Here is a 72,089-nt window from a genome sequence, read left to right as displayed (position 1 = left end):
ATATTGTTGATTTCGTGGACGTCTATATTTTTGGGTGCGAGAATCGCTCTTTCACTTAGCCATTTATTATTTTTATAATTTTTTAGAATATTCGGAAATACTTTTTCAATCAATTCATTTTTGGACGTCACTAAATTACAGAAATCAGCATGTAGTTATATACGTCCTGAAATTGAGTCTACTGGGAGCTTTCCGTTTCCAATTGCCAGCAATTGATCTGAAAATGTTTGACCAGAGTCACCGTTTTGCAATCGGACACGCATATTTGTAGTTAATTTTAATATTTTTACGTGTGCCCATAAATTAGAATTTTTCAGGCAAGCATTCATTTCGTCTGCAGGAGTTGATCTAGGTATTATAGGTAATATTTGCCTGAAATCTCCCACAAGCAATATTAATGTGCTGCCAAAGGGTTTCGACTTCCCTTTTTTTTTGAATATTCGGAAATACTTTTTCAATCAATTAATTTTTGGACGGAAGTTTAACTTTTCCTGAGGCGCAACACATTCCCATTGTTTCACCATTGAATTTCAAGGCCTTGCAATAGGGACAAATTTTAGACATAGTCCCGATTTGAACACATCTACTCAAGCTATAATCATCGACTGGGCTGTACCTGAATGCCAGGCGATAACTTTCAGGTTGCTCTGATTCCTCGGCACGCTTTCTTTTCTTACTTTCTCTATCAGCAGCAAGCCTGATTTCATGCTGTTCTTGTGATTCCTCGGCACGCCTTCTTTTTTCACTTTCTCTTTTAGCAGCAAGTCTGGTTTCATGGTGCTCTGGTAGTTCCTCGGCACGCCTTCTTTTTTCACTTTCTCTTTTAGCAGCAAGTCTGCTTTCGCGTTGCTCTGGTAGTTCCTCGGCACGCTTTCTGTTCTTTCTTTCTCTATCAGCCTCAAGCCTGTTTCCTTGCTGTTCTTTTGATTCCTCGGCACGCTTTCTTTTCTGACTTTCTCTATCAGCAGCAAGTTTTTTGGCATAGACTCTTTGAGCATCTTCCTCGGCTGTTGCCATTGTAAGTTCATCAGTCATTTTAAAGTTAAACATTAATAGATTTCTACGTGAACGCATGTCTTAAATATCTTTAAAGACGTCACCGTCATAACAAAAATGACGACAACTAACTTCATGACGTCAGTCAACACACAAACATGACGTCACCTGACAGACACATCCACAGACAACTTTTTTTTATATATATAGATAAATAGATGAATATTTTGACAACTCAAAAAAATTAACCAAGTTTCGTATGTAAGAAAATCATGCTAGACCTAGTGTATCTGCTAAAATCGAAAAAGATATAATTACATTTTTATTTGGTGGTACTAACGCTTTCAAACATTATATTCAATTGTTTGAGACTACTCATTGACTACAAATAAACAAATCGGATTCTAGCGTGATATTAGACGCAAGCTCTTTATTTGTTTGTAATTCACCAAGTGTTCATACATTTAGTTTTTTTTTCTGTTGACTAAATTCTTAATGCTAGTTTTCTTACTAACCAAATTAAAAAAAAAAATTTCGGTAACTAAATTTCAATAAACATGTTTCTCGTTGTTTTTTCGCTAACTAAATTCTAATACAACTTGTTTTTTGTCCAACCGAGTTTTAATAACAATATTTTATCCTGTTAACTATATCATAGTAAAACTTATTTTGCTCACTTAGTTTTGGAAAAAAAGCTTCACCAAGTCTTAATGGAACAAACTTTTTGTGCTACATGAAATTTAGCAATAATTTTCCACAATATAAATTTTAAAATAAGATTATTTTCGTATCCTACTCGTTTGTTGAAGGTTTTTTCTCAAACTGATTCAACAAAACTACTGTTTTTGAGTAGGTTCTAATACAATTTATTTTATTGTTGATTAAGTTTTAATATATCTCTTTATTTGATAACTAAATTTCGATAATTCTATTTTTGTTAGTAAAATTTGTTTAAAAGTCTTTTGTTTTTACTTGCTATCTAAATGTTCATACAATTTGCTTTTTTGTCCATCAAGTTTTAATAAAAAAATTTTCTGCATTATCTAAATTTAAATACGGTTCGAATTTTTTCTCTAATTAATTTTAATTGTATTTTTTAATTTTTTCATTCGTCAACTTTTAATCCATCATTTTTGCAAACCAAAGTTAATATTGCTTTGTTTTCTTTGGTTCACTAAGTTTTATCGCAAACAATTTTTCTTAGAAAATGGAACGGGAAAAATAGTTAGATGACCATTATTGATTATTTTCAAACAACAATTTTGTCTCTGAAACTTCTCTTATTTTTAGCTCTAGGAATCTAGATTACTAATGTATTAAATGGGACAATAAGATATATTCTTTTATAATATGGAGTTCACTAAATTTATTCTAATTGAGTGTTACATTTTTTGTCTACATTTCCTTGTCAATCTATATTTTAAAGGATCAATGCTGATATAGACACTTATTGATATTTGACTTGATATAACTGTTTTTTGATATATCTATTCGACATGACTTACCCATTTTTACTGTACTGCCATGGTATTTCAGTGAATTAATCAAGGACTTCTTAGTATATTTAAAGCTTTCTGTACCATAAATTTTACCTTTTCTTGTCTTAACTCCCATCCAGCTGGGTTAACCGACTCGAAGCTTCTTCTTTAGAAGCAACAGGACAGTATATTTGGTGTTCCTCCTTGTTTTTTGTAGTTCTCAGGAAAACTGGGTCTTACTGGCGTTTATCTTCATTCCAAAGAATTTTAGTATGTCAACTGTGTGGCCGATAGTATTTGCACATGCTTGTAACTCCTTTATTTTTCCATTCAGACAATTAGTGTCATCAGCATAAGCAAGAAGGATCGTAATAACACTCTCGTGTTATTAGAGACAAGTGCCAGGATACTATTTACTAATAGGTAGAAAAGTGGGTGAAGAGAAGGCTTCCTTGGAGAGCGTCCGTCGATGAACAAAATTTTCTAGTAAGTTCTTCACTAATCTGTACTGTATCATACTTCTTGCCTTCTCATATAAACTCGTTTTAATATCGACAATATCAGAGGGAATTCCATGGTAGCCCAAGTTATTCCAGAGACCATCCAGATATAGTTTTTGCAAAATTTCTAATAACACACCATGATTTGTTTGATGACAAGGATTTCATCTATTGTCCATCTATTCTGACAGAACTGAGCTTCATACTCAGGTATCACAGATCTTTTCATGTTTATTATGCAGTCTAGGAGTATTTTCGTGAGGATTGTATTGGGTTGGCAAGTAAGCAATATGGGTCTGTAGCTGTTGTAATTACATTTTGATTCTTTTTTGTGCAAGGGGACTGTGACAGATCTCGACCAGAACTCAGGGTGGTATTTTGTTTTCTACAAAGATTTTAGTATCCACTGGTGCAGATCGATGACTCAAAGAAACTCTGTTTTGAGCAATTCTGCTTGTATACTAACTAGCCCGGGTATTTTTTTTTTGGATTTGTGGGATTTCGGAGTGGCATTTGCCTCTGGCGTTAGGGGTGGTGGTCCTTTCTTTTTGCTAGGAGCTTATGATGGACATCAAGATCTTTGCTTAGTGTGAGATTTAGCATTTCCAGAAAATATTCTTTCCAGCTATGCTGACGAATACCCTGACTAGGATAGGCTGTGTTAAAAAGGCTGGAGCTTTTTGGGTGTTGTGAGATTATTTGGGGTATCCGCTCCGTAATAAGTTTTCGTCTCCGTCCTTCCATTCAAATGGAGGTCCCAGGGACTTCTTGCTGTCCAATTTTAAGCCAGCTTAAGCGTTTCGTGTAAACTTGAGAAGTTTTAGTCCATGTCTTGTGCTAGTTCAAGGACCGTTGCCTTCCACGAGGCCATAATAATATCAGTGATTTAAAAGATATGAAAGTTGAAACTTGGAAATTGACAAGTTAAAAAACAACTATTGTATCGACATTTTGACTGATGAACTCAGACTCATGAAACTGTACTTATTTAGAGTTTCAGAAACTCAAATCCTTGGCATAGAAAACATGAAATTAGATTATATAGAAAACGAATACTCAGGCAAGGAAGATGGGTTGCATAGGCAGGGAGTAGGACTCATGATGAATTACGAGGCTACTGAGTCTTGTTTAGGTTGGGAAGGCATTATTAACAAAATCCTAGTCGCTCATTTTATGACTAAAAAGTACGGGGTATCAGTCATAGTAATATTATGCCCCTGTAAAACCGACTGATGAAAATGCACCTGAATCATTAAAATCTTCTGTCTTCAGTCTCACAGATCATGAAGAGACGTTTGATTTTGCCAATAGAACAGCTCTAGTCAAAGTTTTATTATTGTTTAATATGCCTGGTATATGCGTAGGAATCATTATTGCTATGAACGAGAACATTATTGCTGTAAGTACGGTGGGATTTTAAGTTAGGAGCTGGCATGGAATTGAATCAGGTGTTAAGCGGTTTGTGTCTATCCCCATTTGTATGGATAATTCTGGCGGACTTCGAAGCTCTGGAGCATGGGATCAAATGAAAAGGTAAAACTGTCCAAGACTTCGATTAAGCACACGATTTGGGTGCCATAGATAAACTTTTAGCAAAGTGAACGAATTTTTGGATGTTTTTGAAGGATTAGGGCGCAAGAATAAGTTCGAAAACTGATGTTAAGAAGTCTATTTCAATTATACTAAGATTAAATAAAAATGAAGAGGTGGTGTTGCCTAATGTGAAGATCAATCAAGTGGATAGCTGGACTTACCTGGCTAGTACTATTAGTAAATATAGTGGATGCAGTAAAGATCTAAAAGGTAACGAAGCCAAAACCAGGGGGGTCCGCAATCGAAAAAATTTGGACAAATAGAGAGATGAGTCTACCAACCAGGACTGTAATATTGGAAGCTAAAGTTCTAACAGTGGTCCATTGTGGCACAAAGCGTGGACGCTGTGGAAGACTGAGATCAATATGTTACATGTTTTCCACAGGGATTTTCCATGAATAATTTTAGGTGCCCAGTTCACTGACCGTATACCAAACAACACGCTTAATGAAAAATGGGGTCCTGTTACTTTCTATAAATCAGTAATCAAACAGTTTATGGTAACGGTGACCCGGCTCGATAGTAACCGAAACTCTAAAAAACAGAATTTTGATACCAATAATTCCATCAAAAGAATCACATTTTAATGCTGATTTTATATATATAAGTTTCAGCAAGTTTAGTCTTACCCATCAAAAGCTACGGGCCTGAGAAAATTTGCCTCATTTCAGAAAATAGGGGAAAAAAACCTCTAAAAGTAACACAATCTTAACAAAAACTAGACCTACGTTGCCTGAGCAACGTGAAGTGTTGCGGCAACCTTTGTCCGGCTTCGCCGAATGAAGTGTTGCGAGAGCAACACTTTGTTTTTTTTGCTATCGGTTAAACGCTGAAGTTGTCAGCGTCTCGAAGCTTTTAAAACGTTATGTTCAAAGAAGAACGCCATCAGTAATCACATGATCAAAGGCTATTCCTCAACGTTGAAAAACAGCAATAACAAAGGAATATCAAAAGAAGGGACTAAATTGACTTTGCAGCCAGTTGAACTTTATCCTTTTTAATAGTAGACATCCTGACGGATCAAGACTTGGAACAATATCTTATATAATCTAGTTGGTATTATAAAGCTATCCGTAACTTTTCAGGATCAAAATACCATAGATGACACTTTATTAATTATTACGAAACTGCCTCGTTGTTATACGTTATCGCTTGTACCCGTTGCGTAGACACTTAATTCTAGGTTACAGTGAGTATGGGTAGGCTACATCACCTAGCAAAAGTTACAAACCCCTCTTCACTAAAGACGATTGTAGCCTAACAGACGATTATTACTTACAAGTCCCCTAGATGTCTTAACACTGGAACCAACTCGGTCTTACCATCAAATACACTGGAAACAAATAATAGGTACACCAAATAGCAAAATTTGCAAACCCCTTACTACCGAAGATGATTATGAGCTAACAGCTGACCTTTCCTTACAAGTCCCCTACATGTCTCACAATTGGTATCGGCTTATTTTTGGTTTCAGTGTGTACCCTACTACTGACGTTGTCAACCCCTTGAAACCGTCAAACTAGTATATCTCATGAAGGAATTTTTGTATCAAAAAATTTTGTATGACATACACTTTGATCAGCTCATCAAGTGCTATCGATTGCCGTCGCTAAAAAAAAAAAAAAAAAAAAAAAAAAAAAAAAAAAAAAAAAAATTATATTTGTCTTACTTCAAAAGTTGATTTTTTTTGCCGTAGGCCAACTTTCTAACGTCACCACTTAGAAAAGAGCAAAGGATAAGCTCCAATTTCTTTAGCAATGACAGAAATTTTAAAGTTTAAGAGGTATATCTGATAACATTTCTCTACCTCAATCCCAAGTCCGAAAAAACAAATGATAAACCGAGCGAAAATCATGGCAGCGCTTTCGGACCCGTGGGAAAATGCCGCTTTTTTGCTTCTGTAAATTTTTCTATTTATCACTCAAAGAAGATATATTGGCTGTGGGGCTGGGTAACTGCCGCATATATTTAACACTTATAGATTTTAGTCCATCTTCAATTTGAAAGTGGTGCCTGCCTGCTTGCCTACTAGAACGGAGCTTTCCACTCGAAAGCAGAAACATGGCTGGATGAAACAAAAGCTTGGCTGCACAACTTCAGATACTCCTCTCTGACATAGGCTACATAACTCCACTTCACTTCGCACACCATAGGCTCTGGCTCGTGGACAAGCAAAAACCATTCTTTTTGGCTCCAGGCGAGAGCTCTGCGGAGCTTTCCAAAATGTAATGACATATTCATCAACCCGGCCAGAGGTCCACACTTTCCGTAAAAACCGCACAGGTTAGACCCTTACCAGTTTCCGGGAAAAAGTCGACATCGGCGGCATAGAAATAAAAACGGGACAAAATCAAAGTTTTGCTCTCGCAACACAATTACACCATCAGATTCGATGGAATTTTGCATTTTGTGATTTTTTGCCAGAAGACAGATCACGGATGCGTGTTTATTTGTTTTTTTTTTCAGGGGTAATCGTATTGACTCAGTCGTCCTAGAGTGTCGCGAGAGGGCTCATTCTAATGGAAATTAAAGTTCCAGTGCCCTTTTTAAGTGACCAAAAATTGGACGGCACCTAGGCCCCCTCCCACGCTCATTTTTTCCCAAAGTCACCAGATCAAAATTCTGATATATCCATTTTATTCACCATAGTCGAAAAACCTAATAACTATGTCTTTGGGGACGACTTACTCCCCCACAGTCCCGTGGGAGGGGTGGCACGTTACTAATTTTGACCGTTTTTTAAATATACTAATGGCTATTGGGAAGTGTACAGACGTTTTCAGGGGGATTTTTTTGTTTAGTGAGGGGGGGGGGGAGAAGTTGAGCGACGGTTACGTGGGAGGATCTTTCCATGGAGGAATGTGTCATGGGGGAAGAGAATTTCAATGAAAAGGGCGCAGGACTTTCTAGAATTATTTAAAAAAAAAATAAAAAAAATAAATATGAAAAGTTTTTTCAACTGAAAGTAAGGGGCAGCATTGAAACTTAAAACGAACAGAAGTTATTACGCATATGAGGGGTTTACCTCCTCGTAATACCTCGCTCTTTACGCTAAAGTATTTTTAGTAATTTCAACTATTTATTCTACAGCCTTTGTGATTCAGGGGTCATTCTTAAAAAATTGGGACAAAATTCAAGTCTAAGTGTAAAAAGCGAGGTATTGACGAGGGGTGAATCCCCTCATATGTAATAAAAACATGAGAATACAAAAGTTCGTTAGGTAATTCGTAAATTACGTATTTTTTAACTATTGAAAAAGTTCGTAAAAATTAAAAGTTCTAGTTACATTTTTAAGTAAACAAAATTGGTGGGCAGCTAGGCGTCCTCCCCTGCTCCTTTTTTTCTCAAAATCTTCCGGTTAAAATTATGAGAAAGCCATTTAGCCCAAAAAAAATTTAAACGACACTAAAACTTAAAACGAACAGAAATTGCTCCGTATATGAAGGGGGCTTTTCCTCCTCAACGCCCCGCTCTTTACTCTAAAGTTTTTTTACTGTTTTAAAAAGTAGAGTTAAAAGAAAGAGTCAAACTTTAGCGTAAAGAGCGGGGCGTTGAGGAGGAAAAGCCCCTTTCATATACGGAGTAATTACTGTTCGTTTTAAGTTTTAATGTCACTCCTTACTTTCAGCTAAAAAAATATGTTTTTTCTATTGAATTGCAAATAAAGGCTCACAGACTGTCAAAGACCGTTTTTTTTTTCGGTAATCCATCTAGGGGCAAGCAAAAATAATGTTGTCCCAGAATTGGGTGGAATGATGTTGTGAGGAAGGATTTAAAGAAAATTCAAACTTCTTGGGAGGAGGTAAATAGAGAAGCATTGGATAGGTTGTGGTGGAGGAGGAGCGTATGCTGTCGTATTAGGCGCATCCCGCTTGGTATTTTCTATTACCAAAATCTAATTTTTAGCTAGTTAAATTTTCTATAGAAAATAATAGATATTTTTTTGAACTTATTTGAATAGAAAATTTCTACATACAAAACAAACGCTTGTGGCAACAGTAATTTAAACGCAATATGACAGATTGTGTTTTCAAGGTATTAAATATTGGTTTACTTAAAATATGGAAATATTACACACGGCCCGGGTGAGCCACTCTGCTTCTTATGAGCACCTTTTTTAATTGCATTGTTTGAATCTATCGAGCAAGAGAGGGAAATGGGGAACAAGGAAAGTCCTAAGCTCCCAACACGTAGAAAACTCACAGTTTAAAATGACAAAGATGTCAAATAAAGTTACAGCTGAAATATAGGCCTGTTGCAGAACACTGGTAACAAGGTCAATTTTGCTAAAAGCACTTAAATCTGTATTAAATATAGGTTTTTAAACAAGAGGATATTACACTGAAACCTGGCGAGCCACTCCTCTTTGTGGGGGGTGCCCTTTTCGCTACATTTCATTGAATCTGTTGAGCAGCAGAGAGAAAGTGGGGGGAGGTATGGAAAGGTCCTAAAGGTCCTAGCAATTCAAAAAATCTACACTTAAAATGACATAAAATAACAAATGCAATTCTATTTCAAGTTTAGAGCCCAACCTCCAACCATGAATGTTTTTGAGGCAAAAAAGTATCTGTCTAACTAACTTAAAGCGCAAAGTTTTAAGTGGTTTTAATTCTGCTCCTTACAATCGGTTGAAAAAACTTATTCATTGTTTCTTTCATTTATTTTTTCATTTTTTTTTCTAAATAATGCTAGGAAATCCTGCACTCCCTTCATTAAAATTCTCTTCCTTCATGATCAATTCCTTTTAGGAAGGTTATCCCAACATATCCCCCTCTTTTCACCCCCCCCTACCGAAAAATCCCCCTGAAAACGTCTGTGCACTTCCTAATAACCATTACTATATGTAAGCATGGGTCAAAGTTTATAACTTGTAGCCCCTCCCACGGGGACTGTGGGGGTGTAAGTCATCCCCAAAGACATAGTTATAAGGTTTTTCAAGTACCCTGAATAAAATGGCTATCTCATAATTTTGATCCAGTGACTTTGGGAAAATAATTAGCGTGGGAGGGGACCTAGGTGCCCTTCAATTTTTTGGTCACTTAAAAAGGGCACTAGAACTTTCTATTTCCGTTAGAATGAGCCCTCTCGTAAGATTCTAGGACCACTGGGTCGATACGATTACCCCTGGGGAAAAAAACAAACAAACAAAAAAAATAAACACTCATCCGTGATCTGCCTTCTGGCAAAAAATACAAAATTCCACATTTTTGTAGATAGGAACTTGAAACTTCTACAATTGGGTTCTCTGATACGCTGAATCTGGTGGTGATTTTCGTTAAGATTCTATGACTTTTAAGGGTTGTTTTCTCCTATTTTCTAAAATAAGGCAAATTTTCTCAGGCTCGTAACTTTTGATGGGTAAGACTAAACTTGATTGAACTTATATATTTAAAATCAAAATTAAAATGCAATTCTTTTGATGTAGCTATTGATATCAAAATTCTATTTTTTAGAGTTTTGGTTAATATTGAGCCGGGTTGCTCCTTACTACAGTTCGTAACCACTAACTGTTTGATAATTTGAATCTAGTGTTTTATTTCATTAGCGTGTTTTCTTTAGAGTTGGTAATGTGGTTGCACTTTACCTTACTGATTCTATATAATCATCTCTGGAAAAAAACAGCAAAAAATTTAACGCGTTTCCGTTTTTTTTTTGTTTTTTTTTTTTAAATAATTCCAAGTTCCCCATTTGTGTCGATAAGGTTTTCCATTGGATTATATGATATGCGGAATTCGGTAGTACATGTTTTTTATGGTAAATTCCCTTTTGGATATAAATTACTCATTTTGATTCAATTTATTATGGTATTACAAAAAAAAACAAACATATTGTGGTAATTATAAATTATAAAATCACCTTATCAAATCATCAAGGACATAAATTAAATCCAGAGAATAGCTGTGTTAGATACAACTATGAGGATTATTTCTGAACGGAATAAATAAGTTCTTTTTCAACTGCTTTTATCATCTTACTGTTAGTTGTTTCTCTGGTGTTGAGAGGAGTAGCTCATTGACTGTATATTCTACCTCCGTGGTTTTTTTCCTGGAGTAGCCATTGTATATACTTGGCGGTTTTCTTTTTATTCTTGTTTGGTTTTCAAATTTACCTTTTTATGGCACTTGGTATTAACCAAGTGCCATATAGCGATCGCAAATTCTGTCGGTCTGTCTGTTGGTCCCAGTTTTGCTACTTTAGGCACTTCCAGGTAAGCTAGGACGATGAAATTTGGCAGGCGTTTTCCGATTTGATCATCTGGGGGGAGTGGGGGGCCCGTTAATTCGGAAAAATAGAAAAAACTAAGTATTTTTAACTTACGAACGGGTGATGGGATCTTAATGAAATTTGAAGTTTGGAAGGATATTGTGTCTCAGAGCTGTTAATTTAAATCACGATCGGATCTGGTTACACTGGGGGGGGGGGGGGGGGTGGTAGGGGGAAACCTAAAATCTTGGAAAACACTTAGAGTGGAGGGATTGAGATGAAACTAGTGGGAAAAATAAGCACAAGTCCTAGATACATGATTGACATAACCGGAACGGATCCGTTCTCTTTGGGGTAGTTGGGGGGGGGGGGGGTAATTATGAAAAATTAGAAAAAACGCGGTATTTTTAACTTACGAACGGGTGATTGGATCTCAATGAAACTTGATATTTAGAAAGATATCGTTTTTCAGAGCTCTTATTTTAAATCCCAAACAGATCTTGTGACATTAGGGGGGGGGTTGGTAGGGGAAGACCTAAAACTTATAAAACACTTAGAGTGGAGGGATCGGGATTAAACTTAGTGGGAAAAATAAACACAAGTCCTAGATACATGATTGGCATAACCGAAACGGATCCGCTCTCTTTGGGATAGTTGGGGGGGGGGGGGTAGCTCTGAAAAATTAGAAAAAAATGAGATATTTTTAACTTACGAACGGGTAATCGGATCTGAATGAAATATGATATTTAGAAAGATATCGCGTCTCAGAGCTCTCATTTTAAATCCTGACCGGATCTGGTGACACTGGGGGAAGTTGGGAGGGGGAAACCTAAAACTTGGAAAACACTTAGAGTGGAGGGATCAGGATAAAACTTGGTGGGAAAAATAAGCACAAGTGCTAGATACATAATTGATATAACCAGAACGGATCCGCTCTCTTTGTAGTAGTTGGGGGGGCTAATTCTGAAAAATTAGAAAAAGAGGTATTTTTAATTTACGAACGGGTGATAGGATCTCAAAGAAATTTGATATCTAGAAGGATATCGTGTCTCAAAGCTCTTATTTTAAATCCCGACCGGATCTGGTGACATTGGGGGGAGTTTGGGGTGGTGGAACCTAAAATCATGGAAAACGCTTAGATTGGAGGGATCGGGAAGAAACTTAGTCGGAAAAATAATCAGAAATCTTACATACGTGATTTACATAATTGGGACGGATCTGCTCTATTGGGGGGGGGAGGTTAATTCTCAAAAATTACAAAAAATGATGTATTTTTAACTTACGAAGGAGTGATTGGATCTTCATGAAACTTCATATTTAGAAGGACCTCGTGAATGAGATCTCTTATTTTAAATCTCAACCGGATCAAGCATAATTAGGGGGGGCAGTTGGGGGGACATGAAATCTTAGAAAACACTTAAAGCGGTGAGATCAGGATGAAACTGGATGGGAAGAATAAAAATCTGTCTAAGATACGTGACTGACATAACCGGACCGGATCTGCTCTCTTTTGTTTAATTTCGAGGGGGCGTAATTTTGAAAATTGAGGTATTTGTTACTTACGAAAGGGTGACCAGATCTTAACGAAATTTATATTTAGAAGGATCTTGCGCTTTAAAGCTCTAATTTTAAATTCCGACCAGATCTTGTGACATTGGGGGGAGTTGGAGGGGGAAACCGGAATTCTTGGAAAACGTGAAAATTGGGGTGTTTTTATCTTACGAATAGGTGATCGGATCTTAATTAAATTTGATATTTCGAAGGATTTCATGTCTCAGAGCCCTCATTTCAAATCCCGACCAGATCTTTTGACTTTGGGGGGAGTTGGAGGGGGAAATCTTGGAAAATAGTTGGAGTGGAGGAATCGGGATGAAGCTTGGTGGATAGAATAAGCAAATGTCCTTAATACGTTATTGACGGAACCGTACTGGATTTGCTCTCTTTGGGGGAGTTGGGGGGAGGGGTTCAGTGATTTTGCGAGTTTGGCTCTTCTGGACGTGCTAGGACTATGAAACTTGGTAGGCGTGTCAGGGAGCTGCACAATTTGACTTTATAAAGTCGTTTTCCCAGATTCTACCATCTGGGGGGCTAAAGGGAGAGGAAAAATTAGAAAAGATTAGATATTTATAACATAGGAGTGGGTGATCGGATCTTAATGAATTTTGATATTTAGAAGGACATCGTGACTCAGAGCTCTTATTTTAAAACCTGACCGGCATTAAGCCTCTTATTTTCCTTTTAAATCAATCTATTGATTCATAGAATTTTGTTAGAGCTCATACCATATGATCTCGTGGCTCTTATCCCTTCTTGCCTCGTCAAAAGTGTCATATGAGCTCTTAGCTCTTGTTTAGGCAGTTATGCTTTAAATTCTTCTTTTTTTCTCCGTGCTGAGGTTGCATTGTTGAACACAAGCAAAATACTCAGTTAATTATTCTTATTTTTCTGCGCACTGACCACAGTTCCAAGGTTCAAGGTTCAATCGGGTTTAATTAAAAAAAAAGGAAATAACTAAACTTAGAGTACACTGCTCTGTGACAAAACTCACGTTGAGAACCATGACATTCCGTTGTTGTTTCCAAGAAATCCCTCCTTGACTTCTGCTTATTGGGATATTCTACCACTGTTTCTAATAAATATTCAATGGATGACTTATTTATTTTCTATTTTATTTATTAGTACCAAATGTGGTAAGCTTTACAAAACTTGCCACAATAAATACAATAACATTTAAACAGACCGCTGAAACACAAGATGGTCAGCGTTTACTCCCTTTGAAAATACCCCTCCTCCCAGAAAACTCTCTCCCAAAAATAGCCCCCACCCTCCGTGAAAAATGCTCCAAGGAATGCCCCAGGTAAATACGCCCCCCCCCGCGAAAATACCTCTTGTAAAATACCTTCCACGGAAATACCCCTAGGAAATCCCCCCACAGAAAATACCCACCGTGGAGAGCACCCTGTGAAAAATCCTTCCTCAGAAAATTCTACATCGGAAAATATCCCCCCAAAGAAAAGTAAAGAGCTCCATCAAGCCAAAAACGAATAGAAATAAATTCAAATAATTTTCAAAACCTAAAACTACCGGAGTAATAAATTATATCAATAAATAAAATCAATAAATAAATTAAACCCAAAACGAACAGAAATTACAAAAAATAACCAAGTCAAACTCAAAACGAGCAAAAATTAATATTAGTAGGTCTGACAACCCCCACGCCTTCTGAAGACTAGAACAAAATTTGCACTTTACTGAAACCAAAATACACTTTAAATGTTCTCACTTTTTTTACTTTGATAAATAAAGAAGTATTAAGACTTCAAGGAGTAAATATCAGAAAATATATATTAAACTGATAATCTATGGGTTTTTTTTTAGTAAAGTGCAAATTTATGTTCTGGCCTTGAGAGGACTTGGGGGTTGTCAGCCCTCCTCTTTTTAATTTTTGCTCGTTTTGAGTTTGACTATGTTATTCTTGTAATTTCTTTAATTCTGTTGTCCGTTTTTGGTTTTATTTATTTATTATTTGGGATTTGTAGTAGTTTTACACATGGAAGATAAGACAAACTAACTCGTAGAATTTGACAACACTTTTATCCGTAAAAACTTATATAATAAGAATTTGTTGGTTCCCAAAGCAAACTGTACTTTCAAAAGGAAAACTAAACCTTCTCAAACTTTTTGGTGCCACATGTTTTTAGCTTAATTTTTAAAATTTTTTGCCTGCATTTTTTCTTCTTCTTTTTCTTTTTGATTTAGTGCCCGCCACTGCTAAAAATTGCAGAAGTTCATATGCAAGTCTTTTCAAGAAAAATAGATTTGCGGGTTTTTTTTCTAAGTTTATAAAATACTTATGGAGTGGAAATTCCCCTTTTCCCTTTTCTTAGCACTTCTCAACAAAACTAAAAAAAAACTCAAATAAAATTCTCAAATTTGGAAAATATTGTTTTCCTCGGGAGGAGACGGGGGGATATTTTTCGGGGGTTATTTTGCGGGGAGTTTCAAATGTAGCTATTTACTGTGGGAGATACTTTCCAGGTTAGGGGGATTATCCAAGGGGTATTTTCCAATGGTATTTTATGAGGAGTATTTCCCTAAGGAGGGGGTTGTTTTCCTCGGGGGGATTTTCCAGTTTATTTTCTGAGGGGGACGGGGTATTTTACGGGGGGGGGGCGGAGGGGGGTTGTGGTAAACAACTAGGACCAAACACATTGCATTACAACACAGACGTCACAAGAGCAATTAATATAACAAAAAGTATTCTCAGAACAGATCGGGAAAAATAAGCAAACCGACTTTTGAAAAAACTTGGCGGTGGTAGTCGCAACTATTTCCAACAAAAGTTTATTCGGTTATTTTTAGCGCGAATTATTCATTATTTACAGTTCTTTTTCCCAAAAACCGTTAAAAAGAAAAAAATATTATAGCAATTATATCCTTAGAACAAGGAATACACAGAATACAAAACTTTAAACCAGTGGTGTAGATAGAAGAGTAAGGGCTGTCCGTGGCAGAGTCTTTGATGAGGCCAAAAAACCTAGCCATACCTCTGATTTAAAGACAAAAGTCTGCAGCAATGTTTTTTTAAACAAGAGAATTTTGAAGGTAATTTCGGAAACGTTAGGCTACATACAAATCTGCCAACAATTTTCACCAAAGACATTTCGATTGGTAAGGGAATATTTTTGAAGTACCAAATACATTAGAATAAAACATTTCCTTTCCCTCCCCCTTCTCTAGACCAGTCACGCACGTAGAATTTGTTTTTTTCAGGGTGGAGAAGAGAAATCTTAATTTTTTTCACGAAGAGCCCAGTAAAAAAAACAAAAAAACTGTAGGCCTATCACATTTCATTAGTATTGCAATTTTAAACCATAAAAATAAAAATCAGAGCTACATAGCTAAACTTGACATTCGTCTGTAAAATTCCAATGAGTCAACATAGGTTTATTCTCAAACACTTGCGTTTTTTTTTTTTTTTTTTTTTTTGGCACCTGCTACTAGCAAAACCAAAATAACTCCATATGTAAAATTTATTGTTATCATCTTCCCTGTCCTTAGTAGCCTACTTCAAAGACTTTTAGAAACATTGTTCTATAAGTCCGAAAAAATCCTAGATCCGAAGGTTTTTTTTATTCAAAGAAAAATCAGCAGAACCTCTGAGTACACCGAAGAAAAGGACTTTTGTATTTACCCCAGCAACACAATTTCCCATAGTTGTCAAGCTTTTGATTGTGAAAATCAACCCATTTTCGACCCGTTGACAGAACAGTAGCCAACTATTTTAAAGGCAAAAATCGATTGAAAACAAATTGACCCATGTCGTGTTCAGCAAAAGGCAGAAGCGTTCCATACCAATGATTGCACACACCACATATAGACTCGGTCATTCAAAATCAGAAACCGCTGTAGAGTTAACTCGACACTCATTTGATACCATTAGTATATTATTAGATTTATTTACGGGTCGAATATTCTTTACTAAATATTGTTAGCACCTGGGTGTATATCAGTTTCAAGCTTTTTGATCTACTGCCTACCGTGAAGTCTTTTATAGAGACACAAAGCACAGACTATACCTAACTCCATTGGATTCCCAAAGGTTTTTCAATAAGAACCAGTGAAGAGGAAGGGAGTGTATGAAAAATCCTTAGATGAAAAATCCTAAGAGTTTTATGTTTTAAATTCAGGGTAGTTAAAGTGTCACATTATGTCGAACCATTCACACATATAACAGATTGCACAACTAGCTTCAAAATAAGAACTTCCTTCAGTGATATACTATACCCAGTGGTGTGGATTAAGGCATATTGACGGGAGGTCTAAAATACATTTGTTGAAATTCAAGTTTTTTCAGTTTGAAGAAAATACCCCCCCCCCTAGAAAAAATCATTTTTCAATCAAAATTATAATTTAGGGAAGGAGAATTTGAGAGGGGTGCACATACCCCTCCTCAATTGACGTAACTGGCTGCATTGAACATTTAAGGGTAGTTTTGACCATTCCAAGAAAATATTAAATCTCAGAAAAAATTTAGATTCTTGCTGCGTTTAAATTTTCTCGTAATATGACCATGCTTATATATCAAATCCTTAATGGTAATGCGTGTGCACGGTTCTAAATTGTTTAAAACAGAAGTTTGATTACTATCGGCCAAAACCTAGTAGTATTAGATGTTCAATATTTATTCTGTTCAAGGCTAGCCATCGAAAGTCATTAGCATAATATATCGCACCATTTTAGAAAAAGGGGAAAATAGTACTGAAATAAAAGGGAGGTCTTCAAAGAAATTGCACCTTTTAATCTAAAGTATCCGAAGAAACAGTAAAGGAATGTTCAAGCCCCAATGCTGAAAAAAAAATGCAAAATTCTACATTTTTCTGAAACGAATCTTCATAGATAGTTGTTTATGTGTTGTTATATTTTTTCCGGGGTAATCGTATTCAGCCAGTTCTAAGTGGCGTACCAAGCTTAACTCATCCCCTTGACACATTGTGTTTTCAGCCCCCCCCCCCCTCCATTCGAAGACCATGTAATATATTAAAATATACTCGTCAATTAATTTTTTTGCTGCTCAGTATTTTATTCAATCTACTTAAAACTAAAAAAAAAAAAACACATTAACCCCAAAGAAAGAGCAAAGCTTGTAAAGTTAGGTAAATAACAAATTTGTATAGTAGGACACAAAAATATAGTAGGACTTTTTTTTAATTCGGTGGAGATTTTCGGGATGAATCGTTCAGAGTAGGAAATATAAAAAAAAAATACATTTCTTCATAATAACAATTATAATAATAATATTGAAAATTAGCTTGGTTAACCATAAAAACAGCAACAAAAAACATGAAAAACTAGAAAAAAAGAAATTTTGGCTAAGAGAGAGGGGTGACGGAGGCTATCCCAATATGGGGGCACAAAACTAAACAAACAAACACAGAGAAATTTAATACATTTTATATTTCATTTTAATATTCAGCCATTAATGGTCAATAAAGTCTTGTGTATTTTTTTTTCTTTAAATTCAGCTGAGATTTTCGGGATGAATCAATCAGAGTTTCATTTTTCAGCTTATATTTATTGAAAATCCATGCTTAAAGAGGAGAAAAATCAATATATAAGTTTCACGAAGGGGAAAATCAACATGCAAAAAGTTCAAAGAACAAAAATCAGGACCCAACAAGTTCCACGAACGAAAAATCAGCATGCAACAAGTTCCATGAACAAAATAAGTTTCACGAGGAGAAGCATCAATGTACAAGTTTCACAAAGAGAAAAAATTAACATTCAACAAGTTTTTTGAACAAAAATAAGCATGCAACAAGTTCCAAGAACAAAGTCAGCACTTTGTTCTTGCAACTTGTTGCTTTTTTTAAAGAAACAATTAGGAAAAATCCAACTAAATCTTGATTTAGTGTGCCCCTCAAGATTTTTTTAGCCCTTTTAGGTCATAACGATTAAAGAAAACATGATTTGGTGGGGCTCTGAAGGTTTTTTATAGAACAATCTTAGAAATCCTGATTTGGTGAGGCCCCTCGTAGGTTTTATTTAATGAACAACCACGGTAATCCTGATTTGGCATAGGTTTGCTTGAAGAAACTATTAGGTCTACCCAGGGAAATCCTGATTTAGCGGGCCCCCTGGAGGCTCTTTAAGGACTCTCTATTCTGCAACATGCAAAAGTAAACATTCCCTATGACGTAAAACACACCAGCATCTCTTAGAAAACATTTGCTATTACCTGCATCTGAGTCTACAAAAAGCTTAACAAAAGTGTCGGGATCGGTACCCGAAAGGTGTACTGGGTCACGGCGATATTACTATTGCTTTCTGAAAGTTCTACCACAATAATATAAGCTAATCCTGAGATACACCCTTTTGACAACCTGCATACACATAGTGTGCTTTAATTTGGTTCAGCTTTCCTCTCAATATTCTTTAAAAATTTTCACCTTCATAGTCTTAGGCTTAGTAATATTAGTCTCAAAACAGTATTTGTTGTAGGAGCAGTAGTAGTAGTTTTACTAGTTGTAGTGGGATAAATTAGTAGCAGTAGTAGCACTAGCAGCAGTAGCAGTATGCACATATTGCCTTTCCGTCATTTGCCCCCCTCCCCTTATCTTGCTCTGGGAGTTTCAGCCTGATACTCTAGCCTGTTCCTTAGATATTACTGATATCATTTTTGACAATCTCTACGCACAAAGTGGGTTTGGTTTAGTTCTACTTTCTCTTGAATATTTCCTGAAATTATCACCTTAGTATCCTCCAACTTAGCAGCAATCGCAATATAAGCAGTAGCTATTGTAGCAGTGGTAATAGGAGGAGTAGTAGTAGTAATATCGTGCAAATATTCCCATTTGGTCGATTGACCAAGTCAACCCCTCATCATATCCTAAAAGTTTCAGCTTAATACTCTAAGCCGTTCCTGAGATATGCCTTTTTGATAACCTGCATACACATAGTTGGTTTTGATTTAGATCGACACTCCCCTTAACATTCTCTAAAAGCTTCACCATAATGTCCTTGGCCCTCTTGGACTCCAAAGGCCAACAATGCTCCCTTTTCTGATAACAAATACTATGCGTAAATAATTGGGGAATTGCATATCTCTTTACTCTTGCTCTGGGGGCTGTATGGGTGGGGAAGTGTTGGTTGACATCCCCAGAAACACACTTGTTGGACCTTTCAATTAGGCTGAGCAAAATGGCTATCTCAAAATTTTTATTGGATGTTTCAGCGAAAATAGTTGCGTGAGAAGGGGGTTTGCTGCCCACCAATCATTTTTGACTCTTAAAAAGAGCACTAGTACTTTCAATTCTCAATAAAATGAGCTACAGTCCAAGATTTTGTGACAAATCCTTCCAAACTGAATGATTGGGGATAAAATAAAATAAAAATAATGAATAAAACTTAGGCCACTTCTCGCTTTACTTAGGCAGTGCTATTTTGCTGTCAATGATCTTTTATGAGACTCAGCTTGTGCATGTTTGACACGATTCAGCTCCTATTTGTTTTGGTAATGTTTTTATAACCGCAACACAGTCTCATTGTTACAGTATTAGGGAGAAGAGTTATTCAGGAGAGCAGGAATGATAACCACGCGTCCTGGTTTCTAGAATCGTAATGATCGGTTCACTGTGTGAAGAACGATTCCTCAAAGTAAATGCAATGTGATTTGAGGTAATATTTCCTGGGAAAAAACCACTGCCTAGGATACTACGATTTTCTAGTACACAGCCGTTACGGGAGAGCGAGTATAAACCCAGAGACATGAGTCTTAAAGGGGTACAATGTGAAATTTTCGTTCATTTCCCTGATTTTTTATGGCACTCGGTGTCAATCAAGTGACATAGCAATCGCAAGTTCTGTCGGTCTGTCTGTCTGTCGGTCGGTCCCGGTTTTAATGCTTTAGGCACTTCCAGGTAAGCTAGGACGTTGAAATTTGGCAGGCGTATCAGGGACCGGCCCAGATTAAATTAGAAATAGTCGTTTTCCCGATTTGACCATCTGGGAGGGAGTGGGGGCCGGTTATTTTGGAAAAAATCGAAAAAATAAGTATTTTTAACTTACGAACGGTTGATCAAATCTTAACGAAATTTAGCGTTTGGAAGGATATCGTGTCTCAGAGCTCTTTTTTAAATCCCACCCGGATCTGATGACATTGAGGGGGGTGGGGGTGGGAGGGGGGAACCTAAAATCTTGGAAAACACTTAGAGTGGAGGGATCGGGATGAAACTTGGTGGGAAAAATAAGCGTAAGTCCTAGATACATGATCGACATAACCAAAACGGATCCGCTCTCTTTGGGGTAGTTGGGGGGGAGGGTTAATTCTGAAAAATTAGAAAATATGAGGTATTTTTAACTTACGAACGGGTGATCAGATCTCAATGAAATTTGATATTTAGAAGGGTATCGTGTCTCAAAGCTCTTTTTTTTAATCCCAACCGGATCTGGTGACATTGGGGGGACCTAAAATCATGGAAAACGCTTAGAGTGGAGGGATCGGGATGAAACTTGGTGGTTAGAATAAGCAAATGTCTTAGATACGTGATCGACATAATTGGAACCGATCCGCTATATTTCGGGGAATTGGGAGGGGGGGGTATTTAATTCTGAAAAATTGTAAAAAATGACGTATTTTTAACTTACGAATGAGTGATCAGATCTTCATGAGACTTCATATTTAGAAGGAGCTCGTAAATCGAATCTCTTATTTTAAATCTCAACCGGATACAGCGTCATTGGGCGGGGGGCGGAAATCTTAGAAGGTACTTAAAGCGGAGAGATCAGGATGAAACTGGATGGGAAGAATAAAAACAAGTCTAAGATACGTGACTGACATAACCGGACCGGATCCGCTCTCTTTGGTGGAGTTGGGGAGGGGTGGCGGAATTCGGAAAAGTGAGGTAGTTGTAACTTACGAACGGGTGATCAGATCTTAATTCAATTTGATATTTAGAAGGATCTTGTGCTTTAAAGCTTTATTTTAAATTCCAGCCAGATCATGTGACATTGGGGGAGTTGAAGGGGGAAACCGGAATTCTTGGAAAACGTGAAAATTGGGGTATTTTTATCTTACGAATAGGTGATCGGATCTCAATGAAACTTGATATATAGAAGGATCTTATGTCTCAGATGCTCAATTTTAGACTCGAATTGGATCTGGGGACGTAGGGGGTTAGAAGAGGGAGACAGGAATCTTGTAAAACGCTTAGAGTGGAGAGATTGGGATGAAACTTGATGGGAAGAATAAGCACAAGTTCTAGATACGAGATTGACATAATTGGTACGGATCTGTCATCTTTGGGGGAGCTGAGGGGTTGTTAATTTGGAAAAGTTAGAAAAATCGAGGTATTTTTAACTTAAGAACGGGTGACCGGATCTTTATGAAATTTGCTATTTAGAAGGAATTCATGTCTCAGAGCTCTTATTTCAAATCCGGACCAAATCTGTTGACATTGGGGGGAGTTGGAGGGGGAAGTCGGAAATCTTAGAAAACGCTTAGACTGGAGGAAGTACGATAAAGCTTGCTGGATAGAATAAGCAAACGTCGTTGATACGTGATTTACGTAGCCGTACTAGATTGGCTCTTTTTTTGGGGAGTAGGGGTTAGGTGCTTTGGCGAGTTTGGTGCTTCTGGAGATGCTAGGACGATGAAAATTGGCAGGCGTGTCAGGGAGCTGCACATATTGACTTGATAAAGTCGTTTTCTCCCAGATTCGACCATCTGGGGGGCTAAAGGGAGAGGGAGAATTAGAAAAATTGAAGTAATTATAACTTACGAGTGGGTGATCGGATCTTAATGAATTTTGATTTTTAGGAGGACATCGTGACTCAGAGCTCTTATTTTAAATCCCGACCGGCGATTTTCCTTTTAAATCAATCTATTGAATCTGAGAATTTTGTTCAAGCTCATACCTTATGAGCTCTTGGCTCCTAGCTCTTCTGGCCTTATCACAAGTGCCATATGAGCTCTTAGCTCTTGTTTTTTTTTTAATCAACAAATTTGTGTTGGAAGTTAATTTTTTTTTTTTTTTTACTGATGTTTCAAAACGTTTTATTTCGAATCTTATATTTCTTCCTCAGAAAAGAACATCAAAATCAAAACAAATCTGCTATCAAAAGCTTGGAAAAAATTTACACTCCGGTATACAATCCAATGTACAATTGCAGGAGAGTTTTTGAGTTTTTCGTTTTATATTTCCCTTTCAAGATCTAGAGTCACTACTATGATCTCTTACGTTTATTTGCGTTGGTGTCACATTGTAACAAAACGAGAAATTTGCCCCGTGCTAAGTCTTGGTTTTTTATTGGCACCAGGTTACGAATTCAAGGAGTGGGAGCAGACTATATCTGGGCTATTTTTTTTTATTTATTTTTTTTTACAGATCTTAAGCGTGTTAATCACATTGGTAAATGTCCATATAAGAATATTATTTTAGCCCATGAAGTTGGAAAAAGCCAATAACGGATGTGAAAGAAAAAAAAACTAAACCTACGTTCCGATGGTCAGTAAGTTCCGATGATTAATGAAGCTAATGTGTGCTTGTATGTTTTCTAAGAGCTTATCAGAGATTCTACATAATGATAGTGCTTTAAGCGCAATAACACAATAGCCCCAAACGTTGGTCCGGTGTACACTACACCTTAATTCCACTCTTACTCTTTTTTAGTAGAGCTTATTTACTGATACTCGATCATTGATATTAGTCCCTGAAACGATAATTAGAAAATACCTCTGAAAATCATCTATTATCTATTAATCAACCTTACAAAGCTCTCACGTTTTAAATCCATAATTTACCACAGTAATCACTTTGGCTCGTAGTATTGTAATCTTAGTTCGAAGACTTATTTCTCTACTTCTTCAAACTTTATTCAACCCCAATAAAATGTCTTTTACTTCGGCTATTGTACTTTTAACATCTTCACTGAATCCACTATCCTTGCTAATAGTTCAACCTTTATAAGTGAATATACATAAACGGTCAGTCGTCTTGTGACCTATCATTATCTTTTCATCCTCATTCACTCCTAACTTTAGCAAATTAGTCTTCTTAATAGAAATTTCCAAACACAAAACTTGTTTTGCTCCTAACAGGAATTTGTTAAAGAGTCCATTTTTTTAATTTTTTTACTTACTTTCTTCTTTAAAACAAAAACAAAAATTCGTGCAAATATTTTCGCATAAACCTTTTTTAATTGAAATATTCGGTCCTTAGTTTCTTTTGAGTTCTACTCTTTCAACGACCTTTGTTCAAAGCAAAAAAACCAGCCATCCCTGATTCCCTGAGATATATAACGTTTCTTTTTTGCCGTACTTGCTTGCTACACTAGTCAGGAGTGGATCCAGCGAGGCCGGGAGCCCCCCCCCCCCCCCCCCAAGATTTTTCTGGCGCCCTTATTCGCATTCCGCTCATTTTTCTTTTTTTACTTTTTTTTAAGGATACTTGTCAATTTGATCAATTATTTCCAGGTGATTTACACAATTAACAACAAAAAGCAAAGCTTTCCTATGAATGTAAAGAGCAAAGTTGAAACTAAAGACGAACAAAAATTATTTATCTTCAGCTGGTTCAGAATGAAAAATGAGTAAGTTTGTCTGAATGTAAACAGTGAGAAAATTGTTCAATTTGGATTACAATGATTCTCTTGGATTGACTGATACAGTGTATCTGTGGATGCTTAAATGGGCTAGGTTAAACCTACCTTACTAAGATCTGCCCATAAAGTTGGCATTTGCTTGAAGCTATCTATTGAAATAATTAGCTCATTTTTTTTTGGCTTTGACATTATTAGATTCTAACTAATTTCAGCTATTATAGATGGCGTCCATTTAGACGTTGAACCGTGAACGTCGTTAGACGTTGAATGTTGAACCAAGTGACAGTGGCAATGGCTTCGGGCATTGATGCGGCTAATCAAAATGATGACGAAATTCTTTGTCCCGTTGAAAAACAAAAAAGTTTCTCTATGTTATTAGGTCTGCTGAGAGAAGTTTTCGGAAATGTAAAAAAAGTCCCTGGCGGGAAGTACAATGTTGAAGATATATGCGACCGGATCCTCGTTCTACATCAGAATGTTATAGAAGAGAACTCAGAACTCCTTCGTAAGGAGAATCGCCACCTGCAAACAATTGTGAAACTGCTAGAACGTATTGGAGACCTAAATAAAACACCCATTTCTATGCTTGGGGCTGCACAGCCGACTGTGACCTCATCCCGTTCGTTGGCATATGCCGTACGTGGCCAAAACGTTTATTCGGTCATTCTTGAACCCGTAGAATATGACAAAAATAGTGAAAAACGTCTGGGCCGAAATGATTTACAAAAGCTGACCAAAAGTTTTTACCAGGCTATCGACAAAGACAGTAAAAATTATATTTGAACTGGGATCCGAGTCCGATGCAAAAGAGGCAATTTCTGCATTTAAAAAGAAAGTAGAGGTTACAAAATATAAAGCTGTGCAAGTAAAGAAAAAGATGCCGAGAATAATCGTATACGACGTCACGGAGTGTGAAGACGCCGATTCGTTCCGCACAGAGTTCTTGCGAAGCAAAGATAATGTAAAAGACATGGTTGATCATGGTGAGCTACTGAAAGTTGTCACAATGTTGTGGAAAGATAGAAGCCGTGCTAATGTCGTACTTGAAGTTAGCCCAAAACTCCGCAAGTCCATCCTGTTAAATGGTCACGTGAAGCTTGGCTTCTTGTTGAAGCGCTGTGAAGACTATGTGTTCCTAATAATGTGTTCAAATTGCTGTCTTTATGGCCACCGAGCAACTGAGTGCAGAGGCACGCAGTGCTGCTCTTTTTGCATGGGTAACCATTCATTTGATGATTGCCCAAAAACATTTTCTGATCGCCCATCGTGCCGTGCTTGTCACCATAGCAAGACCATTGGAAGCCCGCATGCGTCGTATGAAATTAAAGTGCCCAACTGCACAAAAGATTAAAGCAAAACTGAAAGACAGTATTCTGTATCACGAGGGTCAATAATGTTGCAATCAGGCAGTGTAAATGATGTGAATAAATCATTGTCTTTTATCCAGATTAACTTGCAGCATTCTTTCTATGCAATGGTGCAGTTACAACAAACCCTTGCAGAAAGAAAGCCAGATGTTGTTCTGCTGCAGGAACCCTATGTTAATAAGTTCGGAAAGCTTTCGTGTATTCCAAGAGAATGCGGTTGTTTCTCAAAAATTGATTACGATAGGAGGTTTTTTAGTGCAGCTGTTTTAATTAAAAATGTTATCGTGCAGATATTAACTATGATGATTCGTCTAATAAATGTGTAACTGTGTCTATTTATTTGCCAAGTCATAAAGTTGTTGTTTCGTCAATATATTGTCCCCCATCAATTCAGTCAGTATCTGATGTATTAGCTGTGACTGATGGGTTAAGCAATCATAGTAATCATGTTGTTGGTGGTGACTTTAATGCTAAAAGCCCGATTTGGATGACAAGTTGCAATAGTTATCGAAAAGGAAAAGAATTAGAAGATTATTTTGCTAATAAGAATTTAGTTGTTGTGAGAATATTTATGACCCAGATGTGCCGACGCATTACTTCGGCTCTTCTAGCCCTGATGTCAGCGCTGTAGGTTCTAATCTAGTCCAGTTTGCTAAAGAATGGACGGTTCTTTCGGATTCCCCGTCATTGTCTGATCATTTTTATATTTCTTTTGTAATAGTGTTAGATGCTGTGCAAGGTGTAGAAACTTTCCCTCAAAAGTATGATTATAGTGAAACAGATTGGGGAATATTTAGTTCAGTTTTACTTAGTAGAATAGATGATGTGTATTCGCTTCCTGTGTCGTCTGTACAAGAGATAGATGTGGCAGTTGAAAGTTTTAGAAAGCTGATTTCTGATGCCACTGCTGATTCGACCCCAGTTTTTGGCAGTAAAAGATAAAAAAGTATGCTAGGTGGTGGAATCCGGAATTGACAAGATTAAGGCACATTTATAGAAAAAATTTGAGAATTTATAAAATTTTAGATGATTTAGAAAGTGAAGTGAATATGAAAAATTCCCTTAAAGATTATAAATATGAAATTGTAAGAGCTAAAAGAGAAGATTGGAAAAAGTTTTGTGAGGAAAGAGCTAGCTTTGATCCATGGCAAACTATTCACAAGATATGTCGGTCAGATGGCGGATGTATTCAGCCTGTGCATGTGTTAAAAGATGATGGTAGCAGAACTTCATCACTGAATGAAGCAGGTGATGAACTTTTGGTTAAGTGGTTCCAAAAAGATGATAGTGTTAATGATAATATGTTCCATTCTGATGTGAGACAACAAGTTCAAAATTTTGTTCAAAATGTTATTTCTGGAGTAGATGAAATTAATGCTGATGTTTTAAAAGATGCTATTGATTCTTTGAAGCCAATGAAAGCTCCAGGTCCAGATGGAATCTTAAATCTTGTTTTGAAAAAAATTATTAATGTGATAACACCGTCTTTTCTAAAAATCATAAATGCATATTTAAATTTGTGTTATTTTCCTAAGGAGTGGAAAAAAGCTAATGTGATAATTATTTTGAAAAAAGGAAAGAAAAATGATGGGAGTCCCCGTTCTTATCGCCCTATTAGTTTACTTTTGAATTTAGGTGAAGTATTTGAAAAAGTAAAAATGCATAAACTGTATAATTTAAGTTCTGAAAAGAATTGGATTTCTACTTTGCAGTTTGGATTTAGTAAGGGGAAAAGTACAGTTGATGCAGTAGATAATGCTGTCACTGTTGTTGAAAATAATAATTTAAAAAAGAAATTTACTTTATGTATTTTTTTCGACACAAAAGGGGCTTTTGATAACGCTTGGCATCCAGGAATAATTAAAAAATTGATAGAAAAAGAATGTCCGGGAAGTTTGATAAAATTAGTTCATAGTTATTTTAATGACCGTGTAGTTACATACCAAAATGAAGTTTCAAGGGCTCTGGAAAAATCATGTCCTCAGGGTGGAATTGTATCTCCATTTTTATGGTTAGTTAATATAAATGATCTTTTGAATGAGAAAATTGACAAAAATTGTATTATACAAGCTTACGCAGATGATATTTGTATGATAATAAGTTCAGAAAGTATTGGTCAACTGGAAGAAATAGCTCAGAAAGTGTTTACAAAGTTTGAGGAGTGGTCTGCTAAAAATAAACTTGAATTTGATAAAAACAAAACTGAAGCTGTTTTGTTTCCAAATAAGCATAAAGTTCCAAAAATTACTCTGAAATTTGGTGGTGATATTAATGAAGTGAAACAAAAAGTTAAATATTTGGGCGTTATTTTGGATAGAAAATTATTGTGGACAGACCATGTTGTTAGTAGAATTAATTCAGCTAAACAATATTCAACTCGCCTTTTATTGGCGGTAAAAACAACATGGGGCCTAAAACCTTTTGCATTAAGGAAACTGTATAAGTCGGTTGTAGAAAGTACAATTTTATATGCTGTTCCAGTTTGGATCGCTGCTCTTAAGAAAAAACATATTCTGAGAAAAATAAAATCAGCTCAAAGAATTTCGATGTTGACAATCTCCAAATCGTTTCGAAGAGCACAGTCAGAAGCAATAACAGTCATTTCTGGTGTGTTACCTATTCATATTAGAGCTTATGAACTGACTGCATTAAGGTATTCTCGCAAAGGCCGCCCTCAAAATTGGCCAATGTTTACTCCACCTTCTTTCCCTTTAGCTCAAAGATCATCTCTTCATAGTATCTTATACAGATGAAATTCTTTCAGAATTGTTTGGACCAAGTATTTTTGATAATAACTTTATTTTAAACCGTCAGTTACTCAAATCTAAGTTATATGAAATGTGGTATAGGGATTTTAAAAACTCAATTAGCTATTGGCCAAGCTGTTTCTTTTCAAGTCCAAATGATTTAATTGCTGCTTCTTCTTTTCAGCCAAGATACCAGTTGACACAATTTATTACCGGCCATTGTCGTCTTAATGGCTTCCTCCATAGAATTGGTAAAGTTCCTTCTAGCTTGTGCCATTGCTGCAAAATTCTTGAAACTTGCAGCCATCTTTTATTTGAATGTCCTTTATATTATACCCAGAGAATGTTTTTGTCTTTGTCCCTATCTGAACTAGGTCTTAGCTTTCCTTTTATTTTGAATTTGGTAGTGAGTAATAAGGATGTTAGAAACCTTGTTATTGTTTTTTTTTTAAAAAGAACTGGGAGATTAGAAATTTCGTAGTTGGTGTTCATTGGTTGTGTAATCATTTTTCTTCATTTATGACATTAAGATTAGATTAGATTAGTGCTTTTTTTTGTGCTTTCTTTTTTGCGTCATGTAGTTTTAGTTTAGCATATAGTGTGAAATACCTTGTTTGGTTTACTCACGAATAAATACTTACTTACTGGTTCAGAATATATCTGCCAAATTTGCATAAAAATCTTTGATTGCTGCAAAGATTTTTCTACGAACATGGAACTTTCCCCTATTTCATGAAAACTCTTTTGAAAATAAAAGTGGTATCTTTTAAGACGTTTCATAAGCGTAGTAGCACAGTTATATAACAATTTGTTAGTTCACGTCTTCACGATGACATATTGAACAGTACTCTTGTAGCTAAAAGTTCAAAATGGATAAAAATAAAAAAATCTACACACAAGCATAGAATGGATAAGAGACGAAGACTGATGGCTGAATGTGCAAGGGGATCGAAGAATATTTCCAGATATTTTGGTAAAATATCCGAAAATACCCGGAAATCGAATGGTAAGTTTTGACTAATAATAAATTCCCTCAAATAATCCTTAATTTTAGTTTTGCGACAAATTAACAGCAAATGGCCCAATAGGGCTTTTGTGTGAATAAATTAATCTATCTATTTATTTTAACTATATAGCTAATTTGGTTGAACTTAGATGAATGAAAGAATTAAAAACAAACAGACCAGGAACAGATACATGAGGTCGGAGGGGATAACCCTCCTCCTAAAACACTTCTGGCACACTTATTCCGTTCTTTTTTCTTTTTTTAAGCTGTTTTAAAATAAAGTTTTTAATTTGGTGCCCACCTCAAGTCACATTGGCGCCCTTGGTTCAGCAGCCCCCTTGCCCAAGATTTTGCTCATGATCTGTTAGAGATTCACACATGAAACTGCTCGCACGATCAGTTTACGAATCATTTCGTCATAAAAAAGCATTCTACAGGCGTATGATTGTAAGAGAAAAGTATATCTAGTAGAAAATGGAACTATTTTAAATTACAATATTAATATCTTGTGATAAAGTACATGACATTATTTCAATATGAAATATCTATTCACACTAATATATTATACTAGCTGTTGGGGTGGCGCTTCGCGCCACCCCAACACCTAGTTCGTGGGGGCGCTTCGCGCCCCCCCTCAAGCCCCTCCGTGCGCGTAAGTCGTTACGCACCATATTAGTTACGCGCCATTGTAGTTGTGTCCCTATGTCCCACCTGTGAATATAGATATATATATATATATATATATATATATATATATATATATATATATATATATATATATATATATATATATATATATATATATATATATATATATTTAACTACGTAAAACTTGCGAATATACAACATTCTTGGCTGTCCCATTGTCTGTGCATATAAATAGATTGTCAGGTTTACCGACTCTTGAACATGCAACATATAATTGTGCATGGGAAAAATAATCTGTATTCAGATCTATACCTCATTATTCTAATGATTGCCCTTGAGCTTTGTTGATGGTGATTGCTAATCGAACATTCCCTATGTCCCCGTCGTCATTTATATATCCCCCTGTGCCCCCCGGCGTCCCCGTTGTTGTTGTTTCCCTGTGTCCCGGTCGTCATTTGTGTCCCGGTGTCCCAGTCTGTAATTTCTCTTTGAGTGTCGCGGTCGTCATTTATATTCCCTGTGTCCCGGTCGTCATTTTTGTCCCGGTCGTCATTTTTGTCCCGGTCGTCATTTTTGTTCCGGTGTCCCGGTCTGTAATTTCTCTTTGAGTGTCCTGGTCGCCATTTATATTCCCTGTTTCCCGGTCGTCATTTGTGTCCCGGTGATTTGTTGATGGTGATTGCTAATCGAACATTCCTTGTGGTAATCGAACATTCCTTGTGTCCCGGTCGCTTTCTCTTTGAGTGTCCCGGTCGTCATTTATATTCCCTATGTCCCGGTCGTCATTTGTGTCCCGATCTGTAATTTCGTCAGTCGACAAACATGACGTCAGCCGACACACAAACATGACGTCACTCGACACACACACACCCACACACAGACAACTTATCTTTATATATATAGATTTTTCTCATTCATTATTAGACTTGTGTGGTTTTCGAAGAAATTAGGAACTTTAAATATATTTGGGCATTAAACCCTGCCACTGTATGGGCGGGGTTTGTAAGAAAAATGTAATATAAATACTTTCCTTTTTGAAATAAAATCAGCTTTGACAGTGGGGGACACGACCCATTCCATGTTTTGGTTTTGGTTCCAATTAAAGAACCTTCAAAAAAGGAGCCCTTGACACAAGTAAAAACCAAATATTCCTTTGTTTGTCGTGGAACGTCTTCAAAACATTTTCTAGCTGCCAAAACAACAAGGCAGGACCCCCACATTTCAAGTGCTGCTCAGATATCTCGCAGCAACCAGGCGTGTGGTTGGTTTTCAGTCTCTTTATAGAAAATGTTGGAATCTTGTAGCGGATCAAGGGCCTGCTTTACAATTCTCTACCTTTTGTAAAAATAGTTGTATTGCCACTCTTAGAAATTATAGATTTCCCCATTAATCATGTTTTTTTTTATCCAACCCTAAAGAAAAAAAAATAGTGATCCACTCATTCAGAGAGTCTCAAAGAAGCCCTAGTAATTTATTCATCAAAGAACCTGCTCGCGTCTGTTGTTAATATGCAAAAGTGTTTAGTATTCCATGTTCTGTTGACTTTCTAATATCGAATTTTTGAAAGTCCAACCAATTAGTTTTGAACTTCCAGTGAAAGTACTTTATATTTTACACTTTGCTGACTTTCCGAAAAAAAATGTTGAAAATCCAACGAAAAAGCTTAATATTCTACTTTTTCCTGTTTATTCTAGCAAATAATGTTGAAAATGATACAAAGTTATTTTTTAATAGGAATTTTTCAATCTGCACCTCAAGGTACGAATAGGAATTGAATAAGAAACCATCGGTTTCTTTAAAAAAGAAAAACAAATGTCGGAATTCTTCAGATTCTGTGATATTCATATAAAAATGAGCTCCTTCAGTGGAGCCAAAGATTGGAATCTTCGGGTTGGAGCCTGATTGGTAAAAGAAATCAATTGATAAGCTGCATCTAAAAACCAAAATGCTGCATTACAAAATAATCTGCTTTTAATATGCATATTTTTCCTGAGATAGTGACGCTGAATTTCTAGCGTGCTGTTAGTTTTTTCAAATCAAAAGTTCTTCGTGTTCGTTCAATAAATTGGTATTTCAGTTGTTGTAGCACTTTTTTTTGTCAAAAGCTGTACATTATATCTCATTTCTCAGAAATTATTTTTAATTTTTCTTGCTTGAGGTATTAAGAAAATGTACCAAAAGTATTGAGAGCTTTTCAATCATTTCGTTGATTCTCATGCAGTTTTTTTCCCTTTGTGTTACAGAATTTCAAGCTTCAATTGTTTTCTTTTTTGCATTTTACCACTCTATCCAAGGAACTAATTAAGCCTGTGTATTTCTAGTTGTGATATTTTGGTCATAATTCTATTTTGCTCACTAAAATTATTTTGCTTGTTGAAGAGATCTCATTGCGTTTTCTGTTACACGTGAAATTTTGTTGTTGTTGTATTACAATGTCAATGCACTAAGAATTAGCTGAGAACCGTGTCCATTAAACTAGGTGACAAGAAAAAAAGAAGGTTTTCAGTGAAAAGTTTTAACGTCTGAAATAACCATAAAAGTTCAAAATACTTAGCTGCTACCTAGCTTTAGGTAATTTTTAGATTATAATCTTGCTTTAGAATAAGTTTCTAAGGAGATAAACATAAAGAAAATATAATATTTAGTGACAAATTAAAAAAAATTATCACTTATTAGGGCAGTAGGGCATGGGAAAGTGACTTTATTTGTATAGGGCTATAGCTTTCGGAAGGGTATGGAGAGGCGGCTACTCTGTTGAACGGTGCGAATTCGGAGAGAAAACTAAAACTGTAAGGAATAATAACATTAGGATCTGCCTCGACGGCTTGGCTTGGAAATGGCCCCTTTGTCTTTTTTATTTAGCTTTCATCTAAAATAGCAGCAGTCACAATTAAATCGTCCAAATTTGACCCTAAGTCTGAACGCATGTTCTTTGATTTCAAAAGTCTCAAGTTTGAGAATTCCATGGACGAATTCGTTTCCAAGTAATCAGTTTTACTTTCGCACTATAAGTTTTTCAATGCAAACGCTTAGCGTCAGAAAAAAACCATGTGTTCAAAATATTAAGCTGCCATACTGCTTAAGGTAATTCTTTTATATTTCAAACTTAAAAGCAGCAAATGTCAAGTATTCCCGTCTGTCGGGTAGTTTTATCCTTCTTCATTACGACTCTTCCTGAATTTTAAAGAAAAAACGATGAGAATAGCTTTCGAACTGACAATTAACCATTAATGTTTCATCCAGATGTAGCATTCTCCGTGAAACAAGCTTTCGGACAAACTCACAATAAAGTGAAATCTCAAAAGTGGATTATTTCGGTAAAATCTTTTAGGGGCTTGTTCGGGCTTGTTTTAAAAACCCCCAGGGCGTTTTTCTGCGTTGACAATTTGGCAACAGTGCATTGACCTTAACCCCGTGTTCTTTTCCTTGTCGGATTACTTTTCCGCTTATCTGGGTCTAACTCCTAAAAGATAACAACAAGTACTTATCTGACCTCGTGTCCCTTGAAACGCGGAAGGATAACTTTAGCCTGTATCCAGTTCCTGATTGCCATTTAGCCTAAATTTCATTTTTTCTGTTACTCATTTCTTGTCAATATTACTAAGGGGTCATATTTAAGCACTAGAAAAGTCATTGTTAAATAACATGTGCTTATGTATATATAGTTTGTTGCTACTTATTCTTCTCTGGGCATACAATACTTGATGTGGTATAAGCCAAGAGAAGGACCTGTAGGCCTATAGAAGAAAACCTGTTAAAAAAAGGTGATTCTTTACAATTTACATAATAATTATAGCTAACACATTCTACGTGTACCCTTGCTCTACTTTAGCCCCAACCCTCCTAATATATAGCTGATAATAGCTGAAATTGCATATTTCCTATTCAATTCAATTTATTCAAAAAGAAAAGAAAACACATAACAACAATAATAATAAAGATCCTAGAAGCGAACTTGTTAAGGACCAAAACAACAAAAAATTGAAAATGAAGAAGAAAAAAAAAGAACAGAGAAAACAAGGGTAATTAAAGCTAATTGAATAAACATTTAGAGAAATATAATATCAAGATTTTAGAGATTTTAGTAGAGCAAGATTACCCTTGCTCTACTTTAGCCCCAACCCTCCTAATATATAGCTGATAATAGCTGAAATTGCATATTTCCTATTCAATTCAATTCAATTTATTCAAAAAGAAAAGAAAACACATAACAACAATAATAATAAAGATCCTAGAAGCGAACTTGTGAAGGACCAAAACAACAAAAAATTGAAAATGAAGAAGAAAAAAAAAGAACAGAGAAAACAAGGGCAATTAAAGCTAATTGAATAAACATTTAGAGAAATATAATATCAAGATTTCAGTACATTGTTATATAGTGTCTGAAAACTTGTGGATAGCTCGACACTGGAGGGTATTAAATTCCTTTGAAATATAGATTTATAAATTTGGGGTCGCTGGGCGGAACTAGAGATACACCTGGGGACAATGAAGGAACGGTTTGATGAACGGAGACAGTGGCCTTCAGAATTATTACTATTAAAATAAGATAATAAGTGGGGAGGAATATTTTTATGGTAAGCGGAGTATGCAAGGGATAGATTTAATTTTTTGATGATTTGTTCAAAAGGGATAATACCAAAATCTGAGTCCAAGCCCTTGGTGGGATATAGTCGTGGCAACCGAAAAACTGCTTTGACGGCAAGGTTCTGAGCAGATTTTTATTGGTAACTGAAGGATAAGTATTGCCCCATACAGATCCGCAGTATGAGGTATATGGGTAAATAAAAGAATAATAAAGGGTGACAAGGATATCGGGAGGAAGAAAATATTTCACACGATTAATCATACTTACCTGTCGCAAAATTATGGCACTGATATAGGACACATGTGTTGCAAATGATAGGCAGGAGTCTATGTGGACACCAAGAAACTTGGCAACTTCGACCTGCGGGAGAAGATTGGTAGAATATTTTAGGCTAAGTGCTGGCTGAGCTTCATTTTTTTTGTAAGGGGTTCGAAATAATACCACCTGACTTTTCTTGCTGTTAATGGTCATGCAGTTAACGAGACACCACTCCTGTACTCTATTCAGAAGGGTTTGAGTAGAGGTGACGACGGATGGTAAATTAGGACCGGTGATGAAAAAGTTGCTATCGTCAACAAAAAGTACTGGGTGCACTGATGGACCCAGGTCCGTAATCAAATCATTAATATAAAGGAGAAAAAGTATTGGACCAAGAACAGAGCCCTGTGGGACGCCCCTCCAGACAGGTAGGGGATGTGAAGTCACCCTGCCCAGTCTCACACTCTGTACTCTACCAGAGAGATAAGAGCCGAACCATGAGAAAGGAACTCCGCGAATCCCTTGGTTATTGAGTTTACTTAATAAAACACTGTGATCAACTATGTCAAAGGCCTTTGAAAAATCCAGAAATAAGCCCAATACAGTATTTTTAAGGTCAAGTTGGGAACGTATAAACTGTGTGGCGTCTATTAGTGCATGAGCAGTTGAAAATGTCCCTAAGGTTATTAGGAACAGATCTTGAATTCCTTTTTTTTGAAAGAATTTCATTTATTGTAGACCAAATTTTTTGCAAGTTCCCTTTGCAGTGAGAGATTTTTGAATAATAATATATTTTTCTTTGCTTCCCGGATGAGTTTGGTATTTATGTTTTTGTATTTTTTACAATTAGTCAGGTCAATAACGCTACTGGTTTCGCAAGCTAATTTATATAGGTCATTTATTCGGTATGAAGAGATTATCAGGCTATTTGACATCCAGGGGCGTATATGGGTGGTTTTTCGGTTTGATTTACGAACTGGAAAGGTTAAACTGATAAGATCACTCAATCCCTGTGTAAAACTACTTGTGGCTGAATTAACATCCTGACAATCCAAAGTCTTGGACCAGTCAAAGGATTTCAAACAATCCGTGAACCGGTTCATATTCACGGTATTATATATTCTATTAGACGTAGGGGTATTAGTTCTACGGGGTTGAGTAGCTGATAGGGAGGGTAAGGAAAGATAGATTGGAAAGTAATCTGACAGGTCAGAAAATATTATTTTGGAGGACAGGTGGTTTCCCAGGGAAGTGGATACAAAAATGTTATCAATTAAAGTAGCGGTAGACCTCATGGGATTAACTCTAGTAGGAAAAAGGATTGTGGGAAGAAGACCACTTGAGGTAAATGTTTCAAAAAAGGTATCACAATCGTTGTTATTGCTAACATTTAATAAATTACAATTGAAGTCCCCAAAAACTATGGCCTTCTTTTGCGGTAAATTAATAAAACTAGAAAAGTCATCAAACAGATTACAAAAGAAAGGTGTCGGAAATGAGGGTGGATTATAAAATAACGAAAAAATAAAAGAATTCTCGTCTACACTTACGTCGACGATTATTGAATAAATGCATCTATTATTTATAGGTTGCGAGAACAAGAATTCACAGTCTAATAGTCTGGTGAATTTTAAGACTTGATCGGATGTAAAGAGAAATGCCACCAGAGGACTTGGTTAATTTCCTTTCAATATGAATAGCTTGAAAGCCAGTGAGGGAAAATTCATTAGTATCATCAATTTCTGAAAGCCACGTCTCCGTTATTCCAATTACGTCAAAAGGGCAGTAACCATTTGTTAAAATTAAATCTTTAAAATTAGCCCACTTATCCCGTATGCTTCTGATATTAAAGCAAATTACATTAAGTTTGGTCTCTTCCATTAGCTTAGGTTTCACATTTTTCACAAAATCAAAAGTGTCGAGATATTTACAGTTAATTTGGTTTAAAGGGCTAGCTAAGGTGTTGGTGGACAGATTATTTTGGTCATCGTACTAATTAAAAACAACATTATTGCACAGTGATAAATTAGTAAGAAACGTAAAATCTTGTACAGTACTTGTGTTTGTTTGACTGTTCATTTCTTAAGCAGTAGTTTCTGTGCTTCTGGACATTTATACGAATAACAGGGGTGGTCAGAGGAGCCACAGAGAGCACATTTCATGACAAGTTGACACGGGTTTTCTTTGGAGTTCTGGTGGTCACCAGCGCATTTAGAGCATCTCGGGGAAGCTTTACAGTTATTTGCAGTATGGCCGTAGCACTGGGTAGGCAAAAACTTGTACTCAGTTATGGGTAGACGCTCGTAACCAATAACAAGGGGATTCTCAGTGGCATACTTTAGGTGGTCACGTGACTCAAACTTTAATTGAAAAGACCTCGTACTTCCTAACTGAACAACTTCTGTACAGTATTAGTGAGATCGTATAAGTCACTTTTAGATGTTCCGTCAGGCACTCAGCATACTATACCGAAAAAGGCAGGACTCTTCACTTTAGCATTAATGGATTGGTCTGCTTTGCTTAATGCATCTGCCAAAGTATTGGCGGCACCCTTGTCCGACAGAACTACTTGCCATGCATCCCTCCTAGGCCTCAAAACAACTATGCTTGAACTGACACCCCCACAAGCTTTATCCAGGAAATCTTTCCGAGCGTGAGGATTATTCAAGTTTTTTGGTGGATTTTTCACATTAACTGAATAGGACGGTTTTGCGGGTGGGGGAGGTTTCATTTCAGGAATAGTTTGCACGACTGACCTTGCTTTATGGTGCTCAGCGAAGCTTTTAAATTCCATGTAGAGTTCATTAACCTTTCGAGTTAACGTAGCTGTTGTCTCCCCTGGCACACATGGGACCTGATCTGGCTCGAAAATCAGATACTGAGGTAGGCTGATCTTTTTCTCGTCACAAAGATCAAAGGCTCGAACCATATCACTTACATTATCAGTCACTTTGGGGCGCTCAGTTACCCTAGTAATAGAGGCGTCAGCCCACAAAATCTTCTTTGCTTCAATTAACATCTCTCCTTTGTAAAAATCGCAAGCAATTTCTACGATATTATCAGCTGAACAACCTACAGTTCTAGCCCGTGAAATGAAATTCAACACAGGATTCAAGACAAGTCTTTCACCTGGCATCATCCAGTGAAATGATCAAATTTCATCAAAATTCATGGGCAGGGCCACAATAGTTGTCAGTAAGGGTAATAGCAAATCAGGTAGCAATATTCACAAGATGTATATTCACAAGTTGCGTACACAATTTTTGATTCTGCCAATCTATCCCTCAACCCTAGTACCTGCTAATTGAAGCAAATGTGGCAAAACATGAACTGGAAAAATAAGTATAAGGTGACAAAATATATTGGAAATATATAATTTGGGCTATATATTTGCAAATTAGGCAGGTTAGGGTTGAATTTTTGTTGTTCAAGTTTTGACTTATATATAAATTGAATATACTACTTGATGCCTTTTTGTATGTTCTTTACAAATATAATAATTGCTTATATTACTGATTCAAATTTAAGCACTTTTTGACCTAACAAACTTTGGCAGTGAAAAACATACATTATTTTGTCAAAAATGACCAAAAACACATACTTTATTTGAAAATTTGGCATCAAAGAAGAAGAAAACAGCATAATATTGTAAAAATTATTAACCCAACTTAATTGTGAAAAATAAGTGCTTGTGGATTATGAAACATTTAAAAAATGGATTAATAATGAAACCGTAAGTTTGAGACCAATGTTTTAAGCTTTTTTATACCCAAAAACTAGAGATATTTTGGTCATTTTCAAGAGCTCAAAAAGTGCTTGAATTTGAACTTGCAATTGAAGCACTTATTATGTTTATAAAGAACATACAAAATGGCATCAAGGGGTATGTCAACTTTACTTGTAAGTCAAAAATATGAACAACAAAATATTTACCAATTAAAAGTATAGAGCTGCATGATATTCCCCTGGGTATGTAGGCTAAATGGAAGGTCACTTATACCTGATCCTGTCCCTACTGTTTTTACTTGGTTGAAAAAAAAAATCCAAAGGAAGTTTCCATTGAAAAGGAAAGAGCTCAAAAGTGAGATTGAATTTGTCATAGCTTGGAGGTTTGCCCCTTCTGTCTGTTTAAAGAAGACATAATTAGTCATATCACAGTTCGACCTACTTTGTAACCCCTGGTCTCAAAATTGCATATAAATTTATTGAAGCTAGGAAACATAGAACTCCTACCTGTTTAAAAGAAAATAGATAGACATAAATAGATTTTGATACACTAAAGTCCTAGAGCCATGGCAATTAAAATAAAACAATGAAGATTAACGTTAAAATACTTGACATTACATAAATATAACAGTCACAAAGAAAAACCATTCACAAAATTTTACTTTTGTGCTCAGTTGCAAGCCTGAGCAATTGCCCTAAATTTTTAAATCTTGCAAAACATTGACCAGCCATCTCTTATGACCTACACTCTTGTATATACATCAACAATTCATTGAAAAGGAAGCACCACCTTACTGGCATTTCTTCCTTTGTACTTATATTTAATGGGTTTAAAAGAAAGCTTCTATTGCTAAGTCAGAATCCCAGTAAAGGCGGTCTTTTAGCCAGGAAGTGCAATAGGAAGCTAGGGGCCAGTCATCCTATGCTTTTGCATGCCCTTCCTGCTTAGTGACCCTAGATTTCTCTAGGCAACCTTTTAAGCTTAGGCCAGTTCTGGCTGAACTTACAGAGTCACATCACTGACCTTTGTCCCAAACCAAATAAACTGGTTATGCCAGGAATTAAACCTCTGCCCTTTTGACAAAGGATTTTCAACCTAGAGTGCTAGCCACTTAGGAAGGAACACAAATGTGACCAGAGAACAAAAATTGTTTGAAAAAAGAAAATATTGAAAAAAAACTCAAGTCATAGTTCGTACAATTTTTCACTAGTGTCCCATAAACAATATGTATTTTATTTAAACAAATTAATTTAAGACAGGTATCAACAAAACTCCATCAGGGATTGTATTTACTTAAGATACAATCAGCACTATGAATGCTTAGTTTTGTGATAATCTAGCCTTGAAATAATAAAAAAAAGAAAAATTATACATTCTTTTCCACCAGTTCATTTGAGCAAAATCATTTGTGAAAGCAATGATTAGTATACCCATGGTTGGCTTAGAATCTCTATAAAATGCTTTAAACAGAAGGAATCTTAAAAAAAAAATTATTCTGATCAGCAAGAAGAATATTAAAAAAAAAACTCTAAACTTGGTACTTTTTAAGACAATTTTTTAGCAAAGCAAATGTAAAACTTTAATGGTGTCCTATGTCATCTAAAAAAAAAAATATTAAAATGTGTCAGATGTATTTTGATATAAGATGCCTCAAAGACTTTTAGTTAAATCTATGAAATGAAGGGCAAGGCATTCCTTTACATTTTATACAATATGTAAAAAGAAAAACAATCCAAATTTTTTTCACAAAAGAAGAAGCTTGATTTAAAAAAATAAATGTATTTTTAACAGAAAGCAACTTACATCAATGAAATCAAATAAAACAAAAATTCTTGGAAAATACATAATATCAGCCATATAGTTAAACTACAATGAGGTGGCATAAAAGATTATTTCTAAATTTAGAAAAACCCAGTGTTATGGCTTAAAGTTCTGCTCAATCAACATGAATTGTCTTTTCAGAACTAAGGTCAGAGAAAAAGAAACTGATAACCAAAGATTAAGGTAAAAAAATTTCAAGACCCTCTAGAGGGAAAAGAAGTGGAGGTAGGTACATCAAAATACCTTCCTGGGACATACTTTAGCCTGTAGACATCCCTGAAAGTTTCCTTTTCCTAACCTAACCTTTTTCAAAAGTAGCTAAAACGAAATTTCACCCCTACTTTACCTTAAAAATCCAGTTTAAGCAGCAATCTCAACAAATATAGACTATATAATATAGGCATTGGCCTAATCATTCTAAATTTTTTCAACTAAAAATTATAGGGTGGTTTAGAAGCTAGGCCTGTTTGATATGATAATATTTGACTATTTCACCAATGTTATAGCTGCCTTCCTAAGAACCAACCTTTTTAACAACCAAAAAACTTTTCTCCTGATTCCTTATTATGCTTAGCCTATGCAAGATGGACCTAAAACACCAAAAACTCTTTAAATCCTAAGAAATATGCATAATATTACTTAAAGGTCACTGAAAAGCTGAGATTATTTCCACTATTTACAGTTTCCTTGTCTTTTCTTTGAACTAAACGATTTCACATGTTTATCCATTTTAAGAAATATAAAATATTGACGTCACTTATCCTCAGTAATCATTTTTATTGAGGGTATAGCAAGTGTAAGCCCACGGACAAGTAGTCCTGAGCGTTCGAGGGGGTAGTCCGACTAACCTCTGACGTCATGTGCATCTCATAAAAGGCTTGAATTAGTCGGATAAGTAACCGGACAAGTAAAAGAACACGGGGTAATCCTTACGAAAAAATCTCTTTACGAGAGAATAACACTTTTGGGGCGTGATCTTCACTCAGTCGAAACGATCGTACTTGGCAACCTTGAAATAAGTACTCTCCTGGAAGAAATTGATGCTAAAATTGTAGAATAATTGGATATGGATGATAATGGTAAGAAAGATTAAGCCTATAAGTCGAAGCTAAGTTGGCCAAAAGAGTAAATTTGGTTAAAATTCTAGTTTAATGACTTTCGGCTATCTCGGAAAGGGGTTATGTTAGCAAAATGAAACTTTCAGGGATTGGTCTAAAGGCTAAAGTATATCCCAGGAAGGTATTTTAAAGTAACCACCTCCAATCCTTCTCCCTCTAGAGGGCCCTGAAATTGGTCTACATGTCAGGTCTATAACAATTGAAATTTTGACAAAACATTTTACCTTAATTTTCAGCTACCAGTTGCTTTTTCTCTGCCTTTAGGCTAGTTCTCAAAATGCAATTCCTGTTATTTGAGTAGAATTCGGAGCCATACCATTTTTTTTTTCTAAATTTAAGAAATGTGTTTGCATATCTTTAAAACCTTATAAATTAGGATTAAGCAAAGTTGTGAAGCTGAAAACAATTTTGTTGTACTTCATTCAAGCAGAATATATATTTTGCAAGGTTTCACTTTTATAACACATATATTTTTGAAGGTCAGGCTCCTCTAGAGGGAGAGGGAGTAGAGGTAGGTAATTCAAAATACCTCCCTGTTACATACTTTAGCCTTTAGACCCATCCCTGAAAGTTTCATTTTCCTAACCTAACCCCTCTTTGAAATGACATAAAGTCATTAAACTAGAATTTTACTTAAATTTGTAGTTATCCAAGAGCTATAGGCTATTATGGTGTTTAATTTTAAGAATGTCTAGAAAGACTAAAATATGTCCTGGGAACATTTTGAAGTAGTCTAGCCCACCTACCTCCACCCTTTCACCCACTAGACAGCACTGACCCTTAAAAATTTTGTTTTCTAAAAGGAAAACCTTGGAAAATAGATATTCTGCTTAAACAATTTCAGCTTCATAATTTTGCTAAATCCAAATTTATGAGATTTCAAATATCTGTAAATAAATTTCCCAAATTAAAAAAAAAATGCATAGATATGGCTTAAAATTATACTCAAATAATAGAAATTGCATTCTCCAAAGGGTTGGGGATGTGATTGTTGGAAAGGCAACTTTAACCATATAAAAAGGCATAAGAATAGCAATCAAAATTTTCTGCTTTTTTCAACCTTAAATCCTTCTAGAGGGCTGCTATTCTGCAATTTCACCAGTGCAAGCTTTAAATATGTTCATTCCAAGATTAGGCTCCACTGCTAATTATATCAGTGCATTTAAAATTATTAGTGTTTATAGTTAAAATATACAAGCTAATCACATACCTAGTGAGAAAATTCAGGCAAATTTAACAATCAAATTTCTAGGTGATAAAAATAGAGATCTATGATGATTTAACTTTTGAAATGATGATTGGCTCTTAACAAATATTGTTGAAGAATTTCTCTTACACTTGAAGCCATTATTAGTGAATATGAAGCAAAATGTTGAAAAACCAGATTATGCAACAAAGCAGGATGATTTTAAATTATGCTCTTATAGCATTGATGGAGAATTAGAACTAGGCCTACTAATATTCCTTGACAAAAAGTTTGGACAAGTTTAAGACAAAACTTTATCCAGAAGTTCAAGATAAAACATTTTGGTTGACCTTAGCCTACTATTTGTTTCATTAAGAAACCAAAGTGTGATTTGAAGAAAAGCTTGCCTCTGATATTAAGGAAAATCCCAAATGTTACTGGAAACATTTTTCTGCTAGGAGTCTTAACCATCACACTGTTCATGATTTTGTATAAAATAGCATGACCCATTCATCACTAATAGACACCAATAGGCTTTTGTGTTGAATTCTCAATTTCCTTCATCTTTCACCAAAAAACTTACACATCTGTCCCTGCAGTTCCCTTATCTTCTATAATCAGTCTAATGGGTGAATTGTCAATCAATGAACAAATGGTTCTGGCCAGTCTTGATAAATTTTATGTCAATAAATCTAAAAGATCAGATGAAAAACATTCTAGTCTTTTCAGAGAATATAGAAATGTCCTCAGCTCTCTCCTATGTGACCCCCTTTCAGCTGTCTCTCCAAAAAGGGACAACTATCTTCTGATTAGGAAACATCATAGATCACTCCAATCCACAAAAAGAGCATAAAGCCTGCACCAAAAACTATTGCATAGTTTCTGCTATGATCAGAATGACTTTGGCTGTTGTCAAAGTTATTGAAAGATTTGATGCAACATTTTAGGGCCAATAGTATCCTTACTCCTTCTCAACAGGGCTTCATGTCTGGCAGATTCATCAACACTACTATGTTGTAGATGTATTATTATGTCACAGCACTGTTTGAAAAAAAATCCCTCTCAACATGATCCTCCTACACCCAGCAAAAGCTCTTGAAAGTTTGTCAGTTTCTTATCACAAAGTTGAAAGCTGCAGCTATTGACCTTTCTATTATGCAGTTGATACAAAACTTTCTATCAGATAGAACCCAAGCTGTCAGAATTTTTTATTCTTGTGGTATTCCTCATTTTTCCTCCTTTATGACAGTTTTAAGTGGCATCTCTCAGGGTACAAATCTTGGACCAAGCTGCTTCAACTTCTATGTAAATATACACCAAATCTTCTATCAAACTTCCTCACTATGTATGTGGATGATTCTAAATTAGTGGATAAAACTACCACAGCTTTTGATTTACAATCTGTTTAAATTTATCTTGACAGTCAATAAATCATTATTGATTACAGATTGATTTTTAGCACCCATGCCAAGACTATATTGTCATCTGCCTTTCAATCCCTTGCCATTATCCAAAGGACAATCTCAGACCTTCATCCTAGAGTGTTATGAAATTGTATAAGGCCCTGATTTGACTGTGACTTGTGGCTGAAATGTCTTTGGGACCCCCTTTTTTCTATCAAAAAGGACAAAGAAGTTTTGAAAAAAGTGGAATGCAAGGCAGCTAAGATGATCATTGGATTGCAGCACATTTCTTATGAAGAATGTCTACACCATCAGAAACTCTCCACACTTACATATAGAAGAAAACAAGGAGATATGATTATTTCTAAATCACCCTTCTTGATCTATTTGATCACCCCTTGCATCACATAACTGTTGGACATTCAAAGCAATATTTTACCACTAGAGAAAGGGCCCACTTCTTCAGCCAGTGATTGGACCTATAGAACTAGCTTTCAGAAGACACATTCTTTACTGAATCACCTCACACATTTAAGTGCAAAATTGACAAAGAATAACTACATCAACTGTTCCTGTTCAACTGGGAGGTAACTGAATCCTCAACCAGTAAGTAATAAGCAACTGGACAAGAAAATCATTCTTATATATGTCATCATGGTGCATAAGAAATATTTTAACCCTTCACTTGCTCCAAGGTGTAATTTAATCTAATAAGATAACTAAGTATGTATGATTGTTCTAAAGTATTTTTCAGAATCTTTAAGGGTTTCAAGCAAGAGAGCCCTGTGCTTAGCCCCTGATTTGCTTTAACTTTGAAAAAATACTTCTTGGTTTCTTGGTTTGTGTCTCCTTTCCTTTGACATTATGCTCAGAAACAAAATCTGTAATGATTTAAATAAGATCCTCATCTACATTAGGCTGTTTTTAAATATAGTATGTAGTTTAGAAAATTCTTTTACACCTTATTAATCAAGGCTTAGCAATGTTGTGAAGCCCAAATGAATTTATTTGGGCCTTGTAGATGCTATAAATCTTTCCTTTTTGGAAGTTTCATCTTTATGACACATTGTTTGTGCAAGCTCAATATAAGTCAGTCCCCTTCAGGAAGGTTGGTGGTAGATACTTTGAAATAGTTGTAAAAAAAAAGAAAGCTTGTTATCCAGGCATTATGGGGAGGGGGTGATGACACAATATAGCTAAAAGTGACTGATAATTCATTCAGATAATTCAATAAATTTTCTTGACATAATAAAGTGAGAATTTGCTATTAAAGTGTTCTAAAAATGGAACAAATTGAACCACTACCATTTATTTCAAATATACAGCAGATCTTGAAAACCATTGCAATGATTTGAGGATCATATTTAGGTATAATAGAGTAATCTGGTAATATTAAAAAAGTCATACCATTTGATTCCCTATCTGATCCTGTTTCCAAGCATTATAATCTCTATCATTACAATTGCAACTTGCCCCCCCCCCCCCCTGTGCCTGGGTATAACCTAAGTCCATGGACTGTATGGGCAAGTTGATATTTTGGTTTATATTAATTTTTTTTCTAATTTTTCATCAACATATGGTCAATATAGCCAAATAAAAAAAACGTCAATGAATGAACTTTTAGAACTTTTGCAAGTTGAGGGTGTTAGAATATGTTTAAAAAGTAATATTAAGAAGACTAAGTCACTAAGGATAGGAATAAAGGAAGATGAAAAGGTGACATTGAGTAACAAAAAGGTTGATCAGGTGGACAGCTTCAATTACCCTTGTAGTATTATTAGTAAAGACAGTGGGAGCAGCAAAGACAGTAAAAGGAGAATAGCCAAGGCTCATGGTTTTTTTTCATAGTTAAAAGAAGTTTGAAAGCTACAGCACAGCTTACATGACACCAAATATCAGACATACATTTGAAAGACTGAAGACAAAAAAAGATATTGACAAGATATTTAAAGCCAATTATAATGCAACAAATGAAAGATACTTGTACAAAAGCTTAATTGATTTTTTTGGGATAATAATATTGTTTGGAGAGAGCTTTTGTTCTGTGTTATGGCTTTTGTTATATGAAAATATAACAATGATATATAAAATATAAAAATGAGTATTATATTCCTTAACAATTGTAGAAAAAATATTGCTTGTGTTGATGTTGATGGCAAAAAAAAACTTTTTGTTTATCTGATGGTTGTATTGATTTTTGTTACATCAACTATGTATTTAGAAGAAACCTCCTAGAAGCCAAAAGGAGTCTATTATAGATTCTAGGTGCTGTTTTTCAGAAGAAGGAAGAATAGGAAGATAAGCCTGCAAACGAAGACTAGAATATTGGAAGCTATAATGATGATAGTGGTCAAATATGGCTCTGAAGCATGTGTGCTCTGAAAAGTGGATAAATATTTGCTAGATGTTTTCCAGAGAAATTGTCTATTGATTATTCTGGATACCTGGCTGACTTAGTGTATTTCAAACAATAGGCTCTATGAAAAGTATGGTTTAATCCTGCTTTCTAGGGATATTATTAGAGAAAGGTTGAGATGGCTAGGGCATGCTTTAGGATGAAGGCTGACAGATTGTCAAAGATTGTCCTTTTCAGCCAACTGTCTAGGGATAAACAGAAAGCAGAATGTCTGCAATTGGGGTGGGAGAATGTTATACAGAAAGATCTAAAGGAAATGGGAACATCCTGGGAGGGTGTAAAGAGGGAGGCTTTGAATAGATTAGGATGGAGGAGGAGCGAGCTTAGCTGTGGTGACCTCAGGCAGCTTGGTGCTGTGGCGAGTTATTAGTTGTAGTGGTAGTTTCATCAACCTAGCCTACTAGCCACTTCTCTTGCAACACAAATAGCATATTTGTCAATTAAAGATCAGAAAATACATGCTAAAGTAACAGATAAGTGACATTACCTAAATCAAAAGTTGGTTAACACATGAGACAAATTGCAGACAAACAGGCTTTTCAGCTCGTTAAGACAGCTCTTTGTTAAGTTAAACTAATTAGCCCTCAACAGCACATTATCAGGATGTAAGTGTTAGTCTAGTATTGGATAGAAGTTTTATATACCAACTACTTCAGCTGCAACATCCTGAAAGCAATACATCTGAAATACTACTGAGTCTAATGGTTTATCTTTTGTTTTTCAGCTTATAAATTGAAAATAGGAATATTTCAAATTGATTTGTCGCCTTAGAAATTCTTGCAATCCTCTTAGATAAGATATTTATTTTTCAAAAATTCCTATCACAAGTCCCGAAGGGCCGAACTCGCACTGTAGAGTCATAAAAACCAAAAAAAAACCTCACAAAATAAGCAAACAAGTAAAAAACTGGCAAACAATTCCAAAACAATAATATCAGAATGACAAAACCATTCACTAGTAAAGAAAATATTAAGCTGTAAAAAGTCAGACAGTTAATAAGGTAAAAAAAGCTGATAAAACTGAAAGAGAGTGAAATAAAATATAAGTTAAAAGAGGTTTAAAAAAGAACATATAAAAAGGGAGAGCAAACAAAACAAGCAAGCAAACATGAAACTTGGGTATCACCAAGACTGAATAGTAAAAAAAAAGGAAAACTAGCGGTTTATTTTACCAGTAATGAGGGGGACAAAGGTTTTTTCATACCCAGAGGTAAAGCAACAGTTTTGTCCAATTTTTGGATTGTCCAATTGTTGGGCAATTTTGTCCAATAATTGGATCCAGTTTTGTCTGATTCATCACAGGAGATGCCAGGATGCCAAACTGGACAAGCATATTCAAGATGTGGGCGGACAAAGGAAATATAAATTCTGATGATATGAGAAGGGGGATGTTAAATTAATTTAAGAGATTAAGGACAGAAATGAATGCATTAGTTCTATGGACAATATCTTTAATGCAGAGATCCCGCTTTAAGTTAAAAGATTTTGTGACCCCAAGTAATTTAATTGAGGACGCAGAAATATTGGGGGAGACAGGGTTGAGAAAAAGGAATGAGGTTTCAAGATTAGCATTATCAAATTTAGAGGTTTAACTTTCATGTCTGAGTAAGCAGCATTGTCTACAATATCATTGTGGATGCTTATAGAGCTTCTTATTAAGTTTCTGTAGCAGGTTTCAACAACCATTAGGTCATCCACTCATTTCTATCTTGTCAGGAAATTCCTTAGCGGGGCAATTAATCATAACTGAAAAACTGAAGGAGGGGACCTAAGAGAGTACCTTGGGGTACTCCTTTGTGGACAGGGAGGGGACCAGAATAATGATTCTGATGTTTGACTACCTGTGATTTACTTGATAAAAAGAAGGCAACCAATTTAACCAGGAAAGAATCAATATTGAATTCAGTTACAAGTTTCTCAACTAGTACATTGTGGTTAACAAGGTCAAATGCTTTTTGAAGGTCAATGAAAATTAACTTTATCCAGCAATTATGTTTTTCGAGAATTTTTACAAGTGAGTCAATAAGAAAAATAAAGTAAAGGGAAGTAGAAATGGATTTGGGGTTCCTGAAATGTCTCAGGTCAGTAAGAGGTAGGATTTTTTCATTTACTGACTCTGCAAGGAATCCTTTATATATTTTAGAGAATATAGGAGTGAGTGAAATAAATCGAACACCTTCAGAACCAGGTTTTTGGTCTTTCTTTTTCAAGGGGGTTATGAAATCCTGTTTCCAAATTTGCGGATATTGGCCAGACTCAGTAATCTTATTTGAAAGAAAAGAAAGGCAGTCGCTGAAAGCACTAATAAGAGAAAACAGAATATTTAAGGGCAGACCCTTGTTTTTTGTAGCTTCCCAATTCTTCTGTTTATCGTAGATGGAGAGATGGAGGGGAAAGAAGGTGAGAGGTCATCAGTTGGTAATTGATAAGACAATGCCACGAGGCTCTGGTCGATGGAAGCAAGGAACCTGTTAAGATTATTATGAGTAACTTCTAAGGATTCAGGTGGGTTGAAATTAAGCTGGTCTAGACTCCTACCACACAACTTTTTTTACATTGGAATACCAATTTTTGGTTTATTGGTAGGCTAAACAATTCTTTGATCTTATTCTCGGAGTAGGATCGAGCAGATTTGCATATATCCTTTTTAATTGCTTCTCTTAGTTAATTAGCTTCATCCAGTTTACCACTTCTGAAAAGATTCATTTTTTTCTAATTAGTACTTTTACGAGTTGATTAATGAATGGTTCGTCACTGAAGCACTTCTTGATTGTTTTTTCGTGGAAAGAAAACAAATATTTATCATTTAGCTTTTTATGAAAGGTAGTGATTGCTTCATCAAGATTATGCAATTTATAAAAATTGCTCTTATTTGATGTTTGACTCGACCAATTCATCCATGGTTAACTCTGATGAAGGACATACTTCTCAGGCAGATGGAGCTCATTTTTCCTCTATAGGCTACTAGATTTTCAAAGGACAGGTTTTGTCATCAATATTGTAAATATTCGACCAGTGTTCATTGGTATGCCAACACCCAAAATTTAATACATCAATAAATGGTGTATAAGTATCAATAACATTCCTATCATTACAATATATTTGTTATAGACAAATCTATTATTATTATTCATCTTCGTTTCAGGCGAAAGTCTCAATTCTGCTAAAGATTCAGATAGAATCTCGCAATTTATTGTTGACTCATGGCTGATTTTCTTGATTGGAATTATCACAATTTTTCTCCTGCTAAGACGAAGTGATTTATTCAAGAGGAGCAGCGACCAAGCAGTTTTTCAAGGTAGTTCTTTTCTTTGATTCAAATCTTGGAAAAAATCCATGATCAATGAAGTCATTGATCAAATGAGGTCAATTCTAGATAAGACCTACTATAAATACTAACTTCATCAGTCAAACAAGAAATTCATCTAGTTTCTTTTGGTAGTAAAGTATAATTTAATGCTAAATACAACTAATTATGTAAACTAATCGTAAAATAAAAACTCGGTAAGCAAAACTTGTTAAAATTAGGTACTCTCTAGGAAATACAGGATAAAATTGGTGTTTTAGAGGTGCCCTGTAGCTACAAGATTATTTAAGCATTTCTTTGTAAGCATCTTATAACTTTTAACAACTTTTTTAATGATTCTGATTTTCCTGGGCTTAAAAAAAACAAAGCTCCTTCATTTAGAGTTTCATCGATTTAATTAATGGTATAGTTTATCCCTTTGGTAATCTTGTGCCTAGGGTAATACCTTAGCAATTGGACAGTGCCTGATTTAGGACATCCATTTTGAAAAAAAAAGAGAGAAGAAAAAAACATATCATAAAAAATGACAACAAATTCAAACTTATTATTATTTGGGAGTAAAATCATATTAGTAATTTTTTTTCTACATTTAAACCTAAGAAATACTATATTATTTAAATAGCCGTATTCAGCCACGTTCCTCACATCATTTGGCACTTGGACACAACTACTCAGCATAAGATGATGCACTGAAACAACTCAACTTGAATTCACTTGATAGTCGTAGAAATAAGTCGACAGATCAATATGGACTAAACTATTTGAATTCCTCAGCTCATTGTGGTCTACTAACCAACCTTGAGAGCCCCCTCCCCTTCTCTATTGAAGGACCAGTCTCAAGATCCCAATAAATAAAAAAGAACTGTCCACGGTTAATGGCTTACCCAGCCTCTAGTGCCAAAAGATATTTGTCCCATATTTTACATGGTATTTTAACAATAGTACCTCGACAAATATTTAACTTTCGATGTAGTTTATCTCAGGTTTTTGCCTGTGACTGCTTTTGAATGTACCAATCATTTGTATTTTTAGTGTTCTGATATATTCTGTATGAGCAGTCGCTATTTTAACCATGAAAATTGACTCTTGACATATTAATTTTATTGATGACTTATTTTAATTTATTGATCTTGAAGCAGCACATGCTGCTTTAATATTTTTGGTTGGTATTTTTTTTTATCCTTGTTTTTTGTCTTTCTTTTTTTTTAGTCATGACATGCTCATGTTAGCTCCAGCTATTGTAGTGAATAAGTATATTCTTCTATCATATACATGTTATTTTTTATTTCTTATACAAGCACCAAAAACAAGTAAAAAGAGATTTGTAACACTTTAATAACTTTGATTAACTAAGCACTAGATCATAATAGCAGAACATTCAGTCACTTACATAGTCACTGAGACGGTCTTCCATAGGATTGCTTGTAATTCTAGCTCATCTTCTTCAGACTTAGATTCTGATTCAGGTTACTGTGCCTGTTCCGAATTCCCCCCCCCCCCCCCCGAAAGAAAGTCCTGGGTACGGCCCGGAGGATTATATATGAATTTTTACTTCTGCCCTCTCATCGTCTCTCCTTAGAACTAATTCTGTATTTATCTGAAGATTCTTTCAAAACAGCTACTGAATCATCCAAGGGCCCTTAAACTAGAATAAGAATTTCTCTAAGGCGCTGTAGTCACTGACAACTCATTTGGTTGAAGAGCAGGCTAAATCTTAGAAAAGAGCAGTGAAACTTTCGATTTCCAATTGAGTGAGCTCCCTTCAAAGCTCTTCGACCACCCCTTCCGCACAAAGTGCCTCTTGGAAAAATAAATGAACAAATAATATTACATTGAGCCCTTATGGGTCTTATAGGTCAGTGGTTCCCAACCGGTGGTACGCGTACCCCAGGGGGTACGCGAAACCCTCGCAGGGGGTACGCGAAGGTCCCAAAATTAATTTAGTCTACATCTTTAAAACTTGTTTCTGACTCAGTTCCAACATTTCCCTCAAAATCAGATAACATAACCCATTGTACGTAATTTCAGACTCATTTTCAAAACTTTCGCTTTCAGTAACCCGCTAATTTTTCTCCATAGCCGTAAGGTCTCGATTTAAACTCAGCGGGTTCAGTATCTTGTCATCTGTTGAAACACGAAGTTCGTGAATTGTGGTTGCAAACAAAGATGGATAGATTCCTGATCAGGAATAACAAGAAGCCGAATGATGGTACCCAAAACTCTGAACCTGCACCTAAGAAGAAGAAATATGACGAATCATCGGTCAAAGTGCGTCGATATTTGTCAGAATACCTAGGGCTCGGATTTAGTGCGACAAAGTCTGATCCAGTGAATGCACAGTGCGTTCTTTGTGGTCAAGTCTTGGCCAACAGTTCCATGAAACCTGCGCATATGAACCGGCATCTCAGTACTGTGCACCCTTCTCATGTCGGTAAGCCCATAGAGTTTTTCAAGCGTAAACAAGAAGCATTCGCTAGTAACTGTTTGGAAATTGCAAAAGTGGCATCAGTTTCTTCAAAGGCTCTCCGGGCTTCGTATTCTGTTTCATATTTAGTTGCGAAACAGAAAAAACCGCACACCATCGCCGAATGTCTGATATTACCAGCACTAGTGAAAGTCAGTGAAATAATGTTTGACACGAAAACTGCTACTGCCCTTCAGTCTATACCTGTGTCGAACAATACCATTTCAAGAAGGATAGAAGACATTGCAAGCGATATTGTCATGCAGGTTATTGAGCAAATAAAGTTGACGAAGATGTTTGCGTTACAGCTTGACGAAAGCACGGATGTGTCAGGTGAAGCCCAGGTGATCGTCTTTGTTCGATATCAAGATTGTTCTGACATAAGAGAAAATATTCTGTTTTGTCAAAACCTACAGTCAAGAACAACAGGAGAAGAACTATTCAAGGTGATTGACAAATTCTTCGCAGAAGGGGGCATCTTGTGGGACTGGTGTCTATCAGTTTGCAGTGATGGAGCTGCCGCCCTAACAGGGAAGAATAATGGGCTCATGGCCTGGATAAGGAAGAAAAATCCAAAGGTGAAGTGGTTGCACTGCATCATTCACAGGCAAGCTCTTGCATCGAAAAGGATGAACGCACATCTGCACGAGACCCTCAACGAGGCTGTAAAAGTGATCAACTTCATCAAAGCCCGACCACTGAACTCAAGAATGTTCAAGTTGCTGTGCCAAGAGATGGGTTCAGAACATCAACATTTACTTCTGCACACAGAAGTTCGCTGGTTGTCTCGTGGGAAGATTTTAAACAGACTTTTCGAGCTTCGACAAGAAGTTCATATGTTTCTTCTGGAGCAAAAATCTGCATTCAGTTCACTTTTTGAAAACCAGGACTGGGTCTGCAGGCTGGCCTATCTTGCGGATATTTTCGACAAACTGAATGACTTGAATCTGTCAATGCAAGGTTTCCGGACGGACGAACTCTCCCTGAATTCGAAGATGTGTGCTTTCATCAAGAAATTGGAGTTCTGGCTTAAAAAGGTTCAAAGAAACAGCGTTAGTGTCTTCCCGACCCTTGACAAGTTTGCGGACGATAGTGAAATTGATAACCTCAACACAATCTGTGATTGTATTCGGGAGCATCTGACAAAGTTGCGAGATGAACTTGTGTCATATTTCCCATCGATTATGAACCAAGATAGAACGCAGGATTGGATCCAAAATCCATTTGTTGAAGACGTGACCTCAAGCTCCGGTCTTAGTGACAAGCTTACAGAGAATCTGATCGAACTTGCCAGTGATCGCGCCTTAGAACTGAAATTCCAAAATGTAACTGTTTCCCAGTTTTGGCTGGAGGTGAAAGGAGAATACAAGGAACTAAGTGAAATCGCCATGTCTGCTTTGTTACCATTCGGATCCACTTACCTTTGTGAAGTGTCATTTTTGGCAATGTCATTGATCAAAACCAAACACAGAAACAGACTGAGTGTACAAAATGACCTTATAATTGCCGTTAGTGACATCGAGCCAAGATTTGATAATATTTTAGCAAAAAAGCAGCCTCAAGTTTCTCATTGATTTTGTACGTACATTTAAGCACCGTCATATTGGACAATAAATCTCGTGTTTTTGAAAATCTTATTTTAGTTAAGAAAAAAGTAAAACAACGATTCTCAAGAAAGGGGTACGCAAACTTTTTGGGCCTTGACTAGGGGTACGCGGACCGAAAAAGGTTGGGAACCACTGTTATAGGTAATGCTACACGATTGCCCTTGACTTAAAACAGGAGAGTAGAAATCTTTATTTCCCTTCTAATGAAGATCCAGAATTATCCAAGGGGAAAATAGGGGGGATTCTCCGTGGGAGAGGGGGAATATTTCTTGGGGGGCAAACGCCGGCTTCTGGGGAAAGTCGGCATGAACACAAGATTTATTTGAGACGTGAAATTCAAAATAAAAACGTGGATATTGTTTCTGCTTTGGCCCTCTCCATCGTTGAAAATTGAGATCATTTAGTTCTTTTTGATTGGGCAACTGAAATATCTGAAGCAAATAGCTTCACAAATTATTTTAAAAAGGCAATTGAAATTTAAAAATCCATAAATAGAGACCTTCTTTAAATGAAGAAACTGGAGGTCTTCCTATTTTTTTGTAAACCCAATTTGCAATGACTTAAAATTAAAGGATTGGATCATCTGATCACACTTTTACTGAAAATTAGGTCAGTAGACCAACAAAGTCAATCACTAAGCAGAGAATTCTTGCCCAGTCTAATTGGTGACTAGTCTTTAATTTATTCTGGCTTGGTTTTTTGATTTGTTTAGTTCAGTCTTTCTTCTGCTCAGTTAGTTGCTTCAAAAGGCTAGTTTTTCTTCTTTTTTGAGCACTGAAGACTGCTGGGTGAAAAGATCTGATGAAACATCTGTCTCTGTCATTTTTGCTTCCGTTTTGTCCACTGACTGACATTACCCTTGTTTTTCTCGGCTATTTAATTTTTTCTTCTCATATGTCAAACTTACTAGTAGGCCTTTCTGTCTTTAACAGTTCACAGAACGAATATAATTTTATTTCAGCTAATATTTTACCATTTTAAAATTATAATTACCTGTACTATAATACACTTTATCGTTCTTATAACAAGAGACAGAAGTCAGACAGACATCCTGTTAAACTGAGTAATACAGCTATACACAGAACAAAATCCTATTCCATTCTGTTTATGCCGGACTTTTTTCACTTTTATGCTGTGAAAATTGCAAGCCCTTGTAAAATCTGTCAGTAAAATATGTAAGATAGTGCTAAAATACCGGTAAAAACGTAAAAAACGCAAATTCCGTAAAATAAGTAAATTACGTAAAATGGGTAAGATGATAGTTTTGCGGGGTCCGTAAAATTACAGTAAAATACGTAAACCCAATTTTACCATGACCAATTTTACCAGTTACAGCACTACTAACAAATCACTGCATCAATAAGCCATCTGAGGCAAACATTGATATGCATGCTCGGCCTCCAACCAAGTCTATTTGAAGCTTCACTCTTTACCCTTTCCCACGAAGTTATGATTTCTTGTAAATTCTTCCTTGTGAACTCTACCCGTTCCATATGGGGAGCCACATTTTCATTTGGCCCTGAAATGGATGGCCAAATACAAAATTTCTAGCAATCTTTCTTCCTTCATATGAAAAATGCGGCCAAGCCATCTTATCCTTTCTTTCACTATAGCCCTAGGAAATGCGATCAAATCACATTTTCATACCGCTTATTGTTTGATATACACCCAATCAAACCAGCTCCAAAGACTATTCCTAGACAATTACTTTGGAAGACATTTAACAAGTTGTTTTCAACCTCTATTCTCTGTTTTCAACCTCTATTCATTCAGTCCATTCTCCATTTGGGTTGTGGATGAAGCAAAAATAATATTTATCACTTGAAGAAAAGGGAGCAGTGTAGTCTGCTTTTGCTTCCATGCACAATGTCTTGAGAAATTATCTGTTTAAACGAGATAAGCAATGTCGGTGTAAATAAGATGGCTGCTCGAGATGTGAGACTTGACTACACTGAGAAGGGTGTGTTTTCCTCTGCATAGGTAGCTTTGCAACTTCGCCCACAAAATTTTGAGCATTCCTTATTTTTTGTGCCGCCTCTGTTGTTTTTCAAACACTAAGTATATACCTTGCAAAATTATACATTTTTAGACATCGTGTTCACCTACTTCCGTATAGATAGGACAATCCACATCTCAGACACCGAATATGTGAAAAATGTAAAAGTTCGTTTCTTGCCTTTCGATGGTAGAAGGAACTGTGTGTCCTAAGGACTTCAACAATCTCCCAAACAGTTTCTTGTGTTTTTTAACATCTTAAAGATCCAATTTTCTTTGGATCGAACCTACAATCTTCAGAAAGCAGGTAGATTTTCCATTTCTGAAGTTCTATTTGTAGATAATAAACAGTTAGGCTTGGTTTATATGAATTGGTTAGTTAAAAAATTTATAGTTTGGCGTTATTAAAATGCTGCCATTTTGATAAGATTGTGTTTTTATATTTAGCTCAGTGTAAAGAAAAAGAAGGGATAAATGAAATAAATACAGTTCTTCTATATTAATTTTTATAATGAACTTGTCCTGTGAGGTAGATACAGCCTAAAAAATGGTGGTTCTCTGGTGGCCTCTGGCCTCTGGTGGTTTTGTGAACCTAAAAGCTGCTAGAGTTTGAAAACGAAGAATGGTTGGCTCTTTTTTTTTTTTAGTTACAAAATTAACTTACCATCAAACAGTTCGTGGTAACGAACTGTAGTAAGGAGCGACCCGGCTCAATAGTAACCAAAACTCTAAAAAATGGAATTTTGATACCAATAGTTACATCAAAAGGATCGCATTTTAATGCTGATTTTAATATATAAGTTTCATCAAGTTCAGTAGTGCCCATCAAAAATTATAAGCCTGAGAAAATTTGCCTCATTTTAGAAAATAGGGGGAGACACCCCCTAAAAGTCATACAATCTTGACGAAAATCACACCATCAGATTCAGCGTATAAGAGAACGTTATTGTAGAAGTTTCAAGCTCCTATCTACAAAAATGTGGAATTTCACATTTTTTGCCAGAAGACAGATCACGGATGCGTGTTTATTTGTTTTTTTTTTTTTTTTTTTTTTTTTTTTTAGATCCAGAAGCTGCATTAAGAAAACTAGAAGCTATGGAAGCAGCCAGAAAGAGGATGCAAGAAAAGTATAGCATGGAGGCCCGAGCTTTTGCTGAAAAGCAGAAGGAAGTAAGGCTATTTTTAATTCTGATCATAATTGTGAAATTCCTTATTGCTAATTTTGACAGGCTTCAGGCATATGTGCTAATGAAATTTGCTGTGTTTTGCGAAAGTTGATATGGTTTTCCCATTCCTTAAAGGAAGCCACAACCTATGCCGCGCATATTTTATAGGTCCGAATTTTACTTATTGCCTAATTGATAAATATTTAATAACAGTTTTTGCTTATCAAACAGCTCAAAAATTTTTTCTCTGTGATAAAAGAAGAAAAGATTTAATTTTTATCACAGCTATCAGAGACATGCTCTCATATTAGTCGAAAGAATAATACCTCAACCCCTGTAAATGGTCGGTATTACTGACAACATGATGTCAAAGAGGATTTTTGGCATTTCTTTTCATGTTTGAGAACTCTGCATTTGATCTAGAAAGCGATATTTAAATTGAAAGGCCTTAGATCACAGGTTTCGGACCTTAGTAGTTTTATTCACAAAAAAGTTAAATGATTTTTGGGAAGGGAGATTTGAGAAATATGATATAAGCCCAAACCAAAATGATTATGGTTGTGGTTCCCAATGAAGATTTTATACTTTAATAAAGGCAGAAAGGTTGATAGTGAGTATTTTATTTGTTAAATTCTTTTCGTGACTTAAAATGATAAAGTGAATTTTATGCACCTAATAAAGTTCAACTATTTAAATAAAGGCGAACTAATTAAGTATTGGTGAGGCCCAGTATCATAACAAACAAAAAGACACAAACAAACAACTGCAAAAAATATTAAAGAAGGTATGATAATGATAAAAAGCACAGTGAAGAGGTTTTTTTTTTTTTTTTTTTTTTTTTTTTTTTTTTTTTTTTTTTTTTTTTTTTTTTTAGCTGCAATTGCCGATGTCATTTATTTAATTTGTGTGGTAGCCCTATTGCACTGATACTGGCAGCGTCATTCTAGCACTAATTAAAAAGGAGCTGCATTGCCAGTTTTAATTTGATACACTAGTCTTCCATTAGAAAAATATCCAGAATTTTCTGGTTTTTGCTTATGTAATTGAGCATGGACAATGTAATTTAAAGCGTTTTGAAATGGACTACCAGAAAACAAAATTGGCTAGTTTTTACACTAGGTCGAGTTCCTAGGGAGTATTCTTATGAACCTTAGAGTCAGTTAAGAGCTTTAATGCTAGTATCACAATAGGTGTTTTGATTCCGGACATCTATGTTGCAACTTGAATCAGCAAGGGAAATATTAAATTAATTCAATATTTTACAAGCCACTTGAATTTAGAAAATAACCACTATTTTCATGTTATTTAGGAAAAAATTCCAAACCCTAATAACATAATAGAAAGAGGCGAAAAGTAACTATAGTGTAGAAATTCTTGTAATTTGAGTGGGCCCTCTTATTCTTTTCAAATAAATTCAGTGGGAGCCCCTCTACACTCATCATGCCTCTTATCTTTGAGAACAGGATTCTGGAAGTGTATAGTCTTCAAATTGACGTTACTATCACTGTAAAATTAATTTGGAAAATGAATTTATAAAAACAGTTAATAAATCTTACTAATATTTTATAGAGGGATAATTCCGAGTAGTAAAAAATCTCAGAAAACATACTACTTCAAGTAGAAAAGACCGTTTTTGGCAGATGTAAATTATGTTTTTGTAAAGATGTAAAGATGTTTTTGTTTTTTTTAAGAGAACATTTCAGCCTCAAAGTCCAAAAAACGAACGGTCAAGTTCATGTTGTTTCTGCATCAGTACTTATGATTAAATTGAGAAATTAACTTCAGCAAAACAATTTGACGTTGTTTAGAAGATTTCTAATACCTTCTAGTGAAACTAGAAAATGGGAAAGAATAATCAGAGAATTTTAAACTGCTTTTAATAAATCCAAAAGTATAGCTGCCAAATGAGTGGTTCAGATGTAAAATCAAATATTGATAAACCTATCACTCCTCAACATCAGCGACGAAAGTACGTCGTGTTTTAAGTTTATATTGTCTTGACCGGAAGATACTAGTCAGATAGTGGAAAGAGTTTTTAGGGCTTCCATATTTGGAGTTTTTATATATAGAATGTGTTTGAGTATATTCTAGTATCAGGCTAATCAAACTCGATTTCCAATATTGTGCAGGTCTATTTTTAGGGTAATTTTTTGTCATTCTGTTGTTTTTATTCTAAATCTTGAAGAATTGATCTTAGCTCGTTCCAAGTTAAGTGATATTTTTGTGCTTTTACGTTTGAAATTCAAAAAATACAAATATAAGCTAATTCATTTGGCTTCTGGATGACCTAAATGATTTAGATTTGGTCAAATATATAAAATCGTGAAAATCGAAATTCAGCCGGTTATTGTAATTATAAATACGAGAGATGTGGATTGTTGTTTAAGTAAATTTATGTGAAATGTTGAGCTTGGCCAATTTTATCTATCTTTATTTGAAGAAAGCAGAAGCAAAAAGACGTGAGTTGTTAGAAGAACTAGAGAAGTATCAATCAGGTGGAGGCAACAAAACAAAGGGGAAATCTGAAGAGCCTTCTGATTCCTTGAAAACCAAACCTTCAACAACTAAGCCAAGATTACGCCCAGGTCTGTTTCAGAACTCTATTATTTTACAGTCAGACACAAAGTGTCTTTTTTGTCACAAGTCGTATCCTAGCGTCAAAAAAGTGCCAGTCATAGAAAAACCAATGGAAAGCGAAGCTGGCTCATTAGACAGGCTAGTGAAAAGTATACTGACTAATCACGAATAACAAGCAAAAAAAAAACTAGCTGTTCGGACATTTTTGTCATAATCAATGTTTATTCATAAATTTGTGGAATTATGTGGTCTCAATCAATATCTTGCAGGATTTTCAAAAATACTTTTCATTTCTCGAGACAACTGTGAAAAAGTCAAAATCGGATGTTTTATTAAATTCATGAGTCATAATAATTTGAACTCAGCACCAAAAATCACTAGCCAGAAAGACCTTCCCCTGTAGGGCTGGATTCGCTTTCCAAATCCTGCCAATTCTTGTCTTCTTGCGAATAACTTTCTGGCAGCTTTCTGCTAGTCGGGAATAATGGAAATAAACAATGAAAAGCTAAGCTTACTTCACTTTCCAGCTCGGAAAAAGACTTAAAATTAGGATTTATCTTGTTCTTTCTTCCTTTTGCTTAGTTTCTACTTTGCTGTTATATAGTAAAACAAATTTACCTATTTCAAAGTTTATTTTAAATTGTTCTGTATCATTTTACTTTTTGATTAGTTTTGACTTTCGTCGCTAGTCTTCTAAATGTAAACTCCGTCTTTCATGATTTCTTTTTTTTGCTATTTGTTGTGATTCTTGCAGTTGTTTCTTTTCTGACCGCAAATTTCGATGTGCTTCATTTTCGTTTGCGATTTGATGCGTTTCTCGCTGTCTCTTATCTAATTAGCGCTGATTTCGCTGTGCATCATTTTCTTTTGTGACGCTCGTAATTGCATGTCTTCTAACCACAGAAGACATGCAATGTCTTTGCAGACATTGCAGGTTTTCTGTGATTTTTTTTCTATGCTTGTTTTCGAAAGTCTCCTAACTGCAGATTTTGTTGTGTATCATTTTCTTTACGATTCAATGTGATTCTTGCTGGTGCTTACCTTCTAACCGGAGATTTCGTTGTGCATCATTTTCTTTTGTTTCATTGTGGTGCTCGCTGTCGCATGTTTTCTTGCCACAGATTTCGTTGTGATTTATTTCCCTTCATTATTACCTCAGACATTTTTTCCAAGCCTTTTGCTTTTGCTGTTTGGGTTCATTTGTCATCCTGTATTATTTATAAAACACTGTATTACTATACTTATATTATACTATTTTATTCTATTACTATATTTATAAAACACTGTATTTTTATACTGTATTAAAGCGTCATAGATGCCCAAAACGTTACAATCACCCATGGGAAAAATGATGTAAGTTGCTCTTTTAATGCGTATGAATGTGGCGTAATTTTTCCAAAATTAAGGCTCTAAACGAATTTTCCCTAAGTCTTAACCTATCAAGATCTTTTTCATGCTGGAAAATAAGAGTCTGTCAATTTTTAAGATATATATCTTACTAGCTGTTGGGGTGGCGCTTCGCGCCACCCCAACACCTAGTTGGTTGGGGCGCTTCGAGCTCCCCAAGCCCCCCCGCGCGCGTAAGTCGTTACGCGCCATTGTAGCTGTGTCCCTGTGTCCCACCTGTGAATATAGATAGATATATATATGTTTTTAACTACGTAAAACTTGCGAATATACCACATTCTTCGCTGTCCCATTGTCTGTGCATATAAATAGATTGTCAGGTTTACTGACTCTTGAACATGCAACATATAATTGTCCATGGGAAAAACAATCCGTATTCAGATCTATACCTTATTATTCTAATGATTGCTCTTGAGCTTTGATGATGGTGATTGCTAATCGAACATTCCCTGTGTCCCGGTCGTCATTTATATATCCCCCCCCCCGGCGTCCCCGTTTTAGTTGTGTCCCTATGTCCCGGTCGTTATTTATATCCCTTGTGTCCCGGTGTCGCTGTCTGTAATTTCTCTTTGAGTGTCCCGGTCGTCATTTATATCCCGCTGTGTCCCGGTCGTCATTTGTGTCCCGGTGTCCCGGTCTGTAATTTCGTCAGTCGACAAACAACTTCATGACGACATACAGCTCAAACCTTATAATGACGTCAGTCGACAAACATGACATCAGTCGACACACAAACATGACGTCAGTCGACAGACACACAAACAAACAGCTTATTTATATATATATAGATCTTCTTAAATGAGCAATGATTGTATATTTAAACGGTTCCATATGTATTTTTTGGGAAAATTGGCATCCGATCTATATAGGTCACGAGTTTTGAGGAAAATTTTTCAAGAGTCTTAACTTTGGAAAAAATATCCACTTGGGTGACGTCATATTTATGAGCACATTTCAAGAACGTACATACGTCATATTTGCCTCAGTTGTGGATGTGCTGTTTTTAATGTCTATTATGCAGGCAAACTTACACATGAAACATACCAAGTGTAGTGTTTTTTTTGCAAAAGATGTTTTCAGCAATTTCATAATACCTAGAGGTCGAATAAATAACCAAGATCATGAAGAACAAAGAAATATACGGTTAGAATACTTGCGACAACGAAAATTAGAAATATTCAAAACTGAAAGCGAAGAACAAAGAAAATCTCGTTAGAAGACCAATTAGAAGCGACAGCAAGAATAAAAACGAGTCAAAACAAAAGTGCAGAACGAAGAAAAATGCGGTTACTAGAAATACGACAATGACAAGTAGAACGAATTAAAAATGAAATGGAAGAAAAAAGAATATGCGCTTAAAAATATGTCACAACGAGAACACAAACATGTGTGGTTAAAAGACAAGCGGCAGTGAGAATTACAAGTGACAGCAAGAATTAGAATTTGTCAAAAATATTCTAGAAAATTGGCGTGTCGTTTTTTTGTTTTGTTTTTTTACCTATAAAAACGATATACATAGATCACAAACTTCAAAAAATTCGTTTAGAGCTTTAATTCTGGGAAAAAGCTCATGTGAGTGTCTTTGTATTTCTGATCACATTTCAAGAGAATAAATTACATCATCTCCCTCTTAGGAGTGATTGTATCCTTTTATATCTATTACGCATGCAACATTACCAAAGGAACATAGCTAAGTATAAAATATCAAGTGTAATGGATAAAAAAAAGGATAAAGATCCTCCTGAGCCATTGCTGGCGCATAGGTCGTCGAATCGACGTTTCAGTTGCTGAGTGTTTTTTTACAGGGACAAGTAGCAAGCTGTCACCCAAGTGTAATGAGTCTATTTAAAAAAGGTGTTTCAAGCAGTTAAGTAATTCCTAGAGGACAAACGAATAACCAGACCATGAAAAGCGACAAAACCAATCAGAGCAACCAAGGTAAAGGGTATTGATAAAATGTCTGAAGTAAGGATAAACACAAATGAAGAACAAAGAAATATAAAGCAAGTGAAAAATAAAAGTGAAGAACAATGAAATATGCGGTTACAAGACATGCGACAACGAGGACCAGAACGAATTAGAAATGAAAGTGAAGAAAAAGAAATATGCGGTTAAAAAATATGCCACAGCGAGAGCACAAAATTGTGTGGGTAGAAAAAAGGCGGCTGCGAGAATTACAAGAAACTGCTAATGTGTCAAAAATACTCTAGAAAATTGGCATCTTGGGATTTTTTGACCTGTGAAAACCGTATACATAGATCACAAATTTCAGAAAATACGTTTAGAGCCATAATTTTAGAAAAAAGTCTATGTGAGTGACGTTGTATTTATGATCACATTTCAAGAGAATAAGTTACATCATTTCCCTCCTAAGAGTGATTGTATCGTTTTATATCTGTGATGCATGCATCATTACAGAAGGAACATAGCTAAGCATGAAATACCAAGCGTAATGAGTATTTGCTAAAGGCGTTTAAGCAGTTAAATAATGCCTAGAGGACAATGAATAACCAGAACATTAAAAGTGACAAAACTAATCCGAGCAGCCAAAGGTAAAGAGTATTGGTAAAATGTCTGAAGTAAAAATAAACACAAATGAAGAACAAAGAAATATACAGTTAGAATACTTGCGCCAACGACAATTACAACAAGGCAAAAGCAAAAGTGAAGAGCAGAGAAGTACCCGGTTTGAACAGAAGCGGCAGCAAAAGTAAAGCAAGTCAAAAATAAAAGTGAAGTACAAAGAAATATGCGGTTACAAGACGTGAAACAACGAGGACCAGAACGATTAGAAATGAAAGTGAAGAACAAAGAAATATGCGGTTAAAATAATTTTAACAGCGAGAACAAAGAAATGTGTGGTTAGTAGATACTCGACATCAAGAATCAGAACGTGCTAAAAATGAAAGTGGCAAGTCGTTGGGACCCTTCATCGTTATATGTATATCCTGTGGAGCCCTCTGTTTTCCCGAAAAAAGAGAAGCAAACAAAGCTGATTCAGTTAGAGGTTGTCACTTACAACGAGAATCAAAATATACAAGCCTGCCGCGTGCCGAGTGCCTGTGCCTGGTCTCGAAATCTACACGGTTTTTTTTTCTTAAAACTGACATAATGATATTTCTGGCTGCAAAAACGATCTATATAGATCACAACTTTAACGGAGAATTCATATTTTTCCCAGGGTGGTTGTATCGAATTTATGGTGGCGCTATGACATCAAGAAGAGGCTCATATTGTTTGCGGTTAGAAGACAAGCGACAATGAGAAGCAATACATGCAAGTCTGCTGCGTAGCCATGCTAGAGCCCGGACCATGACATCAAGAAGAAGCTCACATTTTCTGCAGTTAGAAGACAAGTGACAATGAGAATCCATATGTGTAAGCTTGCTACTTAGCCGTACCAGGGCCTGGCGGCTTAGCCACCGTGTTCTCTGTACTATAAATAATGTATACTTTATCTGCGAAATAATCTCCAAGCCAAGATTAGAATATACGAAGCTACAGTGATGACAGTGGTCAAATTTGGTTCTGAAGTGTGGGTGCTCCGAAAAACGAATGAGGATTTGCTAGATGTTTTCTTGAGAAATTGTCTATGGGTTGTTTTAGGTACCCGACTGAATGACCTTGTTTCAAGCATTAAGCTTTACGAAAAATGTGGTTCAATTCTGCTTTCTAGAGCTATAACAAGAGAATGGATAAGATGGCTGGGACACGTTTTACAGATGAAGGATGACAGATTGTGAAAGATTTTACTTGTCGGCCAACTTTCTAGGGCCAAACGAAAAGGAGGTTGTCCCCAAGTGTCGTAAGGAAAGATTTAAGAGAGATGGGAACTTCTTGGGAGGTTATTAAGAGGGATACTTTGAATAGACTGGGAAGGAGGAGGAGCGTGCGTAGCTGTGCTGGCCTAAGGTGGCTTGGTGACGTAGTGAGTTGTTAGTAATAGTAGAAGTAGTATATATAGCATTGGGAGCTCGGGCTTCCCCTGGGCCCCACTGCTTGACACGTGGATGACTTGTTTATATTTGATTATCTAATCATTATTTGCATAATCCAAGTAAATCTGCCTTAAATTCAATTCCTCCTTCCCTTTAATGCATTAAAGAATTATCCATTTTCTAGGATTTGCTTTCTTGAACTCGTTGTGATTGTCACTGTTACTTCTCTTCTAACCCCAGATGTCAGTTACGATTAGATATCAGTTACTTGTCGCTTTTTTTCTAACCTTAGTTTCTGTTTCCACTATTTTCATTTGGGATTCGTAGTGATGCTTGTTATCGCATGTCTTCTTGCCACCTATCTCCTTCGCGCTTCATTTTCGTGCATTACTACACCAGATACTTTTCTTTTTGCTTTCGTTGTTTCGATTCATTCAAAATCGTTTTGGAGAAAAAAATATGCATCCAAGCATAAAAAAAATACATAGTTGTTCGTTTAAAGGGAGTATCTATCTTCCCTATTCTTTAGTTTTAAGTCATGTGGTGTCGAATAAGCAATTTCAATTATTCTGGCGTGGATTCAATTCCTCCTTCCTGTTAATGCGTCAAAGAATCATCCATTTTATAGCATTTGTTTTTTTTTACTCTTTGTGATTTTCACTGTTGCTTTTCTTCTAATCGCAGATTTCATTTACGATTCGATTTATATGTGGTGATACTGGTTGTCACATATCTTCTATCCGCAGATTTCGTTTGCGCTTCATTTTCCGATGTCATTGTCTTTACAAATTTAAATAGATTCAACAATTTGCTAAAGGGAAGGCTGTAATCTCAGATGCTGTCAGTGGGTCAGCTACATCAGTGAGTTGTATGAATGTGGCTTTTGCGTATTCTCTAGAAAGCAGCAACTCTAAATTTCCTCATGAGGCATGATCATACATCAAAGAAAAGGACGCTGCTTTTCTACCTTCACACAATTTTTCTTATATTTGGTTTCCATTCATTTCCACTATCATATTCATTGTAATCCACCCTTAGCTTTTACGCCACAAGTTTAAATTTTGCATTTACAATGCTTCAAAACTGAAAAAGTGTCCTCTTTAAACTGTCCTCGAAAACACAGGCCTTAAATGTCAACACCATCATTTTCGTCCTATTTTGTATCCTCGCCGCCCTGACACCGTCTGGTCCAGCAGCCTCCTTTTCTTTGATGTATGGTCATGAATCATGAAGAAATTTAGTGTAACTGGTCATTTGAGAAGCCACATTCACGCAACTGATTGGTATAGCTGATCCATTGACAGCACCTGAAATTAAAGGCTTCTCTTCCGCCTCACGTTGCTCTGTTTATATTTTCAGAGAGGGGGGATACACTAGAAAAATGTTGTTCCTAATACTTATTTTGACAATATATGACGAGAAAACGCTATGAAAACTTTATCATAGTTCTCCATAGTCTGGGATATTTTTTGGGATTTTTGCCTGCAACCAAAATATTTGGTACCTTCTTTTAAGTTTCACCTTCAGCTCCTCATTAGTGTTAGGCTCGAGTACCTCCTCCTGTAGTATTACATTCTCCACTACTGTGTCATCAGATTTATTTATGATACATAGTGTCAGAATGTGTTTCTATTGTCAGAATAACTTAAAATCTGATTTGAAGTCATCTTGAATGGTAATTAAATTTGATCACTTGTCTGAATATCTACTTCAAGGCATTTCACCTGTTGAAAGTTTGAAAATCGGGAAAATTCGTGCCGACTAATATTTAGCTTCTTAAACTTCAATTTCCCAGGAAAAGCTAAAATTACATCTTTTTTTTTAAATTGCACCTTTTCACAACTATCGTACTTCAGTATGCAAGGGCAATCGTTAGAAGGCCTCATCATTTTCATTGCACAATTGTGCAAATAAGGGCATATTCAATGCACTGCTTCGTATTCATGACTGCAATAATCACAAGTTGAAGCGATTGGTGCAAACTATCACTCAGATCTTTTGCTACAGGTCTTGTCGGTGCGATAACACAGTGAATTAATTACGTTTACCTTTTTTTACGTAATAGTCGCTGAGCATCTAAATTTTTGAAGAAAAACATCTGTTTTGGGAGAAGTGACTTAAACCCATTGTAGTCTTGCTTAAAAACAGTTAACTTACTCTCTAGTCACTTGAGCCTTGTCATAGTGTTTATCGTTTTGTTATTATCGGAGTAGTAACCGTAGTGATAAACACATGTGTGGTGTTATAATTGCAGCATTCCAGTATTAACTCTCAGCAGCTCTTGACAGTTTCAGGAAATTACAACTTACTTTGCTAATTGTAAAAAAAAAAACCTGGAAAAATGAAAAATAGCTTGACTGAGTTAATTTTTACATAGTCTTTCGTTGATAAGTTAATTGGATTTACTTGACCATTTTCATAGGTTTAGTAATTGTATTTTTTTTTTTTTTTTTTTTTTTTTAAGTATTATATTTGAAATCTCCTGGTGGTTTTACTTGTTTTTTTATGTTTTCAGTTCTTATTTTCACTGTTGTACTTTTTAATTACTACTATTGTTGATATAATACTCATGATAACTATAATGCTTGAAGGACTGAATTCGGATTCTATATATTTTCTATATTTTCTACAGAACACACAATTTATTGTAGTATAGTAGAACCTTTTTAGGGATTACATCCTGCTATTTGCCTTGAGTAATTTCTCTGTGCTTAAATTTTGAATTTATGCATTTTCTGCATTTAAAAATAGCTTTTTTTTATTGACTCTAGCTTTTACAAGGTCTGGTTATTAAATTGGATTGCTTGTTTTTGTTGCTGGAAGAAATATAAATTGTACTTGTCTTGAAAATTTTTAAGAGAGCTCTGAAATCGAAATATTTGTAATTCTTACTTCTTTTAATTGGAGGAATGAAATGTAAAAAGGTAAAATAGTAGAATTTTTAGCCCTTCTAACCGAGTGGTTAGCAAACCCGACTTGAAATCCTTTGTCCGTGAGCACAGGGGCTCGAAATACTGGTGTTGCTGGCTATTTGGTTTAGAACGGGAGTCAGTGGCGTGATTCTGTATCCTTAGGCAGAGTCGACCCGGCTCTAAATGGGTACCTGGAGAAATTTGGGGAAAGTAAACAAGAAGGGTGTGCGAAAGTAAAGGATGGCTGGCCCTGAACTCCCCATTGTACTTTCTGGCTGAAGTGCCGTGCAACGGAGACCAGCACCGCCAGCAGGAACTATAAAGTCCAATGCCGTACTTTTTACTTTTACGTTTTGTTTTCTTTGCGACGCCATTGAAGGGAAATCAATTGTAAAATGAACGTAAACAACTTTTTTTCTGATTATTGTAATGAAGAGGAAGTTGTAGAGTTTAAATTAAACTTTAAGTTCCCTATTTTGTCGGATTATTGCAATTTTCGGGCAGTTTAAGGTCTAATTTTGTATTATTTGGATTAGAAGAATATTTGGTAAAAGTTAAGATTGATGTCTCGTCCTTATTTTATCTATGGTTCGGTCATGGTAGAAGCTGAATAGGAATTGAGGTCCCTAGGAACTCTTGTAGAGAAAGAATTTCGTAAAGAACTAATTCCTAATTTGGTTTACGAATCTTCTAAAAGCATGGAAAAAAAAAATATAAAATACGAACGCCGATCAATGAACTGTGTGCCATCTTAGATTTTTTCGACGAGCCGGTGGCGTGCTGCCGCCCAGTATAATTGCGTCCTCCGCCTCCGAATTTTATTTCGGCGGGCTTCAGGTACCACTTCCCACGATACTTCGGGCTGCCTAAATATTGCATGCTAGTGTCGCCAACATTAACATGGAAGGATGTTTTTTTTTTTTTTTTTTTTGCCTGCCGATCCAAACTTAGTGCCCAGATTTCTCTAACCTATCGCTAGCTCAATACAAAATTAGGATGCGTATTGCTGTATATTAGGGTTAGTTTACTTTCATTTCTCTTAACAATTAAAGATGGGAGAAGTGAGGGAGGAAATGTTTATTAATCTAAAATCTGAGTCGTATTAAGGAGCCTTAGTGTCACAAATGCCACGAGAAAATGTGCAGATCAGGCACAAAAATGTCTGTCAACTGACTCGTTGGTTGACTGCTATAATGATTTGTCCCTAATTCCTGAACTCTTGCTGAAGCCAACGGTAAATTCAATGAAACTCTTAAAATTCTGAGAAACATTGGATTTTGTAAAATCCTGAAGGAAATTCTGTCAAAGTAAAACCAGATTTACTCGTCAAATTAAAACAAAAGAAAAAACAGAATTCTTTGATTTTGGGAAAAATCTTATAAAATGGAATCACTTGCAATAAGAGTGGCGGTAGCTTCGAGTGTGCAATAACCAAGGGAGAAACTACTTCTGGCTAATTGTGTGAGATTGATCTTAGAAGTATATGGAACCTAGATGTAACAGAAAACAAAGACTTATAAAGCAGACATTTTATGGCTGCAAGACACTTTAAATTAGTTGCAATGTTAACTGCTGCAAAAACTAGTTAACTGCTGCAAGGATGAGAATAAGGTAAAATATTTTGTATCCGTATTTCCGGGTGGGTGGCAAATTGGGTAGTTAGACTCCTGTGCGTGGTTGATATGCATATTCAATAAATATGGATATTCATGAATATGCGTTGCATATGCATGTTGAATATTTTCCACGATGCCTAAATGCTTACCCCTTTTACCTGTTTGTTTTCTCTCCTAAATGTGCATCATTCATTATTCACCGGCTTGCCTGTTCCGATTTTTTTGCATATTCTGTAAAAAAAGAATTTCAGCTTTTTTCTTCTCCGTCTTCTGGATTAGTATAAATGTTATAAAGATTTTGTATGGACAGTGTGATTTGTTTTTTGGTGGTTGAAAAACTTTTAATAGATACCAGAAAAGAGACTTTTATTGTTTACTTTCTAACAAAATGTGATACTTGAGAAAAAGTGTAATTTATGACAAGTGAGACTCCTTCCCTCCCCCGTCCCAAGGATGAAAAAAAAGTTCAAATTTCTTAGAGAAAGGTTTTTATTGCAAAAGAATTTTTTTTCGTACTTTTTCTTTATGATTGTGTTGCACATTTACTCAGATGAAAATATAGCAGTGAAGCTATTCTTCCCTATTGATAATTGTTTTTGTCCTTGCTATTTTTGTTTTGTTTTTTACATTTTATTTCGTTTTTTAGACTATAATCCATTGATGGGATATGATGGTTCGAGTGGCTTTAGATCAAGCCGGAGAGGGCCTTCAGCTGGAGGATGAGGTTAAAATAATGACAGCCGACGATATAGCAGCTTTTGCTGTCTGTTTATAACATGGTTTTGAAGTCTATTAAAAGCTGCTGCTCTTCCAATATCTGCTGTTGTCATTTTGTTCTGCTGTCCAGTGTTGGTGGCTTAAATGCTAAATGACGGAAGTGGCAAAAACGTCTAAACGTGGCTGCTTTCTGAAGAATGACACTGGACTATGCAGTGATTCTCTATGCATATACCTCTCTCTCTCTCTCTCTCTCTCTCTCTCTCTCTCTCTCTCTCTCTCTCTCTCTCTCTCTCTCTCTCTCTCTCTCTCTCTCTCTCTCTCTCTCTCTCTCTCTCTTTCTCTCTCTCCTCTATTAATTATCTCTATCTTTTTAATACTACTATAGATTTTTCATCACCTAATTTGTTTGAAATTAATTAGCATTATATGACTATTTTTTAATTATGCTGTTTTGATATATCTTACTCTCTTTTTCTCAGCTTGTATATTCGACCCTTTTTTTCCTTCTATCTAGAAGCTATATGGCAAGGGGTTTCCGCCAAGTATGAATTCAAATATCATATCGTTCTCTGAGACCAAAATTTAGGCATTTGACATTTGTATCACTTTTGTTCGCTTTTAATCCATAAATATTTTAGATATACGGGAGAGATTCATCCACTTGACAAAATATCTGGGGAATTATCAGTTGTCATATTCCATTTCCCACAATTTTTTTTTTTTTTTTTGCTGTTACAACTGTTTCTCTTTCGGAGGAACATCTACTGTAATATGTTCAGTAAAATTTTCACTTTGGTAAAAAAAAAAATGTAAAAGTAGGTCTGGAGCGGTAGTCAAGCCGTCGGAACTGTTTTGTGACTGAAAAAGGAGAAGGCTCAGACCAGCCTAAAAACTGAATACGTGTACCCTTGTTATGCTTTCCTTATTGTCTTTTTTAGGTTTTCTCAGTAACAGTTACCCATGCCTTGTACGAATTATACGACCCCAGTATTGTGGAAAATTATGGAAAGTATGCGTGCATGTATTTTTGACGCTCCAGTAGCATCATATGAAAGAAATATCTTTCAAATCATCAAAGTAAAGAGCCACGTTAAAGTAAGATAAAAGAACATTTCACAGACATTAAAAGACCAAGACTTCTTGGACAAATCTTTTTTATTTGCCCAAGAAGGAAGAAGGAAAATGGACGTAAAGCAAAAATTAAAGGGGTTGGCTAACGCTCTGGAAATACTAGTGAGAATTCTCTTTGCAGATATTAACAAGAATATCTTAAGCCAATAGCGATGGAATGAATAACTGCACTGTGTTCATTGTAATTCCTTGAGAATGCAAGGACTTTTTTATTCGCATTTCCCTTAAGTTATACATACAGTGGGTAAAGAAAGCAGTTGACTATTTGTTTAGGCCCTAGCTTCTTTTGAACTGGTTAAATGTTTAGTTATCTAGAATTCTTTTCAGAAAAGTATTGGTTAAACCGGGCGGGAGGGGGGGGGGGGGTTAAGAAGGGTGGGAGCCCTATCTTTACATTTAACTCGCAGTATGCGCACACCACCCCAGCCGTTGATAATTTCTGAGAGGTCTGTTTTATTCTACAAAAAACGTGATTGCTGCATGTGTCTGATATAAGTCTACTTTAGATTTTGACCTATTGCTTGGAATTTTTAATATAAGTTAAAATCATGATTTTTGGATAGTTATTAGTTATTTATTATTTTCTTTTTTATTAGGGGATTTCACTCAAGTCTTGATTTTCCTCTTCTTGTCCACATTGCTGGCTGCGACTGCTTTTTATGTATCGTCGAGTGGGATGTCTGCTGTAACGTTGTGATTAACTACCCTTTCTTTTAATCTGTTTTTTTACTTATATCGTTTTGTTTGTTAAGTCTTTCTTTTTGATTGAATATCCACTTTTTTCTTTAAACTCTGTGTAACTCCTGTTAAACTCTCCGTAGCTTCTGTTAAACTCTCGTTATAGAATCTTTCACTATTTATGCTGCTTTTAAATGTTTGATCAAATTGTGAAAGTTTTAGTTGTATACAAATGAGTTTGCTCAGTGCCCTAAGGAGGGGAAAGGAGTAAATAATTACAAAAAAGTACCTTCTCATGTCTAATTTTCTGGTAAAAGATCAAGTTAATAATGAATATAACAATCTCTGGCAAAATAACTATTTCATGTGTCTAAAATTGTAAGAACAAAAAAAAATCTGCGCATTATTCTGTATC

At 35.7% G+C, this 72,089-nt stretch overlaps 1 protein-coding gene across 1 annotated transcript; it reads left to right on the top strand.

The window, feature by feature from the left end:
• The first annotated feature begins 41,010 nt into the window (after window positions 1-41,010).
• Window positions 41,011-71,786, top strand: LOC136030266 (selenoprotein S-like). The gene is made up of 5 exons (XM_065709127.1): window positions 41,011-41,113; window positions 49,302-49,454; window positions 56,593-56,699; window positions 59,136-59,280; window positions 69,792-71,786. The coding sequence occupies exons 1-5, from the start codon at window positions 41,101-41,103 to the stop codon at window positions 69,866-69,868; spliced, it is 495 nt and encodes a 164-aa protein (XP_065565199.1). The 5' UTR covers window positions 41,011-41,100; the 3' UTR covers window positions 69,869-71,786.
• Window positions 71,787-72,089: the final 303 nt, after the last annotated feature.

The sequence above is a fragment of the Artemia franciscana genome, chromosome 1 (genome assembly GCF_032884065.1).
Source record: "Artemia franciscana chromosome 1, ASM3288406v1, whole genome shotgun sequence".
NCBI lineage: Eukaryota > Metazoa > Arthropoda > Branchiopoda > Anostraca > Artemiidae > Artemia > Artemia franciscana.
The sequence above is the reverse complement of the archived record's forward strand: the minus strand, read 5'-3'. Positions and strand labels throughout refer to the sequence as shown.

Coding starts and splice junctions, on each gene's coding strand:
- LOC136030266 (XM_065709127.1), top strand. Junction 49,455..56,592: donor CGACCAAGCAGTTTTTCAAG/GTAGTTCTTTTC, acceptor TTTTTTTTTTAG/ATCCAGAAGCTGCATTAAGA. Junction 56,700..59,135: donor TTGCTGAAAAGCAGAAGGAA/GTAAGGCTATTT, acceptor CTTTATTTGAAG/AAAGCAGAAGCAAAAAGACG.